This window comes from Cottoperca gobio, chromosome 7, assembly GCF_900634415.1.
Source record: "Cottoperca gobio chromosome 7, fCotGob3.1, whole genome shotgun sequence".
Taxonomy (NCBI): Eukaryota; Metazoa; Chordata; class Actinopteri; order Perciformes; family Bovichtidae; genus Cottoperca; species Cottoperca gobio.
Window position 1 is genome coordinate 22794824 of NC_041361.1, and position 60948 is coordinate 22855771.

At 44.1% G+C, this 60948-nt stretch overlaps 2 protein-coding genes across 2 annotated transcripts in view; one reads left to right on the plus strand and one right to left on the minus strand.

The window, feature by feature from the left end:
- vps13d (vacuolar protein sorting 13 homolog D) overlaps positions 1–13412 on the plus strand; it is an 81195-nt gene extending 67783 nt beyond the window's left edge. The window contains 13 exon segments of the mRNA XM_029436248.1: positions 298–468; positions 1149–1253; positions 1371–1520; positions 8301–8450; positions 8839–8935; positions 9028–9176; positions 10067–10201; positions 10507–10674; positions 10851–10983; positions 11308–11503; positions 11856–11987; positions 12070–12310; positions 12420–13412. Of these exon segments, the coding sequence (XP_029292108.1) occupies positions 298–468; positions 1149–1253; positions 1371–1520; positions 8301–8450; positions 8839–8935; positions 9028–9176; positions 10067–10201; positions 10507–10674; positions 10851–10983; positions 11308–11503; positions 11856–11987; positions 12070–12310; positions 12420–12551 (1959 nt within the window). The 3' untranslated portion in view covers positions 12552–13412.
- A 27053-nt stretch (positions 13413–40465) lies between these two features.
- LOC115011045 (immunoglobulin superfamily member 21-like) lies at positions 40466–59765 on the minus strand. Its single transcript, XM_029435974.1, has 10 exons — positions 59720–59765; positions 57390–57514; positions 54939–55060; positions 54557–54675; positions 53607–53722; positions 44882–45404; positions 43691–43791; positions 42960–43146; positions 42827–42865; positions 40466–41789 (listed from the first exon to the last, which is right to left on the minus strand). Exons 1-10 carry the CDS (start codon positions 59763–59765, stop codon positions 41707–41709), a joined length of 1461 nt encoding a protein of 486 aa, XP_029291834.1. The 3' UTR covers positions 40466–41706.
- Between the last annotated feature and the right edge of the window lie 1183 nt (positions 59766–60948).

The following is a 60948-nucleotide window of genomic DNA, read 5'->3' on the forward strand; positions in this document are numbered from 1 at the left end:
CGTAGATCGATAGATGAACGGTTCTCAAGAAATGCGAAGGACATACATACCCAAAGGCAGACGAACAGAGAGACAGGCCTGAATAAGGACATCTTACTATAAATAGTTAGATGTCCTTTTTCTGAGTTTCAGGAACTCTTCTCCTCTATGCACTGCTGTGGAGTTCAGAGTCCTGAACACTCACATGTATGTTCTTCAGTTTTAGTTTGGAGGCATTATGTTTTCTGGTCATACGTCTGTCCGTACCGTTGTCATGAAGGCGGTAATTCTAGTTGATGTGTGACTTGTACACTTCAGGTGAAGGGTGGAGTGGGAGGTCTGTATGATGGAGCAGAGGTGGTGCTGGGACCAGACTCTGGGCTGCTGGAGCCTGGCCCCGAGCAGCAGTTCATCAACCAGAAGATGAGACCTGGTTCTGGCGTGCTGTCTGTCCAGGTGCTGCCAGATGGACCCACACGTGTCCTGCAGGTGAGAGCAAAACACAGAAAACTCTGTTAGAATATCATTAATCCATCATGACACTTATAGCATGGATGCTTAGCAGCCCTTTAACATTTATTTTATACAAAATAGTTATTCTAACTGGCATCCAAGATGCTCTGCACTGCCATTAGATTGTAAATGTGTGTAAAGATCTAACCGAAGGGCCTCATATTCAGTAAAGTTCTCATGTATAAATTACTTTGACCAAAATCTATCAGAACCTCGAGTCTTTAGGTTGCAGGTGCATGTAAGCGGCAGACACACTTTGTTTTATACCCAGTTCTACTGAAGTGCACATTTAATTTTCAACACGTGGCAACACAGTGCTCTGCAGTGTTCAATGTTTGGACCTTTGTGTCCCAGAGATCATAGAACATAAGCAGCATGGAAGCATTAACAGTATCTGATGCCATCTGTAGGAGCTGACACCACCAACACTAATCAACACCTCTGTAGCGCCACACTTTTCTATGCCATTAGATACTTCACAATGTATATTTTCTGGAGAATGAAGGATTTTATTTAGTAAAACAATCTAATTTGTAGAAGGACTGCACATTAGTCCACATTGCTTACTCTTGCTTCTTTATATTAAACAGTTTGTATCTTTAGTTTTTCTCTGCTACATCAGTGATGTGAACCTCTTCATTTCTGTTTGTTTGTAGATCAGTGACTTCAACCAGAGGAGGATGATGCGCAGCTCACCCAGCACAGAGCAGGACAGGGTTAAAGAGGATCTGAAGAAGAGGGAGCCTGAGCAGGAGCTGGAGGTACAGCTGTTCTACATCACCAGGGTTTGTCAATGACATGACGCATTCATTCTGGTACTCCTTTTATTTGTTATGTTTACAGCTCCTCTGTGTCTGGTACTTTGTGTTCCTTCACAGGTGTTGGTGAACTTGGAGGAAGGTGTGGGTGTTTCTCTGGTCAACAAGGTTCCTGAGGAGCTTGTGTTCACTACACTGTCTGGTATTGATGTCCACTTCACCCGCACTGCTGCAAACGAGGTGTTGGAGCTCAGCATTCAGAACATCCAGGTGAGCTGACTACAGCGGTACATTCAATGACATGTTCACATTGGAAGGTTATTTGTATAACACCATTTCAAACGGAGAGGACTTAAACCACTGACGAAGAGTGTGAGAAAGATCCTGTCGCTTCATCCACCACAGTCCACTGCTGACCTCTGTCTCTGTGCTACTTATCATTCAGAGCACATGAAATCCTGCTGCAAATGACTGGAAGCTACAATATGAAATGGACACCTGAAGTGTTATTGATACTACGTTACTGCAGTCCAACAGCTGCTCTGTACCCATGTTAACTTTCACCATCATCTAACAGCACAATACATGAATATTATCCAAACACAAACCTCCTACAAATAACGCTCCACAATGGAAAAAATATATATATATATATACAAACACATATATTTTTATTTGGGTATTTAATTAACCTCTTACAGTGTGGGGGAATTTACCCGAAAATACCTACAAATGACATACCCAAAGTAAATTAAAAGCTGCTCTTCAACCATTTGCACCATATGCATGGTTTTGGTCTAATTCAAAATATAACACTCTTATTGTTCTTGCAAAACAGTAACAGAATCACTCCAAGTGCTTCTGGCACTGGGTAATAGTGGTTCATATACTGAATTTGAAGAAAATAAACTATCTGAAATTTTCTGTTGAAAAAGATGCCTGAAGATGTGTATAGCTGGTAGGTAAGAGCTGGAAAACACAATAGGAACATATCATCAAGTATTACAAAGTTCAGGTTCAAATATCAGAACAAAACCACAACATATTAGACAGGTTGTTGTAAGAGTAACACCAGGCATTTTCAAGCTGAGCAATTTGGAGATATTATAATATTTATTAATATAATATTATTTGTATTACTCATTGTGGACCCTCGTGTCCACAGTCAGATTCAGGGATGACAGAGAGAGAGAGTATAGGGTTTAAACACACCGCTTTATTCGCTCACAGGTAAGCTTTCTATCACAATCATAATAACAGGTCGCTCTCCAGTCGGTCACTCGGCTGTTCGTCGCTCTCCAGGCTCCGCTGCGTCGTGGCTCACCAAGCGTCTCGGTCTGCTCTGGAACCCAGCCTACTGCAAGAGAACAGAACCAGGCCATCACCGTGCATTTATTATGTGACTGATTACCTGATTCCGTTCAGCTGTCTGGCCTCCAGCTGGGACACTCCTGTCTCTCCACAGCAGCCGGCGCCCTAACCACACCCCACTGCCACACACCCCCACCGCCCGACTCAGGCCGGGAGCCCGCCGGCCGCAAGCTAACTCCCCCCCCCCCTCCGCCGAGCGGGAGAGGAAATCAGCCACAACCATCCGGTTACCCGGCCTGTGGATCACCTTGAAGTTGAACGGTTGCAACGCCAGATACCAACGGGTGATCCGGGCGTTGGAATCCTTCATGCGGTGGAGCCACTGGAGCGGGGCATGGTCCGACCAGAGAGTGAAAGAGCGCCCCAGGAGGTAATAACGCAGGGCGTCGACCGCCCACCGTATGGCGAGGCATTCTTTCTCCACCGTACTGTAGTTCACCTCCCGCTGAGCCAGCTTCCGGCTAATGTACAGTACAGTACCCCCTCCACCTCCTGGGACAGAACGGCTCCCACTCCGCTGTTCGAGGCGTCGGTCTGCAAAACAAAAGGGAGAGCAAAGTTAGGAGAGAACAGTAGTGGCTCCCCACAGAGGGCTTTCTTTACCCTCTCAAACGCCCGCTGGCACGGCTCCGTCCACTGGACCGGATCTGAAGCACCCTTTCGGGTCAGGTCGGTCAAGGGGCAGGTCAGCTCCGCGAACCCCGGAATGAACCGACGATAGTAGCCGGCCAGCCCCATAAACCTCCTGACCTCTTTTTTCGTCTTAGGTGCCGAGCAGGCGGAAATGGCGGCAGTCTTTTCCAGCTGAGGCCGCACCTGCCCGCCACCCAAGTGGTACCCCAGATACCGTACCTCCCTCCGCCCAACCGCACACTTCTTCGGGTTGGCTGTGAGCCCCGCGCTCCTCAGAGACTCGAGCACTGCCCCCACCTGCTGCATATGCTGCTCCCACGTCTCGCTGTGTATGATCACGTCATCTAAGTAGGCAGCAGCATACGCCGAGTGAGGACGCAGAACCCGGTCCATGAGCCGCTGAAAGGTGGCGGGGGCCCCAAACAACCCGAACGGAAGAGTCACAAATTGGTATAAGCCATACGGAGTGGAGAATGCCGTTTTTTCCCTGGACTCTGGAGACAGGGGAATCTGCCAGTAACCCTTGGTCAAATCCAGTGTCGTATAAAAGCGAGCCGTGCCCAACCGGTCCAGGAGTTCGTCGACCCGGGGCATTGGGTACGCGTCGAATTTGGACACCTCATTAACCCTGCGATAGTCCACACAGAACCGAATTGACCCGTCGGACTTGTGGACCAGCACAACGGGACAACACCAAGCACTGCTGGACTCTTCTATTACTCCCATCTCCAGCATGGCCTGAAGCTCCGCCTGAACAATTTTCCTCTTGTGTTCAGGCAGCCGATAGGGCCGTGACCGTACCGTCACGCCCGGGGGCGTCTCTATGTGGTGGTGTGCGAGGGTGGTGAGCCCGGGCAGGGGGGAGAACACATCGGCAAAAAGCCCTTGCAACGTGGCAACATCCGCTCTCTGACCCGGTGAAAGCTGGCTGTCACAAAAACCCGGGGCTGATTTCACCGTTTTTAATACCTCCGGCCCCAGCTCATCTTTCTCCATCACCGTAGTAGCCAGAGAGACAGAGGCCACCTCTCTCCACTCTTTTAAGAGATTGAGGTGGTAAATTTGTGTCACCCCCCCCTGTCCGACCGCACCACCTCGTAATCGACGTCCCCCACCCGCCGGGTGACCACAAAGGGCCCTTGCCACTTGGCGAGTAATTTGGAGCTAGAAGTAGGGAGCAATACAAGTACTTTATCTCCCGGTGAAAATTGCCTCAGTCTCGACCCTCTGTTATACAGCCGCTGCTGACGTTCCTGGGCCTGGAGTAAATTCTCACGTGATAACTGTCCCAGTGAATGGAGTTTCGCTCTCAGGTCCAGGACGTACTGAACTTCATTCTTACTTGTGCTAGGACCCTCCTCCCAGTTTTCTTTAACCAGGTCCAAAACACCCCGTGGCTTCCTGCCAAACAACAACTCAAAGGGAGAAAATCCCGTGGAGGCCTGGGGAACCTCCCGCACTGCGAACAACAGAGGGTCTAACCACTTATCCCAATTGCGACTATCTTCGTGAACGAACTTACGAACCATATTCTTCAGCGTTTTGTTAAACCGCTCCACCAGCCCGTCTGCCTGCGGGTGGTACACACTAGTCCTAATGGAGCGGACGCCGAGTAGCCCGTACAGCTCGCGTAAAGTGTGTGACATAAAGGATGTGCCCTGGTCAGTCAAGATCTCTTTCAGGATCCCAACTCGGGAGATGACCTGGAACAGTGCCTGCGCCACACTCTTTGCCGAGATGTTACGCAGCGGCACTGCTTCCGGATATCGCGTTGCGTAATCCACTAGGACCAACACAAAGCGATATCCCCGTGCGCTCCGGTCTAATGGCCCGATGAGGTCCATACCAATTCTGTCGAACGGCACCTCAATTAATGGCAATGGGCGCAACGGCGCTCTTGGAGTGGCCGGCGGGTTAACATTCACGGCAGGACGCACACCACCGCTTCACGTCCGCGCACCACCACTTCACGTCCGCGCGAATGCCAGGCCAATAGAATCGGGCCATGATCCGGTTGAGTGACTTGTCGTACCCGAGATGACCGGACATGGGGTTATGATGAGCCGCCTGGAAAACCGTTTCCCGGCGGCTTTTCGGAACCAACAACTGGGTATTTAACTCTCCTGTCTGTGTGTCACGGCTCACACGGTACAGTCTGTCCCTAATCACCGAGAAGTGGGGGTGTGTCAGTGCGACGTTCGGGTGTAGTGGGGAACCATCCACACACACTACTTGCTCGAACGCGTGACGGAGGGTCTCATCTCGAGACTGCTCGAGGGGAAAGTCCTCCACCGGACGTAACGGTGGAAGCTCATCACAAGCCTCCTCCAGCCTCCCCTCCCCGGCGTTCGCCCCCTCCGTCTCCCCATTGAACACCGCACACAACTCACATTTCCCTACCGCCCGTGAACGCACCCCCCCAGTCTTCCCCGCTATCTTGTCAAACCGCGGCCAATTCGTTCCCAGTATCAGGGGGTGCGTGAGGCGAGTACTAACTCCAGCCTTAACTCTATGCTTTTTCCCCTTAAATGAAATTACCAGGGTCACCACCGGGTACTCGTGAATATCCCCATGCACACACCTCACCTTCACCCACGACGCCTCCAGCAATGCCCCGGGCCGAACCAAGCGCTGGTGGACCATGGTCTGCGTACATCCCGAGTCCCACAGAGCCTGGTGAATACCCTCCTGTATACATACCGGTACACGGTACATCCCTTCCGGACCGGGGGAGGAGTCTGGCGGTGCCACAATCCGGACCAGCTGCCCCACCTCCATGACTGGACAGTCCCGCCGGGTGTGGCCGAGCTTGCCGCACCGCCAGCACCCCAGCCCTGACATTTGAGGAGCCCTCTGCGGTGCCGGGCGACCAGACGCGTAGGCTGGGTCCTGTGGAGGGGAAAACAAAGGAAACTGGTTAGGGAGCGACTGGGGTCCAGCTGTCCCAGGGGTGTAGGCAGGACCCCCGGAGGATGGCGTAGTGCCAGGTCCAGCGGCCCCCACGGCGGGCCGGAACCTCCTCGGGGCTGGAACGGGCCGGAGCTGTGGAGGAGAGATGGCCCGGGCTTCAGCCCCCAGGCTCCGCCGGGGCAGGGAGAGGTGGTCCTCCGCGAGTCTGACGGCGGCTTCAAGGCTGGCCGGACGGTGGCACTGGACCCAGTTCGCCGAGGAGAGGGGGAGTCCGGCGATGAACTGCTCAAGGGCCACCTGCCCGACGATGTCCTCCATGGAGTTGACTCCCGGCTGGAGCCAGCGCCTAGCCGAGTCGAGGAGCTGCTGGGCGAAGGCGAAGGGTAGGCCAGCGTCCTCGAAGGGCAGTCTCCGGAGCCGGCGATGTCCCTCTGGTGTGCTGCCCAACCGGTCCAGGATCGCCCTCCGGAGCTGGTGGTATTCGTATCTGGAGGTCGGCCCGCTGGGCTTCCCCGGACAGCAGGGGGAGCAGACGTATCCCCCACTCAGCCTGCGGCCACCCGCACGCCTCTGCCGTGCCCGCGAAGATGTCCAGGAAGGCCTCGGGGTCGTCCTCCGCCGTCATCTTCTGCACGGCGACCCGCGGGAGCTGGGCTGGCCCGCCTCCCGACTCAACCTCCGAGGCAGCCGATGACCGGAGCATTCCCTGCAGGAGGTCTCGGTCCGCCTTCTGGAACGCCGCCAGGTCTACGAGCGTCTGGCTCTGCTGTTGCTGGAGGGCCGCTGTGCCCTCGTGCATGGCCGCCAGACGCTGGAGGATCAGCCCTAGCGGGCTCTGCGCAGCTACCTCCTCTGTCATGTCCTTGTTCAGGCGCCACTTGTGGACCCTCGTGTCCACAGTCAGATTCAGGGATGACAGAGAGAGAGAGTATAGGGTTTAAACACACCGCTTTATTCGCTCACAGGTAAGCTTTCTATCACAATCACAATAACAGGTCGCTCTCCAGTCGGTCACTCGGCTGTTCGTCGCTCTCCAGGCTCCGCTGCGTTGTGGCTCACCAAGCGTCTCGGTCTGCTCTGGAACCCAGCCTACTGCAAGAGAACAGAACCAGGCCATCACCGTGCATTTATTATGTGACTGATTACCTGATTCCGTTCAGCTATCTGGCCTCCAGCTGGGACACTCCTGTCTCTCCACAGCAGCCGGCGCCCTAACCACACCCCACTGCCACACTCATAAATAACTATTATATACCCAGATTCCCTGTTAGTAGTAATGACACAGAGTAAGTGAAGTATAAACACAATTTTTGTAATATTTTTGTGTTTTGTATTTGGTTTTCTGAACTATAATAAATACAATTTTGAAAAAAGAAATTACATTTGTAAAAAAAAAAAACATTGAAATAGCACATCTAAATTCTGAGCATTTCATTGGCTACATGATACGCCAGTCATCGGGAGACTCGGCTGCTATTGGCTCAGTCTGTAAACAAAAGAAGAGGGGCTGGCACTTCCTTATCAAGTTGACACTCATTGGCTATTGAAGGCTGTAGATGACGCATTGGAATCTCCGATTGGTCAATCGAACGCTTAGAGGCCGGTCTACATTTTGGAATGAAGCGCTCAGCGCTGCAGTAACGTAAAATAAAGTTTTTACCAAATATAAACGGAAAAAAGACACACCGATCAGCTGATTTCAAAGATTGCAACAGCTGTTTATTGGCTTTTATCGGTGTGACGATGTTGACGATCAATATATTTTTTACTGGAAACAATCTATTGGACCTTTACAATGAGTGTTTTTTTTGGATTATTACTGATTACAAGATTATTATGAGGCTTTATAGGTGAGTTGGCTCAAAGTTATGATTTTGAGTTTGCTTGCTAGTTTGAGGAGTTGATTGTACCTGCTATTGTGATCTCAAAATCTAAATAGATGAGATTCTAAGCTTTCTAATGAGGTATGGCATGGGTACCACATCCAGCATGGTGGACTGTACACTACACAGGGCAAAATACAACTCCTGGTGGGCCGTCTCCACGATTACAAGATCTAAATCAGGAAGATTACATCCAGGAAAGACTGTGGCGAGTGTTGTGTGAATACTGTGTGTGTCATGTTGTTGTCATCAGGTGGACAACCAGCTGCTGGGGACCACCCAGCCTGTGATGCTGTGTGTGACTCCCAGCTCCAGTGACAGCAGTGTCAACGACAGCGGGCCGGCCCTGCAGGTCAACTCGGTCAAGGTTCCCAGTAGCCTCATGCTCACCGATCTCTTCAAGGTCAGTGTCGCACACTGAACCGCACACTGAACCGCACACTGAACCGCACTCTGAACCGCACTCTGAACCGCACACTGAACCGCACAATAAACCTCACACTGAACCTCACAATGAACTGCACACACACTGAACCGCACACTGAACCGCACACTGAACCGCACACTGAACTGCACACTGAACCGCACACTGAACCGCACACTGAACCGCACACTGAATCGCACACTGAATCGCACACTGAATCACACTCCGAATCACTGTGTGTTATAAGCTACAGTATAACTGTAAATACTTTCCTTCCAGATGAGCACCAGCTAATCCCTGGTTTCTTGTACGAATCAGAATACTAGATGGTAGAATGACTCATGATATCACCACGATGTGTTCACAGCACCTCATGGTGACGGCCCGCCGCTTCACAGTCATCATCGAGGAGAAACTGCTGCTCAAGCTGCTCAGCTTCTTCGGATACGGACAGACGGAGGCTGGTAGGTCATTTGTTCAATGTCATTATTAATGTTTATGCGATGCGGTGAGTAAGAGGGTAATTTTTCAATAACCATAACTGTAATGAATACAGAGCTGGAGAAGTTGGATGAAAACATCTATGAGAAGCCCAACGAGGATGCAGGACCTCCCAAACGGTTCTACTTTGAGAACCTGAAGATCAGCCTCCCTCAGGTCAAACTTAGTGTGTTTACCTCTCACAAGCTGCCTCCTGATCTCAAGGTAACCTCACATGCTTATTTCTTTCCTTTATATTCTTTACAGCCACGCTTCTGCACTTAGCTAATGCAAAGTACCGTCACCTTTGATAGAGAGCAACATGTCCCCTTACTGACTTCATCATGGTGCCAATCACCTGACAGCAGATTGTTGTTAGACAGAACCAGTGGAGGGTTAACCTTAACCCTAATCTCAAAAGCCATTGTTCATAGTTCAACATGTTGGAAATGGCTTGTTCAGAGCATGGTTAGCCTAGCTTAGCATAAAGATAGGAAGCAGATCGTCTGGCTCTGGTCACAGTTCAAAGATACAGCGACCAACACATCCAACACATCTAAAGCTCACTTATTAACACGTTTTATCTTCTAACAACTCCTCCTAAAACCAGACTCCAGTAGGACTCAATACAATCATTTGTGAGTGCATAAATATTCAATGAATTAATACCAATAACCTTGTTAAAAGTGATCATTAGGATTTGGATGCTGTTAGTCTGTTAGGCTGAGAAATACATACTCTACATAAAAGGCACATAAGAACAATAATCATGATGACAGACAAAGATATTATTGTGAGAAGAGTTTACAATAATAGAAAATTAACTGGACATGCTTCATCTCTGACCCTCTGCAGGTCACTCTAAATGTGTCTTAGAGGACCTGAACATTGTTTAGTTAAGACTGTCCACTGAGCACAGCCAGCTGACACAGACAGTGGAGTCGATGTCTTGTCACATGTCTAGGGATTGAAACGGCAGCAGACTTCTAATTGTAATAAGTTCAAATAGTTTCTGAATTGATCACAGAAATGTCCTTTGACATGATGTCACTCTGTTACTGTCCTTCCTGTCTTTCTCACATGTTCTTCATCTGCATGTGTTTTTGTCACTACAGGCTCTGAAAGGCACCCTGGGCTTTCCTCTGGTTCGCTTTGAAGATGCTGTTATCAACATGTACCCGTTCACCAGAGTGCACCCCTATGAAACGCAGGAGATCATCATCAACGACATCCTCAAGCACTTCAGAGAGGTCAGCTGAAGATGTATATTATAAGGGTCCTATTCCTGAGTAATGCCACCTCTGCACTCACACACAGTGTAGCTGCTATACAAGCTAGTTTTGTCTTTCCTACCTTTAATATTTTTGTTCTCAAATTAAATTAAATTAAGCTAGAATTAAACACTCATATCTACATTTTTTTAAATTAAATTTAAAGTAAAGATCGTTTCTACCCCTGTTCCTGTGAGTTGCTCCGTGGACACACGTCACATACTCAGGTGTGTCATGTGATGTGTAGACTCGTGTCCTCACTGAGTCGTGCTTCCTGTCTGCAGGAGCTGATCAGCCAGGCAGCTCAGATCCTGGGCTCTGTGGACTTCTTGGGAAACCCCATGGGCCTCCTTAACGACGTCACTGAGGGCATGTCTGAGCTCATCAAATACGGCAACGTGGGCGGTCTCATACGCAATGTGACCCACGGTGTGTCCAACTCTGCTGCCAAGGTACTCCTTTCCTGAGCTATGTTTGCACTGCTCTGTACTTGTATTTGCTGTGTATCATTTTACAGCATTCTTTTCCGGGCACACACAATTTTAACTGATTTGCTTAGCTGTTTCATTGCTGTATTCTATTGTGCAGGCCATGCAGTGTGATCATGATCCTGTTCCCTGTGTGTCAGTTTGCAGGGACTTTATCAGACGGGTTGGGGAAGACCATGGACAACCGGCACCAGAGCGAGCGAGAGTACATCAGATACCACGGAGCCACCAGTGGAGAGCACCTGGTAGCAGGGATCCATGGACTGGCTCATGGTACAGCTGGGGCATGTTCTGGGTCTGCTGACAGTAAAGCTAGTGGGCTAAAGATTCACTTAGTGGGCCCCTGAACACCTTGCATGTTGAAGGGTGAAGAGCAGCACACAGGATGTGGCTTCTGATGCTGCAGCTGCTGCTGGCATGGATGAAGTACTGTATGTGTGACAATACATAAACAACCTCCCTGTGAGCGCAGAGTGCAGAACTAGCTGGTTGTGTGGATTTTAATGATGTGGATAGTTCTATACAAGAAATATCATCATTGTAAACATATTGTTCTTCTGAAGTTACAATTCTTTTGAATAAACGCTCCCTCCTCAGGTATCATCGGAGGCATGACGAGCATTATCACTTCAACAGTGGAGGGCGTGAAGACGGAGGGCGGAGTCAGCGGTTTCTTCTCCGGCCTGGGGAAAGGTCTGGTCGGCACTGTGACCAAACCGGTGGCCGGAGCTCTGGACTTTGCCTCGGAGACGGCACAGACGGTCCGGGACATGGCTAGTCTCAGTAACCACAGGTGGGCTGAGTCTATTACCTGTACTGTATTAAGTGAGCTTATGAATCAATGATCTTCAGGTCTACAGAGACACTGACACAGCGCTGTGGATGGTCTGGCTATGTGAGAAGAATGTACTACTAAATGTTTTTCTAATATAATTCAAAGGGTAACACTTTATTTTAGAATTTCTAAGCAGTATCCGATTATTTAAAGAATATATATAACTGTAATGTATTTTCTATTAATGTGCAGTGTTTGTCAACAATTCTAACTTCGCCTCTGAAGACAAAGCGTACGTCACCAAAGAAACAGTGCCTGTACCGACACTGTGATGTCCTGACTCCTGTGTTGTTGGTGTTGTGTTGATCAGGCTCAGTGTGCTGCGGGTCAGGAAGCCTCGCTGCTGTAAGGGCCCTCAGGGTCTGCTGCCTCGACACTCGGCCACACAGGCTGACGGCCAGGAGCAGCTCTTCCGCCTCACTGACAACATCCACTCTGAGTTGTGAGTGCACTCTTCTGTGTGTCTGACACCCTGTATGCTGCACGTCCATCACACTGAGCTCACTGTTTGTTTACCTCTCCAGCTTCATCGCTGTGGAGCCCATCGACAGCTATTGCGTCCTCATCTCCTCCAAAGTGGTCTACTTCCTGAGGCCGGGGGACTACGTGGACCGCGAGGCCATCTTCCTAGAGGTCAAGTATGACGACCTCTACCACTGCCTGGTCTCTAAGGATCATGGAAAGGTATACGTGCAGCTCACCAAGAAGGCTGAAAGCACCAGCAGCGGTGTGGCCATTCCTGGCCCCTCCCACCAGAAGCCTATGGTGAGACACTCAACTGGTGTCTGCCATCCAGCGCGTTGTGGTTTATTCTGTGTCTCACTGTTAGGAGACATTATTCTGATTAATAACCACGTAACCCTCCTCTCCGCAGGTCCATGTGAAGAGTGAGAGTCTCGCCATCAAAATCTCTCAAGAGATCAACTATGCCAAGAGTCTGTACTATGAGCAACAGCTCATGCTGCCTGCCAGTGAGAACGAAGACTGCTTACTGCTGGAGTCCTGATCACAGCACCTTTTTAGGAAGGATTAGTAACTTCTCTTGAATCCGGAGAAGATGAAGGCTTTTATTGGTTTTTGTAGGCCTCTGTATTTTAAAGTGTTTGACAAAGTGCATTAAAGGGAATAGTCAGACACCTGTGCACTTGGTTTAGTCGCATGATGTTTGGCAAAGCACATACATGCACATGAAATCAAAACATATGCAAGGCAGTGTTAGTTTGACTGTGTGTATGTAGAAAACACTGGCTCTCTGTGTTTATATGACTGCTGATGGCAGCAGGTGTTCTATATGTTTGTGAATAGGCAGAAATGTAAATAGAGCTACATACCAATACTATAAACCAGTGTACATACTGTGTATTCATTATGAAGTATGGATAACAACAACAAAAGCTGATAATGTAAAATGTAAAAAACAAACTGCCTTTGCAACTCTATTTTGTGTAAAAGATTATTAGTTAGGGGGGTGAATTGCACTGACACAGGGAGGGAAGGGACCTGCCTCACACACCCTGAAGCTGCCTGTCATCCTCCTTGCCTTTTACAATCACAGACCTCCAGGTCCCACGTGTCTCCACTTTTATTTAACAACCCTTTTTTTTTTAACGAGCCTTGTTCTTTCTAACCAGGGTTCTCCTCTACAAGACAGTGTGCGCTTCCCAGCCAGGCTTCACTGGAGACTACACGACTTGTTGAAGAGTGTTGGTCTTTGGGTTTTGGTGTCGGATGAGATTTTCATGCGTGGTGTGTTAGAGAGAAGGAGTTCAGGACAGGCCTGTCAGAGAGGGAATGACTGGTGGATTTGTTCTCCTGTACAATAACATTCACATGGACACACTTTGAATAAAGCACCACGACTGCAGCACTCACTGTGTGGGACCTTTTATTTCCCAACTTGGATGTACTGTTAACAGATGTCTAGTATCGGTATGATTCTATCATGGCACACACAAACCTGTTTTAAATCCTGAATTTCAATTGTTTAAAGTTCTAACTCTTAAGATGTGCCGTTTTCTGCTTCTCTGACACTTCATAGTATGGTGTCGGAGTGGGATCATCAGTGATGGTAGAAACTATCCATTTCCAATAATAATTTAGTGATCGACCTGCAATCACTCCACAAGTAGTAGCCTGAGTCTTTACTTTCAAGTTTCAAGTTTTATTTGTCATATGTAAGTTAACACAGGGTCAACGGTACAATGAAATGTGTCAGCTCAGTTGTCAAAAATAAAATAAAATAAAATATTTTGAAGAAAAGTACTATATACAATTTAGTGCTATCTACAATTTAAGTTAAAACGATAACAAAAACAATATTGCTTATGTACATTGTGACGGCCCCTGCTTAACCTGTCTTGTGTCAGTCACTGTGTTGTATCTGTTTAAAGTGTCAGTGGAGCTGATGGCAGTATTCGGTCTGATCTGGAGCACCTGGGCGCAGCGCACCTCAGGACCACAAAAGGCCAGCATCCGCGATGCTCTCTCTCTCTTTGCCTGAGCCAGGAAACCCCGTGGTTTTGGGTTGTCTTTTGTTTGCATAAACTTGCTGTGCAAGTTATGTCCGTTGGTTTAGAAATAAATCACTTATATACTTTGGCATTTGGTGTCCGTCTGTCCTGCCCTAGAGCCGGGGTTGTGACAACATGAAAAGAAGGGGGGGTTGTGCAGTACTGTAAATAATAATATTTATTTATATTTATGTAGTGCAGACAGTGAAAGGGTGTGTCTGGGTCTGGAGGTTGAGAAGCCTGATGGCTTGGTGGTAAAAACTCCCTGAGTCTGGAGGTGCGTGCAGCCAGGCTCCTATATTGTCTGCCTGACGGTAACAGGGAGAACAGTCTGCGTGCTGGGTGGCTGTGTTCCTTTATGATGCTGTGTGCCTTCCGGAGGCACTGCTGTTGGAAAATGTCCTGAATGGCCGAGAGACTTGCCAGTGATGTGCTGTGTCGCATCCACCACTCTGAAGCGATTTGCGGCTGTGAGCAGAACAGTTCCCATACCAGACCGTGATACAGCCCGTCGGCAAGCTCTCGATGGTTCATCTGTAGATGTTTGTGAGGATGCTGGTGTTCATGCCAAACTTCCTCAGTCTTCTCAGGAAATAGAGCTGGATTTTGAATTCTATTCTATATTTTACCGGGAGCCAGTGCAGAACAGCTAATACAGGAGTAATATGATCCCGTTTCCTTGTTCTTGTCGATACACGTGCCGCTGCATTTTGGATCAACTGAAGAGTCTTAAGCGACTTTTTGGGACAACCTGATAACAGTGTTAAATGCGGAGCTGTAGTCTATGAAGAGCATTCTCACATATGTATTCCCTCTGTCCAGGTGTGTGTCGCCAAGGAGATGGCATCATCCATGGCCCTGTTTTGTTTGTAGGCAAACTGAAGGGGGTCCAAGTTGTCAGGAAGAGAGGCTCAGATGTGGGTTTTGACTAGTCGCTCGAAGCACTGCATGATGACTGATGACAGGGCGATAGTCATTTAAGCAGGAGGCTGCTGATTGCTTGGGAACAGGAACAATGGTGGATGACTTGAAGTGGGTGGGAACTACGGACCGACTCAGGGAGAGGTTGAAGATGTTGGTGAACACCTCTGCAAGTTATTCAGCACACACCCTGAGAGCTTTACGGGGGTTGACCTTTTCGAAGGACCGGCTCACGTCTGCCATTTCTAGGGTCAGTGTGGCAGTCCCCCCACCCATCTGTGGGCTCATGGGGGGTGCTGTGTTGTCCGCATCAAACTGAGCGTAGAAGGTGTTAAGCTCGTCCGGGAGCGATGCGGTGAGCTGAACAGTGTCCTTGTTTTTGCCTTTGTAGTCAGTAATACAGCGTAATCCACTCCACATTCGTCTGGGGTCAGAGCTGTGGTAGTTGGATTCCACTTTATCCCTGTAGTCCTTCTTGGCTTTAATTATGGACTTCTGGAGGTCATATCCGGATACTTTGTAGGCCTCGGGGTCCCCCGAGTTGAAAGCAGGGGTCCATGCTTTGAGTTTAGCACAAATCTCCAGACCGACCCAGGGTTTCTGATTTGGGTAAGTGCGAACGATGGCTTTTGGAACAACATCGTCAATGCACTTACTTATGTAGCCTCAGACTGAGTGTGTGTTTTCCCGGCTGCTGCGTCCTCAAACATCTGCCAGTCAGTTGACTCAAAGCAGTCCTGTAAGACCTCATCACTCTCTTTGTTCCATTTGTAAGTGACCCTGGAAACCGGTTTTTCCTGTTTTAGTTTCTGCCTGTATGCAGGCAACAGAAGGATGGAGCCGAGATCTGCCTTACCAAAAGCATGGCAGGTTGGGAGGGGGGTTTGTAGCAGTCTCTAAAAGGGGTGTAACAGTGATCCAGGATCTGCTCTCCCCTAGTGGGAAAAGTGATGTGTTGGTAGTATTTTGGGAGAACGTTTTTCACATTGGCTCTGTTAAAGTCTCCCAAAACAATGAACGCAGCCTCAGGGTGTGAATTCTCCAGTACATTTACCATCATGTACAGTTCGTTGAGGTTTTTCCGATGGCGTCGTGTTTGTAAACAAAGGACCCAGGGGAGTATGTCGTCCGCGATGTCAAAAGTCGGCTTAAAGTCCGAGCAGGCTGACGACCGTATCTTCAGAAGTGTTTGTCGGTCATATTGGATGTATAAAAACACTGACTGTACAATAAGAGCAAGTAATAAAAAGTAAATCCACACAAGTTTGCTGAGTTGACATGGAGCTCTCATCAGAGCAGCCATCTCACATCCATCCATCCATCCATCCATCCATCGTCCACCGCTTATCCGGGATCGGGTCGCGGGGGCAGCAGCTCCAGTAAGGAACCCCAATCTTCCCTTCTCCGGGCTCAGCTCTCTTTTCGTCACAACGGTGCGGTAAAGGGACTGTAATACCGCCCCCGCTGCTCCGATTCTCTGGCCAATCTCTCGCTCCATCGTCCCCTCACTCGCGAACAAGACCCGAGGTACTTGAACTCCTTCACTTGGGGTAATGGCTCATTCCCTACCCAGAGTAGGCAATCCACCGGTTTCCTGCTGAGAGCCATGGCCTCAGATTTAGAGGTGCTGATCCTCATCCCAACCGCTGCACACTCGGCTGCGAACCGATCCAGTGACTGTTGAAGGTCACAGACCGATGATGCCATAAGGACCGCATCATCTGCATCTGCATCTACATCTCACATGTATAAAATAATTAACATTAATCTTTGAATATTTATTCAAAATCAAATTTATTTATATAGCCCAATATCACAAATTATACATTTATCTCGGTGTGCTTTACAGACATAAACATAGTACAAATACAACATTTGACAGAAAATATATTGTCTTAAAAAAAGAGAAAGTATGGATGAATCCAGAAAAATGTCAAAAAGGCTTCCCGGTGTCCAGCAGGACCAGGGCAACAGGCGCAGCCACGATTCCGGATGCTGAGTTAATAACATACATTTACATAATGCATACAGATAGGTAGTGTGCAAACACGTGACAAAACTGTGTGACGTATGCGTGCGACGCCATGTTGGTTGGAAAACAAATCAACAATGGCGTCTAAAGCGAACAATACAACTCCGACTTCTTCAAAGTATTCTGACTCTCTGGAGTCCTCTGCAAAGGCAAGATTCAGAGAAAAAAATCCGAATTTGCGGCCTTGAGCCGTACACGCTAAAGCCGTCGGATTATATTGAGGATTTAGAGTCATTACCGCCGATTGAATATCCGGATATTGTGAACTACCTTGTGCTACAAACGTCGACGCACAAATGAAGGCATACAAGAGCTTAGATGCTTATAATTTCTTTGTTTCTGGCTGGGTTGGTAGTCTTCTTCCCAAACCAGTGAAAGATAACGGTGCTCGTCCATGCCCGTGTAAATCACTTTCAAAGAGCTCGAGATACACCGCTCAAGCCGTGGTTTGTGAGTGAGAAGAGTGGCGATGTTATCCTCGCACACTGATTGTATGGCTGGATTAAGCGAAGCATGTTCTCACATTGGTGCTTTGCTTTTTGCAAGTGAAGTAGGCTCAAGAATAAGCAAAACAAAAACATGCACAGAAGAATGGCTAATGGCTGCTATCATATAGCTTTGCCGCTTCTCCTAGTGACGAGAAGTAAGGTCTTACAGTGTCCGGGTATATCATAAGCACAAATGTTTAATATAAACATTGAAAACATAGCTTTAGCATGAGCTCTTACCAGATATAAAGTGGACGCCACACACACGGGTGAATTGTGCTTTTTCTTCTGTTAAATCCTTCCGATTTATGTTGCTAAACCACAGTTTACGGCGTTCGGTAGACAGCAATTCATCCCTCTTTTGTGGATCATTGTTTTTGATGATTGATGATGAGGAAATCTAAAGAACCGTTTCTCTGGGGTCACGAGTAGCGTCATTACCACAATAATACACTGTGCACACGATTGGCATTTTCTTTCAATCTTAGACGTTTAAATACAAAGAAAATTATGAAGCGTTGCAGCAACTCATACGTGAACGGTCGCAGTCTTGGTTGTATATATACAACCAAGATGGCTGAATTCCGGTTTGGGAAATAAGCGTGATGTCACATGCACACGATCTATAGAGAGGGAGGTGTCACCCGGCAGTCTAAGCCTATAGCAGCATAACTAGGGGCTGATCCAAGGCAAACCTGAGCCAGCCCTAACTTTAAGCTTTATCAAAAAGGAAAGTCTTTAGCCTGCTCTTAAATGTGGAGAGGGTGTCTGCCTCCCGAACATAAACTGGAAGCTGGTTCCACTGGAGAGGAGCTTGATAGCTGAAGGCTCTGGCTGCCATTGTAATCTTAGTGACTGTAGGAACTACAAGTAACCCTGCATTCTGGGAACGCAATGCTCTAGTTGGTTTATAAGGTACTATGAGATCTCTAAAATATGCTGGAGCCTGACCATTAATTGCTTTGTAAATCAGGAGAAGGATTTAGAATTATATTCTGTATTTTACCGGGAGCCAGTGCAGAGCAGCTAATACAGGAGTAATATGATCCCGTTTCCTAGTTCTTGTCAATACACGTGCTGCTGCATATTGGATCAACTGAAGAGTCTTAAGCGACTTTTTGGGGCAACCAGTTTTTCTGCATCATTTTGAGACCGGATGTGTCTTATTTTTGCAATGTTACGTAGATGAAAGAAGGCAGTCCTTGAGATTTGTTCAATCCTGATCAAAGCTAACGCCAAGATTTCTTACGGCGGTGCTGGAGGCCAAATTAATGCCATCCAGAGCTATGTCATTAGAAAGTGTGTTTCGGAGGCGTTTAGGGCCAAGTATAATAACTTCAGTTTTGTCTGTGTTTAACGTAAAGTTGCTAGACATCCAAGTATTTATGTCCTTGAGGCATGCTTGAAGTTTAGCCAATTGATTGGTTTTGTCTGGTTTAATTGATAGATATAATTGGGTATCATCCGCATAACAATGAAAGTTTATAGAGTGGTTCCTTATAGTATTGCCCAAAGGAAGCATATATAAGGTGAATAGAATCGGTCCAAGTACAGAACCCTGCGGAACTCCAAGACTGACTTTGGCTGTCATGGAGGATTTATCGTTAACACGTACAAATTGAGATCGCTCAGATAAATAGGACTTGAACCAGCTTAGTGCGGTTCCTTTTATGCCAACACAATGTTCCAGTCTCTTTAGTAGAATGTCATGATCAACAGTGTCGAAAGCAGCACTGAGGTCTAACAAGACAAGAACAGAGACACGTCCTTTGTCTGATGCCAATAGAAGGTCATTGGTAACTTTCACCAGTGCCGTCTCTGTGCTATGATGAACTCTAAATCCAGATTGAAAAACCTCAAATAAACTATTATTATGTAAAAAATCACACAACTGTTTTGCAACTGCTTTCTCAAGGATCTTAGCGAGAAAGGGAAGGTCAGATATCAGCCTATAGTTGGCTAAAACCTCTGGATCAAGACTAGACTGTTTAAGAATTGGTTTTATTACGGCTACTTTAAAGGATTGTGGTACGTAGCCAGATAATAGAGACAGGTTGATCATATTTAATAACGAGGTGTTAATTAAGGGTAAAACTTCTTTAAACTGTTTAGTTGGAATCGGGTCTAAAAGACAGGTTGATGGCTTAGACCAGGGATCAGGAACCTTTTTGGCTGGGAGAGCCATAAAAGCCAAATATTTTTTATGTATTTCCTAGAGAGCCATATATTTAATAAATATGAATGCAACTTTATGCGTGCATTTTTTAAGAATAACACTTCTCTGAGTACTAATATCGTTATCAGTGTTTCATTGAACAGGTACTCTTTCATTAAATAAACTAAACGATTACGTTATTTATCTAATTTATGTGCACGTTTCAGTGTTTACTGCATGGGTGTCAAACTCAAGGCAATTATATCCGCCCCACAAGAAAATATCATATGTCTGTCATAACTGGCCCGCCAGTTTTGACAAACATATGACCTGGCCTGTTTGTGCGACATAACCAAGCATCTCACTGTTAAACCTCCAGCTTCAGGGCCGTGTGATCACGGACATGTATGATGCAGTGAGAGCTTTCTAAGCCAAGCTGCCTGTGGAAGACACGGATGCAGCAAGGAAACTTTGGTCACTACGTGTTTCTAAACACTGACAAACCATCTCTACCGCTGTGTTCCCGACCGCATTCTGCTGATAAACTGAGTGCATTTGACGACTTTGCAGCTCAGAAATTTAAATTGAACTGCTCAGCAATCTGTGTATGCAATATGTGTATCCTGGGGCGTCCTGGTAGCTCAACCAGTAGCACAGGCATCCCATATCCGACCTGTGGCATATGCTGTATGACGTTCCCTCTCTCTCCCCCTTTCACAATCTGCACTTCTCTATCATAAAGGCATGAAAAGCCCGAAAATATAACTTAAAAAAAAAAAAATATGTGTATGCTGTTCAATAAATATGGACCGTGTTTGGCCCTCGACGTAATCCCAGTTTTTAATGTTGGCCCTCTCTGTGATTGAGTTTGACCCCCCTGGTCTACTGCTTGATTTGTGCAGTTTCTCCTCTGCTTGATTTTGGGAAGGGCGGGGCTCCGCCCCCTACGCACACACGTGTGAACACACCTTAACCTACAGCCAGAGACAGAGCGGAGGAAAGGAGAGGGGAGAACTAAAAACAAATCCGCTGCTAAATGTTTTACTTTAAAATGACACAATATAATTATTTATTACTTGTTAATCATGTTAAAAAATGTCAGCTCAAAATTGTCTGCAAGCCATATTGCGTTATTGAAAGAGCCATTTAAGGCTTGTGAGCCATATGTTCCCGACCCCTGCTCTAGGAGATTGCAAGCTCACACTGTGCTGCAATGGTCTGGAGCCGCGATCACTAAATGCGTCGATTAAATAAACCGTGTTACACAAACACAGCAGATTAGCTCCGCCTCTATGAACCTGTACCTTAAAGGTAGGAACCAAATTAAAGCACAATACGAATACATAAACAGGGAAAACGTGCAGACAGTTACACTCCCACCAAATCACTTATGATTTCCATAAAAAATGTATATATATATTTAACTATGGGCCTTTAAAGTGCAAAGAGTGAGTGAGAGTTTTAGTCGGCTTCCAACAGCAAAACGGTCTTGTATTTAGGCCTTTCGAGGTAGACAGGTTTAGAGATGCGCCTTCCCTTTTCATCGAGGGTAGAGTCGCTGATAAGCAACTTGAGCCTTCTTACTCTTCCATTACCTCCTGGGTACACTTCGAAACAGTCCATGCCGCAGTAAGTGAATGGAGAGGTTGCTTCCGTTCGCTCTTCAGGGAGGTCTGCTATCTTTTGTTGTTCAGTGCCTCTCCTAAACTTCCTGCACTTGGTGCACCTGTAAATATGAGATGACACTGCCTTGCTGCAACCTAGGATCCATATGCCATTGGATCGGAGCTCATTCATGGTCATTCCTCTTCCTTTATGGTGCACTCTCTCATGATAGTGTTTAACGAGTAGTGTTGACAGGTGACTGTCCTTTGGAAGAACTACTGGATGCTTCACATGTGAATGTAGAGCAGCATGAACTCTCCAACTCTGAGGATACCTTGATGATCCAGAAATGGACTCAACTTGTACAACTTGTTAGCCGTGTCTTTGCTTTGTATCTCCTTATGATGCTGGAGGCATTTTATCTCTTGAGAGAATGTTGCTTCCTGAACCATCTTGATTATGGTCAGCTCCGCTTCTCTCCGCTCCTCTAAGCTGGTGGCTTCACAGGACCTTGGCTTGAGACCTTTGATTTACTTTGCAAGGCACATGAGTCTGGCAATAGCTTTTACCACTCTTGACCAATCTGAGAACTTGTGAAATCGATTTAACAGCGACCTAACTTCTTTTGCCTGGGTGTCATGAACCTGGGCCTTCTTAAGCTCTGGGTCACTACTCACGATCTCTCCCACCTTGAATTCTCCACCTGGTAGCTCTTTCTGCCAAAGAAGGTCTGGGCCTGTGAACCAATTTGAGGTTACAAGTTGCTGTGCTGTGAGACCTCTGGAGGCGTGATCTGTAGGGTTCTCTTCAGAAGCCCTTTCGACAAAGTCAGATTCCAGCACCTTGATGACATCTGCAGGTGAGACTTCTTCAATCTGTATTTTACAGACATAGTGCACTTCGCTTGTGAGGTTTGAAGAAGACTGGATACTTGGCATCACTTGCTTCACAATTACCTGGTGACTTACTCCAACCATATCTCCAACATCAAGACATGGATTGCCAAAGCCGACAACACTCCAGCCCAAGTCTGTTCTCTGTGCAAAGGGCTGGTTTTCTTCACCAGGCACCACTTCTCTTGGGACGAGAGCTTGAGGACAGTTGTAGCCAATTAGCAGGCCAACATCACAGCTTTGCTGAAGAGCGATCTCATCTGCGATGTGTTCAAGATGAGGCCATGCCTTTGCAGTCTCTGGTGTGGGATTATGGTCTATATTTGCAGGGATGAATTCTCTTGAGTAGGTTACTGGCAGAGGCATTATCCTGTCTGAGTAGAATCCTCTCACTTGGAGACCAGTTGGCTTCCTACATGACACAACTATGTTTCTTGAAGCCATTGTGGACTGCTTTCTCCTTTGCTGTTTCTTCAAGGATAAAGCATCCTGTTATGCTTTCTCCTGCTCGTTGTGTTTCATGTTTAGCTATTGCTCTGACTTCCTTTAGTGATAATGGTACGTGTATTAAATGTAGTTTATACGCAGGGTTGGTGGCAAGTTTTAGAGGGATAGATGAGCGGCTCCGCACCATGGTTTGTCAACGGTTAGCAACTGTAGCTGTTAGCAAGCCCCCTATAGCCGGTGCGGGCCGACCAGTGGTATCTCCTGTTAGCTGTCCCCCGGTGGGGCCCGAGCAGCCGGGAGACTGGGTGACTGTCCGAAAGAAGTCTTATCAGAAGCCCACGGTTCACCACCAACCGCTTGCTGTTTCTAAAAGATTCTCCTCACTCAGTGACACACCAGCTGAGAAGCCAACTCTGGTTATCGGTAGCTCAATTTTGAGATACGTTCATTTTGAGACACCAGCGACGACAGTCACGCGGTGCATTCCGAGGGCCAGAGCGGGCGACATAGAAGCACATTTGAAACTGCTGGCTAAGGCTAAACGTAAATACAGTAAAATTGTTATTCACGTCGGCGGTAATGACATGCGATTGAGTCAATCAGAGTGTACTAAAACAATGTTGAACTCCGTAGTTTTCTCTGGTTCTCTGCCAAATCTTTTGAATGATGACATGTTAAGCCGCATGTCATCATTCCGTCGCTGGCTCTCATGGTGGTGTCCAGATAATGATGTGGGCTTCGTAGACAATTGGCAGACTTTCTGGGGAAGACCTGGTCTGATTAGGAGTGACGGCATCCATCCTACTTTGGATGGAGCAGATCTCATATCCAATAATATTACAAAGTTTATTAGTGGACCTAATCCATGACAACCCAGAGTTGAGACCAGGAGACAGAGTTGCAGTCTTACACACTTCTCTGTGCTTCTTTCCGGGCAGTCACCCACTCAAATCCCCATAGTGACTGTGTCTGCCCCACGACAACTGAAATTAATAAAATCTATGGTTAACAGAAGAGGAGTTATACATGAAAACCTAATTAAAATAAACACCACCGCTGCAAAAGTGCAACTAAATAAAAAAATTAAATGTGGGCTTTTAAACAACAGATCTTTATCAACGAAAGCTGGATTGGTAAATGATTTAATATCAGATAATAAGATTTATTTATTTTGTCTCACTGAAACCTGGCTGAGACATGAAGAATATGTCAGTCTGAATGAATCCACTCCACCTGGTCATATTAATACTCACATTCCTCGAGGCACTGGCCGAGGAGGTGGAGTTGCAGCCATATTTGACTCAAACCTCTTGATCAATCCTAAACCTAAACTATAACTCTTTTGAAAGCCTTGTTCTTACGCTCTCAAACCCAACATGCAAAACAATAAAGCCAGTTTTATTTGTTACTGTGTACCGCCCTCCTGGTCCGTATTCTGAATTTCTATCTGAATTCTCAGAATTTTTATCAAGTTTAGTCCTTAAAACAGATAAAGTAATTATTGTAGGTGACTTTAATATTCATGTGGATGTTGATAGTGACAGCCTTAATAATGCATTTATCTCAATATTAGATTCCATTGGGTTCAGTCAATATGTACATGAACTCACTGTTTAGACCACACTCTGGACCTTGTTCTGGGATATAGTGTTGAAATTTAAAGTTTATCAGTGTGTCCACATAATCCTCTTTTATCAGACCATTTTTTAATAACTTTTGAAGTGCTGTTACTGGACTATAAGCCAGTAGGCAAAATATCCTACGCTCGATGTCTATCTGAAAATGCTATGACTAAATTTAAGGAAGTGATTCCATCAGCACTTAATTCAATACCAGGACTCAATATCAATATAACGGAGGACTACATTGCTAACTTTAGTCCCTCCCAAATTAATCATCTTGTTGATAGCGCTGCAGCCTCACTGCGAATAACACTCGACTCTGTCGCTCCTCTAAAGAAGAAAATCATAAAACAGAAAAAGAAAGCTCCATGGCTTAATTTACAAATCCGCAAACTAAAACAAAAGTCGAGAAATCTTGAAAGTAAATGGCGTTCCACTAAATTGGAAGAATCTCGTTTAGTCTGGTTAGATCATCTTAAAACGTATAAGAACGCTCTCCGTAATGCCAGAGCAGCTTATTATTCTTCCTTAATAGAAGAAAATAAGAACAACCCCAGGTTTCTTTTCAGCACTGTAGCCAGGCTGACAGAGAGCCACAGCTCTACAGAGCCTTCTATTCCTATATCTCTCAGTAGTGACGACTTCATGAGCTTCTTTAACGATAAAATTATAATTATTAGAGACAAAATTAATCTCCTGTCCTCAATTGGTAATGACTTAACTTCAACCTCCGGAATTTCAAAAACATTAGTAACTCCTGAAATATATCTAGACAGTTTTACTCCAATCAACCTTAACCAACTAACTTCAACAATCTCATCGTCTAAACCTGTCTTTTAGACCCGATTCCAACTGAACTGTTTAAAGAAGTTTTACCCTTAATTAACACCTCGTTATTTAATATGATCAACCTGTCTCTATTATCTGGCTACGTACCACAATCCTTTAAAGTAGCTGTAATACCACTTCTTAAAAAGCCTAGTCTTAATCCAGAGGTTTTAGCCAACTATAGGCCGATTTCTAACCTTCCCTTTCTCGCTAAGATCCTTGAGAAAGCAGTTGCAAAACAGTTGTGTGATTTTTTACATAATAATAATTTATTTGAGGTTTTTCAATCTGGATTTAGAGTTCATCATAGCACAGAGACGGAACTGGTGAAAGTTACCAATGACCTTCTATTGGCATCAGACAAAGGACTTGTCTCTGTTCTTGTCTTGTTAAACCTCAGTGCTGCTTTCGACACTGTTGATCATGACATTCTACTACAGAGACTGGAACATTGTGTTGGCATAAAAGGAACCGCACTAAGCTGGTTCAAGTCCTATTTATCTGAGCGATCTCAATTTGTACTTGTTAACGATAAATCCTCCATGACAGCCAAAGTCAGTCTTGGAGTTCCGCAGGGTTCTGTACTTGGACCGATTCTATTCACCTTATATATACTTCCTTTGGGCAATATTATAAGGAACCACTCTATAAACTTTCATTGTTATGCGGATGATACCCAATTATATCTATCAATTAAACCAGATGAAACCAATCAATTGGCTAAACTTCAAGCATGCCTTAAGGACATAAAAACTTGGATGTCTAGCAACTTTTTGATGTTAAACACAGACAAAACTGAAGTTATTATACTTGGCCCTAAACGCCTCCGAAACGCATTTTCTAATGACATAGAAGCTCTGGATGGCATTAACTTGGCCTCCAGCACCACTGTAAGGAATCTTGGCGTCATCTTTGATCAAGATCTGTCGTTTAACTCCCACATAAAACAAATCTCAAGGACTGCCTTCTTTCATCTACGTAACATTGCAAAAATAAGACACATCCTGTCTCAAAATGATGCAGAAAAACTAGTCCATGCATTTGTTACTTCAAGGCTGGATTACTGCAACTCATTGTTATCAGGTTGTCCCAAAAAGTTGCTTAAGACTTCAGTTGATCCAAAATACAGCGGCACGTGTATTGACAAGAACAAGGAAACGGGATCATATTACTCCTGTATTAGCTGCTCTGGCTCCCGGTAAAATACAGAATAGAATTCAAAATCCTTCTCCTGACTTACAAATCAATTAATGGTCAGGCTCCAGCATATCTTAAAGATCTCATAGTACCTTATAAACCAACTAGAGCATTACGCTCCCAGACTGCAGGGTTACTTGTGGTTCCTAGAGTCTCTAAGAGTACAATGGGAGCCAGAGCCTTCAGCTATCAAGCTCCTCTCCAGTGGAACCAGCTTCCAGTTTGTGTTCGGGAGGCAGACACACTCTCCACATTTAAGAGTAGGCTAAAGACTTTCCTTTTTGATAAAGCTTATAGTTAGGGCTGGCTCAGGTTTGCCCTGGATCAGCCCCTAGTTATGCTGCTATAGGCTTAGACTGCCGGGGGACACCTCCCTGCTCTCTTCCTTCTCTTCCTCTCTCCTCCCCTCCCTCCCCACTCTTCTCCTCCCTTCTTCTCCCTCTCTATCTGTATGCATTTATGTAAATGTATGTTACTAACTCACCATCCGGGGTATCATCTCCGGAGTGTCTGTCTCTCATGTGGCAGGTTGCCACTGATAAAGTTTACGTCAGGATCATGAATCATTAATAATGTTAATTAATGTCTTCTTGTTTGCCACAGCTGGAGCAGCTCTTCCATCTTCTCTTTAACTTTCCTCCTTTCAGCAGGTTCAGTAGAGGCTTCCAGCCTTTTGAACATCGTTACTTTCAGGTCCGCTGTGGATACAGTCTTGACTGGCTTTGGGTCCCCCTTGTCCGCCATTGTAACTCATGTACTCATGTATCCCAATAAAGGACAAATCTTGTTTATTTTTTAAATCATGGATTTCTAAAAAATGTTTAACTTTAAGAAAGTGGTATATATATATATATATATATATATGTATATATATAATATACATAATATATATATATATATATATATTATATATATATATATATATTATATATATATATATATATATATATATATATATATATATATATATATATATATATATATATATATATATATATATATATATATATATATATATATATATAATATATATATAATCAGTGGCGGGCCGTGCATTTCACACCTAGGCCACCTCTTAATACCATCATTATGACGCCATGGCTCTAGAAACTATACATTTAGACACAAACGCAGTATAACCGGGCGTTGCATCACCCTAACAATAGAGTTATATTAATATTTACGAAACATTTAGTTGTAAATAGCAGGCATTCCCAGCAGTACAATTTGCAGTGCCTCTCGGACGCTGTGAGCCGGGGGTACCGCTCGTAGTTAGTGATTTGAAAGTGGCGGACAAACCCGGCCGTTCTCTTCTCACGATGTCTATCTTCTTAAAAAGTTCGTCTTGAAAATGGCGTTGTAATTATCCATCCAAATCCATCTTGTGAAGTAAATAAACTCCTGATTGTATTGTGTCACATTTAATGATTATCACATGTACTCGTCCACCTCAATCAAAATGTATTATTGCACAACATGTATTTCTGCACAAATGTACAATGAGCACTATATTAGTGATGAATGTGAAGCACTGTAGGTTCTCTTCAAAGAGTTTCAGGTCTACCTCCATCTCGTCACAACAAGACTGCCCACCAAGGGGCATAACCGCGCCAACATGGACCAATGAGGGACGACGACACCCTTCTGTAAAGAATATAGCAAAATGTTTATGATGTTTTTGTACCACTTTCACTTTTACCAACAGACAGCTAACTGGCTCTTTATTGATTCGGACTGTGGACTTGGTGTGTGAAAGTGTCCTCGGCTGAGGGTATTTTTGAAATGCTGTCATCATCACTTTAAATAAATAAGTATCTTGATCAACTAGAAGTTTACTGGATTCATTTGAAAGGCAATCACAGCGCCCTTTGGGCTACAAAACCCAACAAAACCTGGTGACCCCGACTGCGATGATCTGAAAGTTCTGGACACGAGGGCGAATGGAAGAGAAGCCAGAGGAGAGCGTTCAATGATACTTATAACAGGCCTGAAAACAAAAGATAAGGTAAGCAAACCTGTTTTAAATGAAATTGCATTAGTTTACTGTAGAATAATAGTACTTGTAAGTATCAAAGAACACACTCTGAACGCTGTCTCATAAAATATACTATCCATGCTAAGTTTGCATATGATAAAGTGATGGTGACAAAGTTTTGAAAAATACTACATGAAACTGTACACAGAAAAGGTTTTAAAAGTGACACCGGTGTAAGAAATAAGGTTTTCGAGTAGCGCTCGATTTAATAGTGTAAGTTAAAATATCAAGTCTTTGGGAGAAAGCGCAGTCTGAGCGACTGGTGGGAGTCTGTGGAGGAAAAGACCAAAGCGGCCTGTTCTGGCTAAAAAGAGAGAGCCTTAACAGTGAATATTTTGATGTGACTGCGTGGTGGAGGTTGAGGAATTCCCCATTGTCTCACTATATATTTATACATCTTCCGTAGACGACCATAGACACATAATTAAAGTAAGTAAAGCATTTTGAAGTGGTTTAAAAAGATTGCGGAATTCGGCTGTGTGAGAGAAGAGTGAGCTTCTCTTAGCGGGGGCTATAAAAACCCTATTTAATCCAACGATAACGGCATAAAACGAGTATCAATGCAGTGTGGTTTGGAAACTATATGTTGATGAATGTATGTGTGAGTTGTTGAAAAGCAATGTTGTTTGTAAGTGAATGAATTGAGGCGTTAAAGTCAAGCTATTTTAGAGCTAACGGCTATAGAGCTCCGGGCGCCCGCCTGAAGCTAGGGTGGAGCTAACGCTTGTTTGGTGATACATTTACGTTTGTAGCGGAAGAATTAACCGTGCAAACTGACTGTTTGACTATCGATAGATAAAGGGGAATCACGGGAAGGTGTTGGTGTTATTAAAAGTTGAAAAAGTCTCACCAGAAGGAACTAGTTGGTACGAGTTCTTAACAAGGCCAGCAACTCGAGCGTGTAAAAACGGCAAGAAGCTGTTGGACTGTGGAAAGTACCTCGGAACAAACAGAACCTTGTGTCTCACGCTGAAAACATTTGGGGGTGGGAATTAAAACGAAGAATTTGTGTATTGATAAAAAGTAACAAATACAAAGCTCCAGCTCCAGGGAATGTACTCCTACTAAGGAATGTGCTCCCTGCAAAAGTAGCTTCATTGATTTGATTCCATTTCCTGTTTTTGTAATACAGTAAGTTCTCCACTAGGAGTTCCAAAGGGACAAAGCCGCAAGAAAAATTTGTAGTTTCATTGATTTTACTTGTAGTCCATTTCCTGTTTTTGTAATTCCGTAAGTTCTCCACAAGGAGTAAAAAGTTTTTTGGTTTCCTGTACTATTGACCTTTGACCGAGTAAACCTAAGTTGAACTTTGAATCTCTTGTTGTGGATATATGCCTCCATCTGGTGGACAAAATTGAATTTACACCCAAAATTCAAATAACTACTAAGAGTTATAATTATAATAATTGTCATAAATTGCCCATTAGAGAAAAAGTTTGAATAAGTCCTGCCTTTGATTTACCTTTGATTATACTTATATTTCAGATTTACATTTTATGGTTTTGATTTCCATGTTTTCTTTTTATTTCTGATTTCAGATTTAAACTTAGGAGATTTACACTTCCAATTTTTATTTTCTATTTCAGATTTAAACGTAAACATTTTTTGATTTCATTTCTATTTTAGATTTAAACGTAAACATTTTTTGATTTCTAATTTTTATTTTCATTTTGCGCTCAATTTATTTGAATTTTGAGTATCTTCACTGACTGAACAACATTTGAGGAATTTCAAATTTTCAACATGATGGATCCATCTGAAAGCTCAAAGCAAGTTAAGGTTGTGTCCACAGCACGGTACAAAGAACAAATGTACCAACGATTGGATGCCTACACCAAACCGAGTGAAAGAAAGAAGGTTTGAGCAAAGACAGAAAAGCTACTACTCGCATGGCAAGAAAGAGGATTGTTTCCAACTGATGATCAACCAGGTCCAAGTGAGGACCAAAGAAGGGCAGTTTACGACTTTGAAAATGGCGAATATCAACAAAAGATGGCAGCATGGGAGAAGACAGGAGAAAAACAAAGATTTGGAGCTGCAAAGAAAGCCGCATTGAAAGCTGCAAACAGAAAATCCTGAGCTATGCATCTCCTTCTACTCTTCAAGAACATACCTCAGACCGCACCTGAGACAATTTGTGTAATCAGGGAAGCAAAAGAAGAAGAAAAAGGCACCAAACATGAAGAAACTACACCTATCCAGCCTACACCTCAACTCTACCCAGATTTGACACAAGCCTCCGCCCCTCCAGCATACGCACCCAGTCACAATCCTGTTAATCCCACTCCAATACAGGCACCCATGATGGGCATAAAGGGAGGATGTCTGGAAGTAGAGGAGGGAGAAACAGAGAAACGACTAGAGCACCTGATGAAACATGTCCAACTACTCGAGGAAAAATTAGAGGAAAAGCTACTCAACGGCCACTCTCCCTCTCATTTTGCTGCTCACCCTGCTCCAAATCCACATAAAGAGGTACTACGCACCCCAGATTCATACTCAGTTTCCCATGACTACACCATTTCAAACAAACAGCAAATACTGGTAGCTGAAGCAGTACGAATGGATGAAAGACGCAAAGAACTTGCAATAAGAAGGGGAGAAATCATCAAACACGCCAAAGAACGGGCTATGACAGCCTGGAAAAACTGGAGGAAGAAGCAACAAGCGAGGAGGGACCAGAGTATGAAGAAGATAAAACTGATGAGGATGAAGAAGAATTTGAACAAGCTGGAAGAAGCTCAAGGAATTCTGAAAGGAGTCTCAGCACGATTTCCCCAGAAGAAAAGAGTGACTCCAAGACATACTTTGTAGAAGGACGACTGAAGATGAAAGAACAGTCAATTTCGACTAGAACCAGAAAGAAGATAGAAGAGCAAAGAGCAGCACAATAGATGCCACTCATGGCAACACCAGGAGGACACATGATATACCACGCTTGGAGTCATCGTGATTTGGATAGTTTGGCGGCCAAATTGCCTCCCCTCACCTCAGGAGGACAGAAATGGATTAATGAATTTGAGAAATACACAGCAGGACACCGTGTGTGTGTGGGAGATTTGAGGACTCTTATGGGCAGACTGGAAGGAAAAAAGAGGATGCTAGACATGGATCTCACCGCTGGATGCAATAATGAGGACGATGAAAAATCCTTCAATCGTCACAGGAATCATTACTGGGATGCTATGAGATACGCTTTTCCCACCACCCGCAGCATAACAGCAGTGACAGGCCTAAAGAAAGGAAATGATGAAGAAATGCATGCTTTCCTGAAGAGAAGAGAAGCGAAGGCGTCTGGTTAGACAGCACTGGAGAAAGACATGACTCCTCTGCATCAGCTACCATGTTGTGGAGAAATGCAGTGATAAAGGCCCTATCTACTCATGTCCAAAACTGTCTGAAGAGTGTGGTGGGACTAGACACAATGCTTAATGCACTTTAGAGAGAGCACCTTGTGCATCATGACGAGCAACACAGGCAAACAGAAGTGCAGAAGGAAGAAGAACATCTGACAATCACCAGAAGATTGGCAAAGGCTCAAATGGCTGAGAAAGACACTGATGCTTCAAGAAATAAGAAAGAGAAGAGACAGATGTTAATGGGACAGTACGATGCTGAAGAATTCCCAGAAACAACAATACAGACTCATACACAGCAACAGGAGGAAGAGGACAGCAAAGTTTTGGTAGAGGAAGAGGAAGAAATCCTCCCAACACTCACCAAATGCCTCTCTCTGCATGGGAACATTCCCAGGAATGGGATGGCTCCTCACAATGAGGATGCCCAGAGGATCCAACTGCAGGTGAAGCTATTCCAGCTCAAAATGAACCAATGGTCACCTGTACGATAGAAGGAGAAAAAATGGAACTGATGGTGGACACAGGAGCAACAGCATCCTGTATAACTTCCTTGAAAGGAAAAACACCACCTCTCTCTACAAAGACCCTTCGAACTGTTGGATACTCGGGAAGAACAGAAGAACAAAAGTACACCATGCCATTGGTCACTGTACTTGGTAAACAATCTCTGCTACACCCTTTCCTCTTCTCCCCAAAGTGTCCTGTAAACCTGATGGGTAGAGACCTGCCGGTTAAAACTGGAGCACGAATTCTATGTTCCAGTGATGGACTGATTCTACAGTTTCCTGGACAAATACCTCTGCATGGACAGTATCAAACAGATCAAAGGATCTTGGTGATGACATCAAGCCCTACCCAAGACATTGAAGAAACTACCACAACAGTGTATTGGAGCCGCCTGTTGACAGAAGGTCAAGACACTCCAGGAGTCCAGAAGACTTACATGGAATGGAAGCCTTGGATCAACACATTAGCTCCATATGGACCTCCACTTGATCTTTTACACTGCACCTATAGTTATAGGTTGCGTCAACCTGACGAAGAGTATCAACAAGCCTGGGAGGAAGAAAGAAACATGACAAAGGAGCAAATAGAAGTCAAGGACATCTACGTGGGACCTCAAGGTGTAGCTGCATTCTGTGCTCTCACTAAAGAACAACTGCAATGGTATGCATTATCAGCTGAAGCAGTGCCACATATCACACTAGCATTGGCAGTAGGATCTGAAGCAAGGTTCCTAGGTCCCATGATAAAGAGAGCCTTGTCAATCAACTGGCTCCCAACCAATATTGCTTGCATATGGAGAGCAGAAGATGAGACAATGTGGAAAATCACTCACCACAGTATGGATGTTGGCATCTTGGAAGAACAAGAATTGGAAAGAGACCATGGAAGAGAACACACCAACCATTCTGACACAGAAGAAACACTCAAAGATATTCCATCATATTTGTGGACAACTGGAGACTATGATGTAGGTTTTGTGCCTCATCATGAGGTCTCAGTGACTCTCAAAACCGCAATTACCGCAATATAACCTAAAAAGAGAGCAGGTTGAAGGAATAGGAGCAACAGTCAATGGACTCCTAGAAGCTGGAGTAATCAGACACTCAAACTCCATCTGGAACACACCCATTTTGCCAGTCCCAAAAGCTGGCAACAAAGGCTGGAGAATGGTTCATGATCTAAGAAAAATCAACTCTGCTACGGTGTCACAAAATATACCTGTTCCAGACCCATATGTGGCACTTCAAAATCTGAATCCTGAACACAAATACTTCACAGTCATAGATCTGGCTAATGCTTTCTTTTGTCTACCATTGGACCCTGAAGTACAAGACATATTTTCTTTCACATATAAAGGACAAAAGTACACCTACAACAGAATGCCACAAGGCTACAAAGACAGCCCAGGACTGTTCAATCAAGCTCTCAAAAAAGACTTAGGCAGCTTACAACTGCCACCAGGTGTAACTCTGATACAGTACGTTGATGATTTGCTGCTCGCAGGCACTACTGCTGAATCCTGCCTGGAAGCCACAGCAAATCTCCTCACTACTTGCAGAAGCAGGATACAAAGTCAAGAAAGAAAAAACTCAAGTTGCAAGAAGATCAGTCACTTTCTTGGGAAGACTAATTTCTGCAAACAGCCTGACTCTAACCAAAGGACCTCAATCCTATCACATGGAAAACCAAAGACAGTACAACACATGTTGGCATTTCTTGGATTGACGGGTTACAGTAGGACTCATGTACCAGATTATGGAAATCTGACTCAACCACTCAGAGACATGCTCTCAGAAGCAGGAAACAGAAACCTCACTGCTGAGCTCATCTGGACTACAGAAGGCGAAGAAGCTTTCACTAAGACTAAACAAGCCTTGGGACAAGCTGCACATCTATGCTCCCCAGACTACAATGATGATTTTCATTTGGATGTTCCTGAAACAGGAGGGACGGTAAATGGAGTCCTGTTTCAGAAAAAAGGGGGAGAAAGACATATACTGATGTACCACAGCTCAAAATTGGACAATGTTGAACAAGGACAAACAGGTTGTGCAAGACACCTGGCTGCTCTAGCAAAGACAATTCAAAAGATTGCACACGTGGTGATGTGCCACCCTCTCAAAGTAAACACTACACATGGTGTAGTGGCGTTTCTAAACTCACAAGCGTTCACTTTTTCTCCAGTCAGAAAAGTAAAGATAGAAGAAACACCCCACATCACATATGTGGCAGGGACAATCAACATGGCAACAGGACTGAATTCAGAAAACCACGACCCACATGACTGAGCATTTGTCTCACAACAAGATCTTAAAATTAGATCAGATTTGGAAACCGAACCGTTGAATAATCCAGATAAAATGATATACAGTGATGGCTGCTGCTACAAAGGAGATGAAGGAAATGTAGCTTCCTATGCTGTAGTGCAACACAGTGGAGAAAACACACAAACTTTGGAAGCACACATCATTCCACAGCCAGCCTCTGCACAACTTGCAGAAATAGTCGCGTTAACACAAGCATTGAAACACGGAGAAGGCCAGAGAATAAATGTATACACAGACTCTGCTTATGCATATGGCGCTGTCCATATTGACGGCCCCCAGTGGATGAGAAGAGGTTTCCTGACTTCATCCAAAAATCCTGTCAAACATGCTGAAGCATTAAGAGCCCTACTGAAAGCGGCACTGCTGCATCACATGTTGCTATAATGAAATGCAAAGGTCATCAGAAAACTGATACAGTAGTGGCAAAAGGAAATGATGCAGCAGACAAGGCAGCTAAAGTAGCAGGCGGCTACACTCAGCAAATGATTTGTTTGAACAGTGAAAATCAAGAGCAACTCACTTTGGAGAGCATCAAAGAAATGCAAGCACAAGCAGGGGTCTATGAGCATAATCAATGGGCTCATAAGGGAGCCACCAAGACTGAAGGAATCTGGAGAGCTCATGACTCGTGGCACCAGCTAAACTATGTCACCTGTTGATCAAACAAGCCCATGGCCCCACGCACGTTGGAAAACTAAGAACAACAAGGGACATAGAGGTAGAATGGTGGCACCCATTTATGAAAGAGATGGTTGAAAACTTTGTAACAGAATGTGATACCTGTTGTAAATTTAACAATATAAGAACATACAAGTGTCCTATGGGTCGTTTTCCAGTGCCAGACGCACCATTCAAAGAGATATGTATTGACTATACAGACATGGGAGCAGAAAATGTGGTAAGAGGGTACAGATATGTTTTGGTAATGGTCGATCGTTTCACTAAGTGGATTGAAGCAATTCCCTGCAAAAAAGAAGATGCCAATTCTGTAATCAAATGGTTAAAAAATGAACTCATACCAAGGTATGGAGTTCCACGTTGCATACGATCAGATAATGGGACACACTTCAAGAGCCATAAGCTTGAAGAAGTAGAAAAGTACTTTGGCATAACACACAAATTTGGGTCAGTATATCATCCGGCATCACAGGATTTGGTAGAACGAGCTAATCAAACACTCAAAAGAAAACTTGCTAAAACATGTTATGGTAACAAGTTAAAGTGGGTAGATGCCCTACCTTTGGCACTCATGTCAATGAGATCCTCACAAAGCAGTCAAACACATTTGTCTCCACATGAACTGTTAACCGGTAGACCAATGCCTGGCCCTCCACGCGAAGGAGGGCACAGTCCTGTATTAGATCTATGGCAGATTGAGGCAGATGAATATGTAAAGGCTTTGGCTAAAATCATCGAAGTTTTGTCTACACAGGTGGAAGCAGCAGCAGAAAAACCTGACGAACCACCAGAGACTCCTGTTGGACCAGGTGATTGGGTAAGGGTCAAGGTCCACAAAAGAAAGTGGTCTGAACCTAGGTGGACTGGACCGTGGGAGGTGACAGAACGTACTTCACACGCGCTCCGGGTAAAAGGTAAAACAGGAGCTAATTGGCACCACCTCACACATTGTGTACCTGCACTGGCGCCTTCTCGCTGTTTAGCAGAAGTTAGTCAAGATTTGAACCTGCTGGAACAAAACAGTACTGACTAATTGATTTGTGAATCTAGAATCAACACCAGAGGATAAATTGTCTTAGATAATACTAAGTTTCACTTGTCACAATTATTTGTTTGTCCGTCTAAGTGAGCAGATAAAACCAGTTAAAAATGTCACCAATAAAAGACAAAAAAGCGAAGGTAATAGTGTACCAGAAAATCTCTCTGTGGGGAGACCCTCGGATGATAGCTGGGTTAGCACTGCTCACAATTGTTATAGTGCTCCCCTTGACATGGTGGGAGTTTTGCCTGAGCGTAGGAAGTAAGGAACCAAGCAATAGAGTAGCTAATCTTTGCCCAAATGAAGCTTACTACACACCAGACAATCTGACAACTAAACAAATCCAAGATGTGACTGAACGATTCCCTAACACTATACTAACGCGACGAGTGAGACGCATGAGACGCATGAAAAACAACGAAGCCGTAGATATTAAGGAAGGTGGGATTACCGTTACAGTAGAGAGAGACAAGATCACCTCGTTTGAATTTGATGTAAACACCATGATGTCTGCTAACGGTGAAATATGGAACAGACATTGCGATTCCAACAAAGCCAAGTATCTGTGTACGCCTCCCTGTCATTATCACAATGTGTTTGACACTCAAACGGGGGATGGATTAATCTAGACCACCCCTTGGTTGAAAAATTGAGAATAATTAAACGAAGCCCATGTAAATGCGGTGAAAGTGAACCACCTAATCCTAATCCTGATCCAAGAACTCTGCCCGATAATGGGCATCCGACAAATTGTAACCCTGTGGTCATCACAGTTTTCAACCCTGAACTCTTTGATTCTGGCCTGTACTATTTAGGGATATCAAAGAATCCCAAAGACCAACTGTTCATCTTTTGGTTGAAAGCTTAATCCCTCTTGAGAAAAAGACCCAGAAAACGTACACCGGACTAGCAAGGAAGAAAATGAGTGTGATTTATCTGAACATCACTAATCTTAAAGAAACAATGGCAGTGGAGACAGGATATCAGGACAGAAATGCATGGATGGATTGGGTGAGACACTCCGTTGAACAGAGTAGTCAAGCAAACTGTGTTACATGCGCCGCTGCTAGACCTAGTTTAGCTACTATTCCATTTCCATTGAATCTGAGTAATGACCCAGCAGGTCTCCAGTGTATGTATGCTTTGTACACTCTTGTCAGTCCCGCAGGATGCACCTCTCTGGCCCTGTTGTATCCAGTGACCAGAATTGACTTCATTCCACCTCATTTTTCGGCCTATGAAGGCGATTATGAGTGTATCACCAAGACCAGTGGCGCAGGCACTCAGGTAGGACATTTGAAATGGTATAATTCCACTCTAAGGGTTTCCCACGGAGGGATGTTGTTTGGAGCAAAGATGTCTGTCATGGAATTTGCCAGAGCTGACGTATGGTGGTACTGTGGAACAAACACTTTGTATCCAGCCCTACCGCCAGACTGGGTAGGTACCTGTGCATTGGTACAGTTGGTAATGCCTTTCTACATCCTGCCAATCTCTGCTGAAGAACTCTCCGGTCTGTCTAGTGGGAATGAGCTCCTGAGTCGAGCTAAACGTTCTATTCCCAGTGGAAGTTTCAGCTCCTCAATTTACATGAATTCCATGGGAGTACCACGTGGTGTCCCTGACGAATTCAAAGCTAGAAATGAAATTGCAGCGGGTTTTGAGTTCATTTTCGTTCGAGTGACTGTCAACAAAAATGTAGCTTGGATTAATTACCTTTATTACAACCAGCAGAGATTCGTAAACAACACCGTAGATGCTTTCACTGGAGTGCATGAGCAATTAGGGAAGACTAGCCTGATGTCATATCAGAACAGAATTGCATTAGACATGTTGTTGGCTGAAAAAGGGGGTGTCTGCAAATTGTTTGGATCTATCTACTTTCATCCCAAATAACACAGCCTCTGATGGATCCATTACCAGAGCCTTGGAAGGACTCAGCGCACTCAGCAAAGAGCTAGCCTCAAACAGTGGGGTAGAGAATTACTTCACAAGCTCCATGGAGCGTTGGTTTGGTCAGTACAAGATGATGGTGTTGAACATTCTGTTGATCGTACCGATAATGATAGGTATACTAATCCTGTGTGGATGTTGCTGCATCCCATGCATCCGCACCCTAACCACTAAGCTGATCACCACCGCCCTGACCAAAGAGAGAGCTGAAGCAGGTCAGTTTTTGATACACGGAGAAGGCGAATTCCTCTTAGATCATCTCATAGAGGAGGAACTACAAAGCCTGCAGGTAGATGCTTTCGTGTGAATAAATTCCACTAAATGATCACTCCTGCCATGCCTCAGCTACTGATTTTACTGTAGTTAGTCTCACACTGCGGGTACAGTCTAATACAGCTACCTCAGTCTTACATAGACATTGCAAGTTACCTATATTTACAGTCTTTTACTGATGTTCCAGGTATACTGAGATTTACTGTTTTTCTACTATTTTTTATTGATGTTATAAGTGTACTGAAATTTACAGTCTTATACCAAAAGTGTTTTTATAAAAAGTGAAACTAAAGGTATTTTTTATTAAAGACAAAGCTATTACTAAAGGTATTTTTTTATTAAAGACAAAGCTGCTATTAAAGGTATTTTTTATCAAAGACAAAGTCACATTACCGAAGGTATTTTTTATTCTTATTTTTATAAGTTCTCTAAATTCAGGTACGTTATTTGATTGAGGTATTCTCTATTTTATAGTCATTGTTCTCTAATTCAGGTACGTTTTTGATTGAAATAAAAACCAAACAACTAAGAATGTATTATTTCATACCATATGCTGTATTCTTGCACCAATTGGTGCTTTATATTTACTGAATGATATACACACCATAAATGGTGTGTACGGAGGGAATTTGTGAAGTAAATAAACTCCTGATTGTATTGTGTCACATTTAATGATTATCACATGTACTCGTCCACCTCAATCAAAATGTATTATTGCACAACATGTATTTCTGCACAAATGTATAATGAGCACTATATTAGTGATGAATGTGAAGCACTGTAGGTTCTCTTCAAAGAGTTTCAGGTCTACCTCCATCTCGTCACAACAAGACTGCCCACCAAGGGGCATAACCGCACCAACATGGACCAATGAGGGACGACGACACCCTTCTGTAGAGAATATAGCAAAATGTTTATGATGTTTTTGTACCACTTTCACTTTTACCAACAGACAGCTAACTGGCTCTTTATTGATTCAGTCTGTGGACTTGGTGTGTGAAAGTGTCCTCGGCTGAGGGTATTTTTGAAATGCTGTCATCATCACTTTAAATAAATAAGTATCTTGATCAACTAGAAGTTTACTGGATTCATTTGAAAGGCAATCACAGCGCCCTTTGGGCTAAAAAACCCAACAATCTCTTCTCCATCCTTCAGCCATTGTGGTTTGAAAAAAAACAGCTTGTAGAAATCTACACAAATGAGCTCGTTTAAAGTTTGCTAGCTCTGCATAGCTCTGCCTCTCAATAGTGCGTAACCAATCAAAAGGCATGGACGTGCTGACGTTATCGTACGCCTGCTAGCTGCCTCCAGTGTCCCCAACTCGAAATCTGATTGGTTAACGCCACAGTTTTGTCTCCGTTCACTTTAAGCGACAGGCGCCCGCACTGTTGATTCTGAAGGCCTAAGGGCAGATTTCTTGGGCCCTGGCTGAAATGTGATTGGATAAAAACTCTAACATAAAGGCCATACCTCCAAATCTCGATCTGAGGCTGGAAGCAGCGCAACCAATAGGAAAGCTATGAAATGAAGAGAATAGACTATGGGGAATAATTTAATACATATTTGTGGAAAAAATATATAAAAATTAAATGTATATTCTGATGATGTTTAGGCCAGCAGAGAAGGCCTTGCTGGCCCTGACGGCCCACCACTGTATATAATATATATATATGTATAAAACTGAACGCGTCATAATTTTTCCATGGTAAGGTGTTCATATAATATATTGTGTTGTTATGTGAATAGTGATTTTAGTTATAAGGAAGATTATTGTGAACAGCAGGACACAGGTAAGTCCTGCTTGAGGCCCGTATCATATTTACATAATAGTTAAATATTTTAGTTTACTGTTGTCCAGCTCAGTTGTTTTTAGCTGTATGTCTATTTCTGTGTCAACACATTGAGAGCAATGAGACTCAATAAAGCTGATTTATGTACAGTTTAGGAGGCATTATAAGTTTAGAGCATTAACATCAAACGCTGACAACACAATGGAGGTTTATGTTTTTTATTCTTTTAATATCTTATATAACATGGTTTTATAGGGCTTACAACAATGTTAGCTTCTCCAGCAGGTGAACACCGACTGCACATTATGTGACATTTACCAGGTTGTATGTTTTAGGTAATTTAGCTGTAATCTTTTCTTTCACATCAAACACACCACAAGAATTAACATTTAGCTAGTTTTACCATGACACAAACATTATGTGAATACTACTTAAAGTCTTGAGCAGAGAAACATGAACATTTCAGTTCTGGGCAAATAAAATATAATTTATTTAATGGACCCCTAATGGAAGTGATGCATCTCGCGTATGGGGACACTCCTGTCTTCCCTCTCAGTCCAGCATGGCTCCAGACAGAGTCTGGTTCCACCAGTAGTCTACATGGATACAGTCATTTGGAAGAAAATGTTTTACTAAGAATTATAAACTGAATGCTAAACATTTGAAGATGATTTGCTCTAAAGAACTGCAATCAATTGTTTCTGAAAGTGTTCTAAAAGCATTTTCTGAAATTATAGTATTTGATGTGATCTTCAGAGACTCTGACCTAAACAAAGCTGCTCAGTCACTCTGGAGCTACAGGTGAGCATCTGTGCTACACAAGGAAATAAAAGCTCCTACTGTGCTGAACGAATGATTTCTGAGAACACAAACAACCTAAAACTCCTTCACCAGATCCCACAGGATAATGAGCGATCGACACCTGGGGGTCTGAGCAGCCCTGATGGGCGGTCACAGCTTCTTTGACACCTTCTCATGGCTGTCTGCCCTCCACATATTCAGGATGATATCACATTTTTGTGCAATTGGAGTTGAGGGCTTTAATATTGCTTCTAGCGGTGTCCCATAAGTGTGGTGTGAGCAAGAGAGCTGGCTCTACTTATTGGCAGCTGCACCCCCCCCCTCCCCAGGGCCATTATTCCCTGGGATCCAGTGTGAACCTTGCACACATTTATAGGTGGCATCACACCCACTACATCCAACCTTTCCCTCAGTATGATGCAGTTAAAGCCTCTTACAAACTCATAATCAGTCAGAGTGGTAGAGTGACTTATCGCTGTGCGACAGCATGCTGTGCAGAAGTTTGCTCTGCTACCTTTGCTCTGTGTTTGATGCTGTAGTATCTGTCTTCTCTCGCAAGGGGTGGAGGCCTGATGCACCTTTAATGTTCAGCGCTGCTGGAACAGCCGGGTGGAGGTTAAGCTACTGCCGGGGGCCATTAAAGAGCAGGTGCCTCAGGTAGATGTGGGTGGAGGTGTGTGGAGGAGCAGTAGAGCCTCGGATCACGTCAGCTCACAGGTGAAGCTCAGTAGCAGCAACATGGAGGTTAATGTGAGGGAGCGCTGACTGACTGCTGTGTCAGTGGCTGCACACACACAAGACAGCAGGCATTACAGAGCACTGTTATAGAACTTACAACTATAGAATAAAGTCAAACTTGCTGACATTGAAGCACCTATGTGTGGATTTTGAAAATATCTGATCTTGGTGGCTTGCATCAAAATATATATTCTGGTGGGAAAAAGTCTGCAGCTGTTTCCTTGTCAGGATTTGACTTTGTTCACAAAGTGACAGCAAATTTGTGAATCTGTATCTTTTATTGTTATTTGTTACTGCACAGTAGTTAAGTTTTGGAGCTGCTGATTCTTGTAATATTGTATTTGTCCTTTACATTTCTATTAAGAGAGGAACACTTAAAGACCTAACTCAACCATACTATAGGCTTATACTATGGATATCAATAAAACACTTTTTTGCTTTGTTTCTTCATTTCCCCATCCCTTTCATATATGGCATCGCCAACTACAGCAGCCATGAGCCTCACCAGACACCTTGTTATGAAGAAGGCAGAGTTCTAAACACAGAGGGGTAAACTGCACCACAGCTGATGGACTGAATCTACAGAACAATTTTATGAATTTTATCAACCTCCCTCTTCACCCTACTAAGAGCTGCATAGCAACACAATTTAGAGCACTCTGATTGGATGTTTCCTACTGATTTCCTCCTAAACTGTCCCCTCAATACTGAGCAAGCGGTTTGGTTTAAATTGCTCATCAAAAAAACTTACTTGCATAGAATCAACCTCAAGGGTCGATTCTGGGCCCTATCCTTTTATCTATTAACATACTTCCCCTTGGTCACATGATTTGTAGACATAATATATCTTGTCATCTGTGTGCAGATGATGCACATGTATATCTTCATGTTTAGTGACTTTCACATTGTTGCTGCTCTAGAACATTTTGGGGCTCAATACATTAGTGCTATACAAACAAAGTTCTATTATGATTAAGTGTTGGAAATCCTGTGGTAACCCTGTGATTAAACAAATGGTTTATTACATTACTTGCATGTTACCACGGTAACAGAGACTGAAGTGACTGACAAAGAATGACCTACCAAAAACATGTTCTTTTCCTTTCTTCAGTGTTGGGTTGTCTGTAAAAATACATAAAATTAAAAAAACATTTATTGTGAGCTCTCTGAACGAATGATAAATGATGAGAACAAGTCCCCTCACAAACAGCCTCACCAAATACGATGAGGCGGGTGTGGGTATCTGTGGAGCCCAGAGGATTCTGGGCCGTGCAGCGGAACATTGAACCATTGAGCTCAGCAGGAACTCTGTCCAGGACCAGTTCCCTTCCGGCATGCCCCTCTCTGCCATCTAGCAGATGCCCGCCGACTTTGGTCCAGGTGTATATGGGCTCAGGAAAAACCTTGCTCAGCGGACATACACACACACACACACACACACACACACACACACACACACACGCGCGCACACACACACACACACACATACACACAATTCTTAGTTTGAAGAACTGACTGATGGGTAGAGATTGTTTTCAAGGTCTGGGATTTGACCGAATAAATAATTAAGTGTTGCAAATGGTGTCTTTCTGGTATGGTACTGGTATGCAATGCCCCAGCAAAGTGGGGCCAGCCCTCTAAGTCTGCCCCTGACTTACTGAATTACAATTACGCCACCTCCTCAGATGCCTCTCCTGGAGAGGCACGACATTGTCCCTGCTCTACTGCACCACATGACAAAATATAACTTAAGTTGATTTTCAAAGTAGACAGAAAAGAACTGAAAGCTATTGCTGCCAGGAAGGGAGGAACTCAATGCAAAAGAGTTCAAGAGAATACTTTTCTACTCTGTCCACATCGTTTATCCTGGACTGTCCCCTTTGGTGACATTTTATGAACTTCACAGAGCATTTCCCTGTTCAAAGAGCCACTGTGTTGGAAACTCACTGCAGAAGGTCCCAACTGGAAGCCCTGGACAGCGATCCGCACTGTGTCTCCCACCTTGGCCTTACTGGGGCTCATGGACAGCTTGGGTCCTCTGGGAGCAGCTGGTAGAAAAGTGAAATACCAGGTTGGACTGCTGTTGTACAGTGAGACAACAACTTTCATAGCTCTGAATAGTAGGAATTGTGACATAGTTCATGTCACCTACATACAAGTGGCTACCCACATTCCAATGATGTACCTACCTGCTCAGAGAACATGTCCTCCTTTGTTTCATGTTGCTGTGGTGTACCACCAGTTGAAGTGAAGCAGTACAAACTGTGCTGAAGGCTTACAGTGACCCACTTATTGTTCATGGTTTACACTTCAATTTGAGTTAATGGATTCATTTATTTTCCCATATTAATTCTTCTTAGCTCTGCATTTGTCCTCCAAAACATGTGGTTGTGTTGCAGTTTGAATCTCAACAGCTCTCGATATGCATCTCATTAGCTTTCTTGAAACTGCACATCAACTGTGTCAGGACTCCTGGGAGTGCATCTGACTTTAGTATTTACAGTATATTCTATACTGTAAATGGATATTCTATACTGTAAAGGACTGGCAGTGCCACTGCCGCACTGCCGGAGATAGACATCGAGCGTAGGATATTTTGCCTACTGGCTTGTAGTCCAGTAACAGGACTTCAAAGGTTTTGTGGTTTAAACAGTGAGTTGGTTCATGTACATTCTGACTGAACCCAATTAAATCTAATATTGAGATAAATGCATGATTAAGGCTGTCACTATCAACATCCACATGAATATTAAAGTCACCTACAATAATTACTTTATCTGTTTTAAGGACTAAACTTGATAAAGATTCTGAGAATCTATGGCACTATAGTTTTTGGCCATTGTGCATCGTTTGGAAAGGACACTCATGACTTTAAATGGGTGGGGCATGGGATGATTAAAGCAAGGTCGTTTTAAGACTTGTACAGCTACAGCAAGGCATGATGGGAAAATGTGTCAGTCACCAACTCTGCCTTAACGTAGGCTACACTTTATCACAGAGCTAGAGTCTGCTCTCATACACATTAACACATTTACAAAGTGTCAGAAAAATTATTTGTTTGTTATTTATTTTATATGAACCAGGTGATCTGAGTAACTGCATGTCAGTTTAGCCAGTGTGTGTTGGTGCATGACTCACAGAGTGTGACCTCAGCCTGCATGGGCATGGACAGGGCTGGGTGGTTGACCTCACAGCTGAACAGAGCCTCATTATCCAGCTGGGGGTTGAGGCTCCAAGTTAGCATGGCTCTCACCTCCATGGTGCCATCAACTGCCTCCTGCTGCTGGTGCTTGAAGTAGTAGAGCGGATTGTTGCTCTGGACCCAGCGGGGAAACTCCCGGCTCACCACCGTCTCGGGTATCACCTCAGTAGCTGACTCTGGGTCCGACTCGGACTCTTGCTCTATGCCCTTATCGGGGCCACGGGAGCTGTCTTGGCCCAGCTGAGCCAGCTTCCCCTCTTCTTCCAGCAGGGACAAGGACTTCTGGAGTTTGGTGTCATCTAGGTCTTGACTGGAGAGAGCCCGGGAGCTCCAGAGCCGTGTCTGGCTCCTGTTCCATCTCTTTTCTAGATCTGGGCCCTTGCTTTTGTCTTCCACTGAGGAGGAAACCTTGGCAGTTGGCACCACATCAATAAGCTCTCCATCCCGCTTGAAGTACACCTAAAAGGCCAGGACAAAGGCAGGTGAGATCAACAGGAACACAGAACCTCCATTTCAAATGACAGTTTGTCAAGTCAAATGCTACGATGAAGTTGGTCGAAGGAGATTCTACAAAGTTAACAATGGTGTTCAACTGTTACGTGTGGTTGCTAACCAAGTGCAGGCAACAGTGAACTGGGGGCCTGCACACATGATGACCATTGGAGTGTCACTGTTCCTCCAAATAATTCTCAACCATGTATCATATCAGTAAAGATTCAGGATAGTAGAAATAATGATCATAGCCAATATAATCATTTCAGAACACAGGCAATTTTTAAGTGAGCTATTCACACATCCAACTATCTCAGATGCAAGTGCGTTGGAAAGTATTACTTGAGATTTTTTGATCATACTAACATCCATCTGGACCTTCGTCAAAGAGTATTTTAAACAATTATACATCACTAATCTTCAGTAGTCACTCGGCCCACTGTGCACATATCAGGGACAAGTATTCTCCTGTGGGAGTGTCTCTCAATAATTGACAACAGATTACAGTTAAGTCTATTTACATTGCATATGTGATGATTGACAATAAAATTAAAAGCACATACAAGTGTACTTTTTTCATTGAGTTTACGTTAGCATGTACCAGGCTGTCTCTAAGATTACATCCTCTTCGATATTTATGGTTCTTTCAAATCCGTGGTTAATGCTGTATCTGATCATAAGATGTGCCAATGTTCTTTAACCTCTTACAGTTTGGGGGAATTTACCCGAAAATACCTAAAAACGACATACCCAAAGTAATTAAAAGTTGCTCTTCAACCATTTGCACCATATGCATGGCTTTGGTCTCATTCAAAAAATAACAACCTTATTACTCCAAGTGCTTCTGGCACTGAGTAATAGTGGTCTGAATATTCTGAATTTGAAGAAAAATAAACTCTGTCTGAATTTTGTTGAAAAAGATGCCTGAAGATGACAGGTTTTTCTAAGAGTAACACCAGGTGTTTCCAAGCTGAGCAATTTGGAGATATTATAATATTTATTAATAAAATATTATTTGTATTGCTCATAAATAACTATTATATACCCATATTCCATATTGGTAGTAATGACACAGAGTAAATATAAACACATTTTTTGTAATATATATATATATTTTTTGTATTTTCTTCTGAACTTGAATATAATGTGACAGTGATCCTACAGCACTGTTCTCCTGTTCTGGAACTATTTATTATTAACTACAAACCCTTCTACTCCCCCCGTGAGTTCGCTTCATTCATTCTGGTCGGTGTTTACATTCCACCGCAGGTCAACGTGCAGGAAGCTAAGTGACTGTACTCTGAGAAACTTCAACAACAGTTCTCTGCCACTGTCTGGAGAGGGCTAAGGCAGATCACCAACTATAAGCCTAGAGCCCCCCACTCCATGAGTGATTTGCGCCTCGCCAATCAACTGAATGAGTTCTACTGTCGCTTTGAAAGTCAATGGGAAAGACCTGACACCATCCCCCGCGACACTCTTCTTCAGCTCCACCCCAGGAGCCCCATCTCCCCCACCTCAGCAGAGGCCATAGCCTCTCCACTACTGCCCACCTCAGTGCCCCACTTCCCCCCTACTTCCACAGTGACACCTCTCTCCATTCTTGAGAGGGAAGTCAACACCCTATTCAAGAGGCAGAACCCCCGCAAAGCAGCCGGACCTGACTCTGTCTTTCCCTCCACTTTGAAGCACTGTGCAGATCAGCTGTCTTCAGTGTTCACAGACATTTTTAACACCTCACTGGAGACATGCCACGTGCCAGCATGCTTCAAGACTTCCACCATCATCCCCGTCCCCAAAAAAACAAGGATCACAGGACTAAATGACTACAGACCCGTCGCCCTGACCTCTGTGGTAATGAAGTCCTTTGAGCACCTTGTCCTGTCCCACCTCAAAACCATCTCAGACCCACTCCTGGACCCCCTGCAATTCGCCTACAGAGCCAACAGGTCTGTAGACGATACTGTCAAAATGGCACTCCACTACATTCTCCAGCACCTGGATTCCGCAGGAACCTACGCCAGGATCCTATTTGTGGACTTCAGCTCTGCCTTCAACACCATCATCCCAGCTCTGCTACAAGACAAGCTCTCCCAGCTGAGCGTGCCTGACTCCACCTGCAGGTGGATCACAGACTTCCTGTCTGACAGGAGACAGCACATGAAGCTGGGGAAACATGTCTCTGACTTCCGGACCATCAGCACCGGATCTCCCCGAGGCTGCGTTCTTTCTCCTCTGCTCTTCTCCCTGTACACCAACAGCTGCACCTCCAGTCACCAGTCCGTCAAGCTCTTGAAGTTCGCGGATGACACCACCCTCATCGGACTCATCTCTGGCGGGGATGAGTCGGCCTACAGGTGGGAGATTGACCAACTGGTGACCTGGTGCAGTGTGAACCACTTGGAGCTCAATGCTCTTAAGACAGTGGAGATGATAGTGGACTTCAGGAAGAGCCCAGCCACACCTGCTCCAATCAGCCTGCGTGACTCCCCTGTTGACACAGTGGAGTCCTTACGCTTCCTGGGCACCATCATTGTCCAGGACCTGAAGTAGGAGCTGAACATCACCTCCCTCATCAAAAAAGCACAGCAGAGGATGTACTTCCTGCGGCAGTTGAGGAAATTCAACCTGCCAAAGACGATGATGGTGCACTTCTACTCTGCCATCATCGAGTCCATCCTCACCTCCTCCATCACAATCTGGTACGCTGCTGTCATTCGCTCTGCAGAGAAGGTTATCGGCTGCAATCTGCCATCCCTCCAGGACCTGTACGTCTCCAGGACCCGGAAGCGTGCAGGTAAGATTGCAGCAGACCCCTCCCACTGCCCCTCCCACAATACTTTTTCAGTCACTCCCATCCGGCACGAGGCTGCGGTCCATCAGGACCAAAACCTCACGTCATATGAACAGCTTCTTCCCCTTTGCAGTTGGCCTCATCAACAATGCTAGAGACCCCCACTGACACTGTCTCTCCCTCCCCCCCCTCACCACTAGGGGTGGGGAACCTTTTTCCATCAAGAGCCATTTTCTCTTTACAACATCCTTCGAGGGCCGTACTAATTATTGAACTTATAACCTCTGCAAATGTTTTTTTAAGACGCAGCCCATTCATTTCACCTTTCTTTTATGCTGTGCAAAAAAGCAACTTTTTTATCCTTGTATCTTTCTGTTTTATCAGAAATCAGAAATCCTTTATTAGTCCCACAACAGGGAAATGTATCTTGTCACAGCAAAATAACATATGAAGTAAAAAGGCAGTACACAACAATTAAGTAGAATAAAAAATAATATAAGTACCAAGTGGTTGATAGAAAATAAAGTGAATATTGTAAATGGCAGTGATAATTGCACAGCAGTGGTGGAATAGTCTGTTCTTGGTGTGGTGGTCTACTGATCTATCTGTCCATGTTTGTATGTTCCGCTCTGCAGAGAGCTGCTTGTTGGGCCAAACTCCGCCGAAGAGCGTTAACTTTATCCAAACGCACTCGTCCTTTCAGCTCGTGCAGTTCGGCATGTTTCGTGCAGTAATGACGCTCGAGATTATTTTTCATCACCGCAAGTACGTCCACACAAACTAGACACACTGGCCTTTTACTTCCACAAAGAAATAATCGTTCGTCTAATTTCTCCTGGAAAGTGCGACATTCCACGTCTAGCTTTCTCTGTTTTACACTTGCCACGCTGCGTTCGCTGATGTCAATGACAGTCTTGTTTAAAATTGAAGTTTTTTGACATGACCTGACCACGTGATGACACGTTCTGCTCGTGTTGTGTTCAGGGACCCTGACCATGGCCAGGAAAAACAGTCAGTCGGCCGTTTAAAATATTGGCGTGTAGTTTTTTTTGCGAGTGGATTTTTTTTGCGTACGTTTTACGAATTACCTCGAGGTCTGGATCAAATGGTCTTGGTCTTGCCAGGTTCCCCACCCCTGCTCTACACATCACATTAACGTGCTGCTCAGCCGGCTGTCCTTGTGTTGTGTATTGTACTACTGTTTATATTTTGTTAATTGTTAATTTTAATTGTAATTTTTTTATATTTATGCACCAATGTTACCAGAGCAAATTCATTGTAGGTGAAAACCTACATGGCAATTAAAATTATTCTGATTCTGATTAAAATCATTCTGATTCTAATAAATACGAAAAGAACATTTTGCAAAAGAACGACATTTAAGTAGGGTATCAACATGTTCTGAATTTCATTAATAATAATAATAATAATAATACATTTTATTTGTAAAGCGCCTTTCATAGCTAAAAGCAACGATATCGTCCACACGATAAGAGGTTAATTATCGAGCCAAGTTTATTGCAGTTGGGAGTATAGTTTTGTCAGGATCTTGATTTTCTGTTTCCTGTTTTGTTTTGAAATGTACCTCTGCAGACTCCAGTTCTCCCCCTGCTGCCTCTCGATACCCCAGCTGTCCCCCTGCTGCCTCTTGAAACCTCAGCTGTCCCCCTGCTGCCTCTCGAGACCCTAGCTGTCCCGCTGCTGACTCTCGAGACCCCCCAGTTCCAGTGTTCCCCCGGACTCTCAAGACCCCAGTTCCAGTGTTTCCCCTGACTCTCGAGACCCAAGTCCACGTGCTTCCCCCAACTCTCGAGACCCAAGTTCCAGTTTTGCCCCCGACTCTCGAGACCCCAGTTCCTGTGTTCCCCCCAACTCTCAAGACCCCAGTTCCCCTGTTCCCCTCACCTCTCGAGACCTCAGTTCCGGTTCTCCCCTTGCCTCTCGAGACCCCAGTGCTCCCCTCGCCTCTCGTGACCCCAGTGCTCCTTTCGCCTGAACGGCCTCGCCGGCCCCGCCGGCCTCCAGCCCAGTCTCCTGAGGGGCTCCTCTGGACTCCAGCTCGGCCTCTCCGCCGGCCTCCTGCCTCGCCTCCGTCTGTTTGTCCGTGATTTGAAGTTCCTGTATCTTTTCCCAGAAGGCAGGAGAGAGAACAGTCTGTGACCTGGGTGAGAGCTGTCCTTTATTATTTTCTTTGCTCTGCTGAGACAGCGGGAGGTGGAGATGTGTTCCAGAGAGGGCAGGGGGCAGCCAACGGTTTTCTCTACCATCCTAATCACTCTCTGCAAGGCTTTCTTGTCACCCTCAGGAAGTGTAGTCGCTGCTGGGCCTTCTTAACTGCTGCAGTGGTGTGTGCTGTCCAGCTGAGGCTCTCCGAAATTTGAACCCCCAGGAACTTAAAGGTGGAGACCCTCTCCACTCTCTCTCCATTGAGGTGAAGGGGGGCGGGTTCTGGACAGTGTTTTCTGAAGTCTATGATGATTTATTTTGTTTTGCTTGTGTTCAGATATAGGTTGTTTGCTGAACACCACCTAGACAGCTTCAGGATCTCGTCTCTGTATGCCGACATGTCGTCTCCCTTATATTGACAGTATATTCTATACTGTAAATGGATATTCTATACTGTAAAGGACTGACAGTGCCACTGCCGCACTGCCGGAGATAGACATCGAGCGTAGGATATTTTGCCTACTGGCTTGTAGTTCAGTAACAGGACTTCAAAAGTTGTGTGATTTAAACAGTGAGTTGGTTCATGTACATTCTGACTGAACCCAATTAAATCTAATATTGAGATAAATGCATGATTAAGGCTGTCACTATCAACATCCACATGAATATTAAAGTCACCTACAATAATTACTTTATCTGTTTTAAGGACTAAACTTGATAAAGATTCCGAAAATCTATGGCACTTGTCAGGTTTTTGGCTATTGTGCATCGTTTGGAAAAGAAACTCATGACTTTAGATGGGTGGGGCATGGGATGATTAAAACAAGGTCGTTTTAAGACTTGTACAGCTACAGCAAGGCATGATTTGTACGATTCATACGTAAATGAAAAGCACATTACAAGTAAATGAAAGCACATTACAAAACCAACTGCAAAAAACGTCAATGTACGATTCATTCTGCCTCAGTAGCATCACGTCTTTGTGCTGGGACCAGCCAGAGGACTTCATTTACATCACACGCAATGTTTTCTCTTGCTAAGCAACGGGAGAAAAACCCTCTGGCATGGTGGATCCAGGCTTGACAAGCATCAACGCCTATGTCACCACAGGCCAAAGCCATTACCTGTAGGAGGTTTACCCTGGTGTAGGGGTTCCGGTCACAGACCCTCCAGCACCATGCAGAAAAAACTCCTCTATTGGGTTGAAGAATGGGCTGTATGGTGGAAGGCAAACATTTATGAAGCGCTGGTTGATGTTGAACCATTCACGTATGCGGACTGCACGCTGACATTGTCAGCAGTACGTGTAAGTGATACAGAAAGACAGACTTCTGCAATAGTGTATTTGTATGCACTCCTGATGTACATTCACTACAATATAGTATTGTAATTGAGTAGTACAGTAACAGCAGGCTAGCACCATATAATTACTGTAAGCATCAGAGCTGAAAGTGTCTGAGTACACTTACTTGAACATACTGATATCGTAGATCTTTGACCCTTTCTGAGTTGTGCTCAAAGGGCACTTTGTATGTACATGCCATTCCGCTGGAGGACATGGGCAATGGTAGAAAGGCTCACACTGTTGATTCCTCCAAAGTTAACATTATTGTCCACAACTCTTTCCTGAAGTTCACGGAGTCGGATGGCATTGTTTTGACGGACCATGTCCACGATGAGAGCTTCTTGCTGTGGCGAAAACAAAGCATTCCTTCCACCCTCATGTGGCCGTCTTGCAATTCTACAAAAGGGAAAATGCACTTACAAATGTATGCAAATGTGCAAATGTACGTACCAAAATACAAAGAATCTGTTACTATACTGTACCTGTTTTCTTCTCTGAATGCTCTTACGATGGTGGCCACAGAGAAACTACTCAAATTCGGTTGCACTCTTTGTCCTGCTTCCCTCATTGTCAAGCCATGAACAAGAACATGGTCTATGACCGTTGTCCGAATTCCATCTGAAATGATGGTTCTGGTTCTTCCTCGGCCTTGATATCTTCCTCTTGGCCCACCACCTCTTACTCGTACTCTTCCTCCTCTTCCTCCTCCTCTTCTTCCACCTCTTCCTCCTCTGCCTTTCAAAATGTTTTCATCCATTGTCGGTATTCACATGTGCACTCTGAACTTGCTTATATAGTGTGTTGGTTGATCACATCATTGGAAACAAGTGTGAACAATTTTGAGTCGTTGTGTTCAAACGATGACAACTGTGTTGTAGTTGTTTTAAACTTTTGCTGCCTCTGTTTAGCATTTTGTAACACATGTGCATCACAGTGGGAATTGTGTTTTATAGTAAAGGAGAATGTGTTTAGAGTTTTGCAAATAGTGTCTAACTACTTGAACTTGTTTAGGGTTTTGCTAAAAGAGTGGTTGATTCGACAAATGAGTTTAGGCAACTGATAATTTGATTCAGAGAATGGGGTTTAGTGTTTTAGCAATTGTAAAAAACTTAGTTTCTTGATTTCTGATGTTATGTATGATATGTGAACAGTGATGGCATCTTCAATAATATAAATAATCCACATTCAAAACCTCACAGCTGTACATACTGCTGTATTTCTATATATCCATATATTTATACAGCTGGATGCTGCTGTGTCCATTTTGTTTACTGCTCAAAATACATGGTCATGTCATGGTCATGGCACCAGAGAGATTGGTGCCATCATCATTGTTTAGCACAACTACAATAACCCAGTGCTGGGCAGAGGCGATCTTGGGTAAATATTGAGAGCTGTTGATCATGCAGTCAGTCCAGCAGATACAAACAGAAAACAGAAAATGAAAAAAGTGGTGCTATGATTACATGTAGCATTGCTTCTGTTCATCTTGCCAATGTGTTTGTCTCATTCAGGACAAATGAAACCAGTCTCCACAGGAATGTTTTTTAATCACATGTGCAGCTGTCCTGTAATCCCCTGATATCAATCCCCAATACATCTTCTAAAGAGGTCACAGAGGGTTCAGAGCAAAGCCATGGCATCATTGTGTTTTTTTGTCTGTTAGAACTAAATATGTCAAATCCAGTGGGGCTCCAAGTTTAATATTTGCAGGGAAAGTTCCAGCATCCTATTTCACTATACTCTAGAGCTGCTTCCAATGATCACAAATGGATGGATGAGGAAGCTTTCCTTCCTAGCACAAAAAGCATTGACGCAAATTAGATTATGGAGTACTTCAAGAGAGATAAAGGCTCAACCTCACCATGGGAGCTGGCTTTGCTCCTGCAACAATGCAAACCAGAGTGAAGTTTTGGGCCTCGTAGCGGCTGAAAAGAGCCGGGCTGTTGGCTGCCACCAAAGAGATAGACTTTGGAGGTACTGCAGAGAAAATTCAAAGACAATCAAACAAGGAAGTACTTTCAATTCATTAAAGGGAAATGTGGATATCATCCCCATGTCTGTACAGAGCCAGGACATAGTTAGCCTAGCTTTGCATAAAGACTGGAGGCAGGGGTTTTTAGGGGGAGTTATTATTATCTGATTATTGCATTTACAGTCTTAGGGGGATACGTCTCTCTACAGGATTTTTCCAAACCTGACTCCCTCACTACCATATGTTCATTAGCTCTAGTTAACTCCTTCACACATACTTGCCAGTAAACTATTGGGACAATCTTTCAGGCACCACTAGTGATTTTCACTATGCACACATGCACTACATTCAGGAACATTTCCGTCTTGCACCTTTTTACACGTCATGGCAATGCTGTAATACGTCATAAGTGGAGTCTTGTGTTTGGTCCAAAGTTTCTTTCATCACACCGACGTAACTCTTCAGTGCTTGTCCCTGCAATGTTACTGCTCACGACACAGCCACATCTACATTTTCGCTGAAATGTTCTGACGTCTTGAGGTGGGAAATTGGTACAGATTTCCCTGAATATTCACACATGACCTAATGCAGGAAATGTTCCTGAATATTTCAGCGATACACTTCATGTGTGTGAGCGGGTCTTTACTGAGATGTAGAGGTGTTGGTAGGTGTATTTCAAGCCATGCTATAAGGATGCTCTGGTCCACAATGAAATGTCTCAACAACTATTGGACACATTGCACAGATATCAATGGTGCCCACTGGATGAATCCTAAAGAACTTTATGATTCCCTGCCTTTTCTTTAAAATTCCTAAGACTAGCAGAAATGAAAACATACCTATGACAGTGAGAGTGATGATGCCAGAGGCTAGAATCACTTTGTCTGTGGAACTCCTGTCATAGATCCCCACATGGCACTCATACAGACCGTCATCATCCATCTGAACCTCAGGAAGCCTGTTCATACACACAGTTACAAAGATTACAGAAGGTGTGTACAATTTTACCTTTCATTTTCAATTTATCAGGTTGTTGAGATTAGAGATTGTGGAAAAATCCAACTGGGTCTGCTCAAATCTCACCTCCCATTGCTACTATTCCCCCACTGTCAAAGCAAGCATTCTACATGTTGTCAATGTTCCCACACACTTCTGACTTACAAAAGGAAATCTGTCATTAGAAAATAGCACAATTTATACAGTAGAAGTTGCCTGTCTCACCGCACAGTCGACTGGTAGACCAGGTCCTCTCGCCTGCGATTGTCCTCCATGTGGGAGTAGCTGGTGTTGTACATGGCATCATAGGTGAAAATCTTCTGCTTGGCATTGCCTACTTCAGTCACCTGAGAGGCAAAGGTACATGAGCATGACTGAGTTTGAATACAGTAGCTGTGACCATGTAGACATGAATTAAAAAGTTATGTGTGTAGAATAGGAAGGGGCTGTCCAGTGGCTTGCCTCTCTACTGACAGTAAGAAGGTTCTGGGGCCTTGCTGTGTGGAGTTTGCAGCTTCCTGCGTGGGTTTCTTCCCACAGTCCAAAGAAATACTGGTTAAGTCAATTGGAGACACTAAAGTGCCCATAGGCGTGAACAATGGTGTATCTCTGTCAGCCCTGCGATTGCCTGGCGACCTGTCCAGGGCGTCGCCTGCCTCTCGCCCAATGTCAGCTGGGATCGGCTCCAGCTCACCACGACCCTCTAAAGCAGGTTTCAGAAATTAAACTAAATTATTCATTAAAATGTAAAACAATGCAATTTCCAGCGAACCTAGACCTGAAAACATATTCCGGATCTCTAGCTGAGGTAACGTTGACTGTGTCTTCTGTGATTTACTCACTCTCGATCACGATGATGGATCATGATGATGGATCACGATGATGGATCACGATGATGGATCACGATGATGGATCACGATGATGGATCACGATGATGGATCACGATGATGGATGATGTTGAAATGAAAATATGAGGAAGAGATTACACAGAGGAGAGGCCTCAATGTATTTCAGATGCTCAGTAATGACAGACACATTTTTGGGGTTTAAGGCTGAGGGACAAAGGGAGGGGGTAAGAAATGGTTGAGAAAGGAGTAAGAAACTTAACATTACACAAGTTTGATTATTGCTTTGATGTACTTTATATACTTGACCTCACTCTTCCCTCCAGCTGACATGGTGAGTGTATCGCCTTACTGCTACTCTGTCCTCATTTTTCAGTGCAAGTTTGTAACGAGGTGGTCAGAAAACATTACACTCAGCAAATGTAATTATAGCTGTGATGTACTTATAAGGAAATATATACATACATATTTCATATACATTTTAAATTCATGGTTAGTTGTGTACTTAGTCAGTCGTTTATAAATTGAGATGTTATGACGATGTATTTTTGTACACTTGGGTCCCAGGTAGAAACCAAATTTATCCTTTGAGTCTGGAGCTGAAAAGGTTTGGGCCCCCTGCTCTGAAGGATAAGTGGGTATAGCTGACGGCGTGGCCCTTTAGAGATGCAAAGTCACTCTGACTTTTCATCTAGCTCTGTCATCAAGGCAAAACTTCACTTGTCCAACACTTTGGTTGATGAGTAAAAACCTAAAAAACTAAAGACATTGCCATCAGCCATTTTTATGTGCTTTATTTCGCTTCTTGAACATTTTTACTTGCTGTACTTATTTACTTGCACTTTTGTGTTACGCACAGCTGAAGAACCGCTGAGCTGATTTTCATTGTTGTAAATACAATGACAATAAATATCTATTCTATCATATTTAGTGCATGGATCCCTCATGGAAACTGGACTGAAATCTGCTCACCAATCATCACACAGAGTGTGCTTTAAATGGTTTGCTCTGCACTGTGCGGCCCATTGTGTCATGTCTTTAATGTCCCCCTGACCCTGCACACACATCTTATAGACTTTACATTGGTTTGATGTCATGCACATAAATAGCTTTTCTAGGCTCTTACAAAGTTTTTTCCAATATTGAACCTTAATTCAGGAAAAGTTTAGTTTACGTTTAAAGTAGATGTATTCAAACTGTTTTGTGGGGGCAACAGTCCAAAACCAAAATATATTAAGTTTACTATGACATAAGGAACTTAGAGGCTCTAATATTGCTTTACATATAATACACTAGTTATTCAGCCAACAGTAATAGTTTACTCAATCATTTTGCAGATCAAAACAATCTTAGAATTCCAGGCTTTTTGAGGGCCCTCCCACGTTGATGGCACTGATCACTATGACACCCCTACTCTTCACGTTCACAATGGATCACTTTGATTAAATACGATTTGAATCTTTGACTGAGATTTGTGGATATACTTGTGGTTTGGCAGTTAAAGACAACATTGTGTTGTATTTGAGATGCTGCACTCCATAAGAGGTGAGGAGGCAAAATAAATGTTTTAATTGAGAGCATGAGTTAGTCATTTGTGCAGGCAAATTATTTTAATTGAGAGCACAAATTACTAATGGATTATAAGAAATCAGAAGTTATTCCACCGTTCTTGACAAAACAGGGAAAAGGCAAAACCTACTGACCAGTATATATGACTCTATACTCTATATACACTAAAGATGAATATTTAATACATCGAAGGCTAAAGAAGGAAGTTTTATCAACTATATAGAGAGAAGATGGCAGGCAGCTGTTGTTGTATTAAGTTCACCTGAGGGCTCACCCGAAACCACACAATCTCTCGGAGGTTGCCGTCTGTTTGGAAGTTGCACTTGAGTGTGACTGTGTCTCCAATGATAACAGGATGAAGAGGCTCAATGGAAACAGTTAAATAACCTAAAAAAAGAGAAAATAAAGAAAAAAACGGACATTTGTAAGTTGCATTTCATTGTCTTCTGTGAACCGTGATGTTAGATACAGATCCAGCCACCTAGAACATCGCCTCCCTCCCTGAAGGTTCCCTGGCAGATTCGTGAGGGATCCCTGCTGGGGCATCTTCAGGTCGCGTGTCCGACTTGTAACACACCTGTGACGCATTATGTGGAAACCCATTGCAATGGTTTATTTTTCCTCCAGGTAGAGCAGTGATGGAAGCAGATGCAGTTTAACTGAAACCAGCTATTTTTATCATATTTGATATGACACACATCATCCTTTTAATGATTAATATCACATCATATGATGTGCGTGAGTGTGGTTCTCACACATAGCATAGAATGATTATAGCCCTTCATCATCATATCTAGATGAAGAGCTTTGTAAAACGCGTCCCTCTGCATTTCTACATAAACTGACCTGTTGGATTAAATCAATCAAATCCGCATTCTGTAATTAATTCTGTCAGTATACCATAGAGATATTTGTGTTTCGGTGAAACAGCGCCCCCACCAGCTGGAAACTGGAAGACAGCCGGCTCGGTGGCTGCATCTGTATGTTCTTATGCATTAGCAAAGCAATCCACTGTGAAATCAAGATGGGACTCGAGGCTCTCACAGCTTCGATTGTGATTTGTGAAGCAGAAGTGTTCTCACATCACAAGAAGGATGATCTGTATGGAGCAAGACAACCAATCCTTTAGAAGAAGGACAGTGGAACACTTGTTGGACAGACTAACATGTCCATCCCCTCATTAGTAGTGATGTGTCCTTTCGTGCCGAGGCTTCGAAGCGTGTGTCGAGTAATCGCGGGAAGATTTTTGTGAAGCGCGTATCGAGGCTTGTGTACGATGACGTATGTGATGATGTTCGAAGCTGTACCACGTGACTGATTCAGGAACAGGTTCGCGGGTTTGGCGTACGATTTGAAATATAAGGGGGAGCGAACCGCAATTGAGCCCCCTCATAATCAACACTTTATATAACCGCGAATGTGTGGGTTGTTGTTGTCGTAGTATGCATTGTTGCTGTTGAGTTGTTGGTATTGCATTTGTATTGGATCATTATGGAGCCAGCCAACTAGCAAAACAATTGTTATGCACGCCAGCATCATCTTCCTTGTGAGCAAGTAAAGATACCAAATCTAAATCTGTTGAAAATATAATGTACATTCAACGTGTACATTACACATCCCTGGTGGCAGGCGACCCACATTCAAATGCTTTCCGCAGCGGCCCGGGGTTCGAAACAGACCTGCTGCTATTTGCTGCATGTCATTCCCCTTCTCTCTGTCCAATCTTAAACTGCACTATCATTTAAAGCGTAAAACAGCCACATTTTTTTCCAGGCACTCTCTTCTCAATAACACGTAATAACATCAATCTTTATTTTTAAATAGAACATTATATGTGTGCGTAAAAGAATCTTCAGGGCAAAGATACTTTACATCCACAGCAGCCTTGCACTTCGCCGGTTTTACATTTATTGTCCACTTGATGGCGCAGTAGAGCAAATGAAGCACCATGAAGCTTCGGCACATGTGCAAACCAATTGGATGGAAAGCTTCAATGCTTCATGAAGCTTCATCTCGCCATCACTACTCATGAGTATATATGGAGAATCTATTCACAGGGAGCTGTTAGAAACCAAAAGGTTGACCAGAAGTTTCCTCAGACATACAACACACAGCCAAACAGAGAAGGAGAAATCAAAAAGAGATAGCAAGCCCTGTTTTGTTTTGTTTGTTGAATCAATCCCACCCTGGACACAAACTGTGAGAATCGCTGCCCTCTGCAGGAGGCTGCAGTCCATCAGGACCAAAACCTCACGCCACAAAAACTTCCCGACAGCTACTGGACTCATCAACAAGGCCTGGACCCCACTGACACAGACACTTATCTCTATCTCTATAGATACTATTTGTCACATCAACCCACATCTTTGTCACTATATCTCTGTACACTACAAACTATTCCTCATACTCTGTACTGTATTTTGCACATTTCTGCAAAAATGCTGCCACTTTTGATACTGCACAGCTCTTCCATCTTCCACCTTTAATTCTGATATACTGTACATATTCCTTTAGTAGACACTCTTATTCAGAGCAATCTACAGTGAACTAACTACATGGACAGTCCCCCTGGAGCAACTTTGGGTTAAGTACCTTGCACAACTGTGGCATTCCTGGTATTGAACTCAAAGCCTTCCATTGTTCTGTTTGGATGGTGTACCACTAGACCACTAGGCCATCACCACCAGACACAATACAATTCTGGATTTGTGTTATAACATGGTTGCATATGATAATAATAATACATTTTATTTGTAAAGCCTTTTAAAAAAAAGAAAGGTTTTTAGGCTCTTCTTGAAGGAGTCTGTGGACTGTGGAGCCCTCAGATGTCAGAACACCTGTGGAATTCCCTGAACAGAAGGCCCGATCCCCCATGGTGCGGAGCTTGGTCCTGGGGGGTGGTGCAAAGTCTTTTAGTGGAGCGGAGGTTGCGTGTGGAGGTTTGTGGTGAGAGGAGTTCCTTGAGGTAGGGAGGAGCATTTCCATGGATGCACTGATGGGTGAGTAGGCAGATTTTATATTCAATCTTGAATGAGACAGGAAGCAAGTGGAGGGAGTGGAGATAAGCCCATAACCCATAACTTGTGTGATAACAATTGTGTGCATCTCATCCCGGATTATCACACCGCACTGACAGGCAGGGTGCTGAAAGGGTGCTTGCTGTGTCTCCAGGGTTGTATGTTGTTAGTAGGATATTGTATTGTGAAAATTGTGTTTTTGCTACAAGATTGTTAAGGTTCATCCAACAGCAAGCATTGGGTATCAGAGCCCCTTACAAAAATACAAAACCAAAGGGCATTTATTTAAAACATAAATCAAATGTGAAATGAGGAAATCGAGACATAGCTCAGGAATTTGGGCTCTGCCTGGAACAGCATGAAAAGTATTGTAGGGTTTAAGGAAGGTAGTAGGAGTGAGTTTAACGGCTACAAATCAGCAGCCGGCTTAGAGTTTTATGTGAGATTTGATGTACATGATTTTAGTCACAAACACTCTGAGCTCAGAAATAGTCTCTTTTCCACTGCCCTTTTAATCCCTCTTTTGATGAGCATAGTGTGATCAAGCGTTTCAATGGTTCTAGAGCCAGGAAAAGCCCAGGCCAATATAATATATGTATTAATCTGCTTATAGTATGTGCAGAGCAACTAGGTCCCATTTTTAATCATATCTTCCAACTGACAACTTCCATCGCTATTGTGCCAAGAGTAATCAACCCTAAACAGCCTGATTCCTTTACCTTGACCAGTGGGATTAAATAGGTTAACACAAACTGCAAGTCTTTAACCGCTTGAATGTCTGACACACCCTTACAAAACACATTC

Excerpts from the sequence above, each read along its gene's own strand:
- LOC115011045 (XM_029435974.1), bottom strand. The coding sequence starts at position 59,765 with ATGGAAGGCTTTGAGTTCAATACCAGGAATGCCACAGTTGTGCAAG. Across the intron at positions 55,061-57,389 it reads GGTTTCGGGTGAGCCCTCAG|GTGACTGAAGTAGGCAATGC; the intron begins GTGAACTTAATA and ends TTTGCCTCTCAG. Across the intron at positions 41,790-42,826 it reads AGGAAAAGAACATGTTTTTG|CCACTGACACAGCAGTCAGT; the intron begins GTAGGTCATTCT and ends GTGTGTGTGCAG.